We start from the raw sequence: 61713 nt of genomic DNA, 5'->3' as shown, positions 1-61713 counted from the left end.
TACATACACTACCGTTCAAAGGTTTGGTGTCACTTAGAAATGTCCTTGTTTTCCATGAAAACATACATTAAATGAGTTGCAAAATGAATATGAAATATAGTTAAGATGTTGACAAGGTTATAAATAATCATTTTTAATTGAAATAATAATTGTGTCCTTCAAACTTTGCTTTTGTCAAATGATCCTCCATTTGCAGCATTTACAGCCTTGCAGACCTTTGGCATTCTAGTTGTCAATTTGTTTGAGGTTTTCTGAAGAGATTTCACCCCATGCTTCCTAAAGCACCTCCCACAAACTGGATTGGCTTGATGCTCCCACAACAGCTCAATAGGGTTGATATTCGCGGACGGTGCTGGCCACTCCATTATAGACAGAATACCAGCTGACCGCTTCTTCCCTAAATAGTTATTGCATAGTTTGGGTCATTGTCCTGACAGATGGCATCAAGCACTCATCCAGCATCTTTTCATTTTTTATGCGTCTTACGAATGTTCTTCTTTGTGATCCGAACACTTCAAACTTAGATTTGTCTGTCAATAACACTTTTTTCCAATCTTCCTCTGTCCAGTGTCTGTGTTCTTTTGCCCATATGAATCTTTTCTTTTTATTGGCCAGTGTGAGATATGGCTTTTTCTTTGCAACTCCACCTAGAAGGCCAGCATCCCGGAGTCGCCTCTTCACTGTTGACGTTGAGACTGGTGTTTTGTGGGTACTATTTAATGAAGCTGACAGTTGAGACATCTGTTTCTCAAACTAGACACTCTAATGTACTTGTCCTCTTGCTCAGTTGTGCACCAGGGCCTCCCAGTCCCCTTTCTATTCTGGTTAGAGCCAGTTTGCGCCGTTCTGCGAAGGCAGCGTTGTACGAGATCTTCAGTTTCTTGGCAATTTTTTGCATGGAATAGCCTTCATTTCTCAGAACAAGAATAGACTGACGAGTTTCAGTAGAAAGTTCTTTGTTTCTGGCCATTTTGAGCCTGTAATCAAACCCACAAATGCTGATGCTCCAGATACTCAACTAGTCTAAAGAAGGACAGTTTTATTGCTTCTTTAATCAGGACAACAGTTTTCAGCTGTGCTAACATAATTCCAAAGGGTTTTCTAATGATCAATTATCCTTTTAAAATGATAAACTTGGATTAGCTAACACAACGTGCCATTGGAACACAGGAGTGATGGTTGCTGATAATGTGCCTCTGTACGCCTGATGTAAATATTCCATTAAAAATCAACCGTTTCCAGCTACAATAGTAATTTACAACATTAACAATGTCTACACTGTCTTTCTGATCAATTTGATGTTATTTTAATGGAAAAAAATGTGCGTTTCTTTCAAAAACAAGGACATTTTTAAGTGACCCCAAACTTTTGAACGGTAGTTTATTTAAAAAAAGTGTTAACAACCAACATTTTTTAATAAACCAGGTTGTCACCAAAATACTTGTAATATAATAGTAGCCTTACGTTTATTTTATTTTATTAATGCTAATGCTGTTTTCTGTGCTTTGTTTCACTTTATATTTTGGGATAATGGTGCTATGTCAGATTTTATGAGGGTTGCCAGATTGGAATAAAAAGTTGTATTTGTCTGTTTTTTGTGGTATCGATGAAGGTATTTGATTGGGGAATGGGGATACATTTTCATGATGGGAAAGTAATTCATCAATAAATGTTGGGAAATAGAAGATCTGTTTGGTTTCATTTCCCCCGGTGCAACTGAATGGTATTTGCAACTATCACAAGTCTGGAATATGATCAGTTAAGCCATATCAATCCAGTTAAACAGGCTATGTAAAAAATAATGAAGTATGTTGGCTTCCACCTACAGTATGGCACTTCCAAAGCTGTTTCATGATGATTATTATGTTGTGTCAATCATGTTATATACTTAGGCTATTGTAACAACTAACAAGGCATATGCCAGCATTGTTGACCCACTGCCTCTGCCCATAGGCCTACTAGGTTTTCACGGCAACGGCCATTAGAGTTTACTTTGCCACGTATGAGCCCTGGTTAGAGTCCCTGTTGCAGCATTCACTTTCTTCTGCTACATTGGTGGCAGCATTGGGATCTCGTCCAGCCCAAGTCTAGTTCTGTGATCTAGTGGTGGGAAGCATTCTGTTTTTCAACATTGTGTTGGGTGTAATTACATGGATATATCTAGTGAACAATGGATAAGCAACAATGGGTGTAATGGTTAGAAGTTGTCACTACAGGTGTGATCAAGCCTTACATCAAAGTTGCCTGAAGGTGAATGGAAAATGCTATGCTCTGACCAGTTATTCCGAAGAAAATCCTCTGTGACTGTCTAATTTACACAAGTTAACTTACCAATGTGGACCCAAAGCAAACACATTCTACACATTTACAAACTACCTGTTTAAAGTGTTATTATAACCATGGTGTTATTTTGTTACAGAAGCTTAAATATCTAATAACCTGACAATGATCCACATCATATGAGTAGACAAATAATGTAAGTGTTATGCAGCAAAACACAACTATCCCTTTTTTTAGGATGCAAACCAGTAATATGAATCACTGTTGAACCAACCTGTTCTGATCTAATGAGATGGATGTAGGATTTTCCACGGCCTCGAAACGAGGCCTTTCCCAGTCAGGAAGGACGAAGCTAGACCCCTCTTGGTTCTCATTGGCGAAGACTGTACTCACGTTGGGGGTTATATGTTGGACTGTCCTATACAACTTTTCCCAACATCTTATACCCAATAAGTTGTAAATAAACCCTTTTTAAGGGTACAGGTTAGGTCATTTGTACATGTACAGTTGAAGTCGGAAGTTTACATATACCTTTGCCAAATACATTTAAACTCAGTTTTTCACAATTCCTGACATTTAATCCAAGTAACAATTCCCTTTAAGTCAGTTAGGATCACCACTTTATTTAAGAATGTGAAATGTCAGAATAATAGAGATAATTATTTATTTCAGCTTTTATTTCTTTCATCACATTCCCAGTGGGTCAGAAGTTTACATACACTCAATCAGTATTTGGTAGCATTGCCTTTAAATTGTTTGACTTGGGTCAAACGTTTCGGGTAGCCTTCCACAAGCTTCCCACAATAAGATGAGGGAATTTTGGTCCATTCCTCCTGACAGAGCTAGTGTAACTGAATCAGGTTTGTAGGCCTCCTTGCTCGCACAAGCTTTTTCATTTCTGCCCACAAATCTTCTATAGGATTGAGGTCAGGGCTTTGTGATGGCCACTCCAATACCTCGACTTTGTCCTTAAGCCATTTTGCCACAACTTTGGAAATATGCTTGGGGTCATTGTCCATTTGCGACCAAGTTTTAACTTCCTGACTGATGTCTTGAGATGTTGCTTCAATATACCCACATAATGTTCCTTCCACATGATGCCATCTATTTTGTGAAGTGCACCAGTCCCTCCTGAGCAAAGCACCCCCACAACATGATGCTGCCACCCACGAACTTCATGGTTGGGATGGTGTTTTTTGGCTTGCAAGCCTCCCCCTTTTTCCTCCAAACATAGTGATGGTCATTATGGCCAAACAGTTCTATTTTTGTTTCATCACACCAGAGGACATTTCTCCAAAAAGTATGATCTTTGTCCCCATGTGCAGTTGCAAACCGTAGTCTGTTTTTTTTATGCCGGTTTTGGAGCAGTGGCTTCTTCCTTGCTGGGCGGCCTTTCAGGTTATGTCGATATAGGACTCGTTTTACTGTGGGTATAGATACCTTTGTACCTGTTTCTTCCAGCATCTTCACAAGGTCATTTTCTGTTGTTCTGAGATTGATTTGCACTTTTCGCACCAAAGTATGTTCATCTCTAGGAGACAGAACGCGTCTTTTTCCTGAGCCGTATGACGGTTGCGTAGTCCCATGGTGTTTATAATTGCATACTATTGTTTGTACAGATGAACACGGTACCTTCAGGCATTTGGAAATTGCTCCCAAGGATGAACCAGACTTGTGGTCTACTTTTTTTCTGAGGTCTTGGCTGATTTCTTTTGATTTTCCCATGATGTCAAGCAAAGAGGCACTGAGTTTGAAGGTAGGCCTTGAAATTCTTCAACAGGTACACCTCCAATTGACTCAAATGATGTCAATTAGCCTATCAGAAGCTTCTAAAGCCATGACATCATTTTCTGGAATTTTCCAATCTGTTTAAAGGCACGGTCAACTTAGTGTATGTAAACTTCTGACCCACTGGAATTGTGATACAGTGAATTATAAGTGAAAAAATCTGTCTGGAAACAATTGTTGGAAAATGTACTTGTGTCATGCACAAAGTAGATGTCCTAAGCGACTTGCCAAAAATATAGTTTTTGAACAAGAAATTTGTGGAGTGGTTGAAAAACGAGTTTTAATGACTCCAACCTAAGTGTATGTAAACTTCCGACTTCAACTGTATACTACCACGGGTGAAACCATCTCTTTGTCTAATGCAGCTGTATTGACTGTCTGGGAAGAAAAAACTTGGTTTTAGCTTTCCCAGTGTCCATTGAGTTCTTCCTCTAATAATATAACCTAACATAAGGAAGTTACTTTTAGCTGTGTAGCCTATTTAAAAAAACATTAAACTACTGTATTAACAGCTACTGCAATATACATTAGTAAATAGGTATAAGTAGAAGACATAGACAGACTTGCACTTCTAGGGTACTAAACCTGCACATTAGGTTGTATGTGATTTGGTAGACAACACTGGGGAGTTTTTGCCGTTTGATGAGTTCATTGGTAAATGTCAGGTTAATATTACTCAGAGAGAATATTTGAAGGTTTGCAAAGCAATTCCACTTCCTTTACTAGGACTCATTAAGAACACTTTGTTATATTATGAGGTTGTTCTCTCTTTTCAAAGTTAACAAATTAATGACTTGAATCTTTTGGATAAAAAATGCTACAATAAGTGGATACAATTGGAATTGAATGAAGTCATTTTTGGTGATTATAATTCAATATATTGCTATGGAAGTGACCAACCCATGCTATGGTCAAAAGCGACTGACTACCTTTTACATTACTTGTCCAGTTATCCCAAAAGTTAAAGAAACTTATTTTAAAATATTTTCTTCCATCTACCATGTTAATGATTTATTGCACAAAAGATAACATTTTGACAAAATGCCTTGTGTTTTTTGTTCTGCTTATTCAGAATCTATACATCATTTATTTTTTTCATGCCGCCATTCTAGTAAACTATGGATTGAAATTCATGAATGGTTTGTATAAAATCTCCAGAATTACCTATGTTTATTTTTGATGATGTTAAATGGCATTATAAGCTTATCCTTGTAATTCCAATCAGAACTATTTTATTAAGATTATTATTCTCTTGGCCAAATATTATATTCACAAATCTAAACGGGGTGGAAAAATTCCTTATTTTGTAGTTTTTGTCATTGAACTGTTACAATTTCATAAATCCCTCAAACTTGTGAAACTCAAAAAGTTGGAAAATTATTATTATCATGTCTTTGAATGTCTGTTAATGTCTCGTTGCCTTGTCACATATGAATTATGAAATCTTTTTTTTTTTTTTGGGGGGGGGGGGGTCGTTTGGTGTTCTATTATTTCATTTTTTCCAATTATATTCACAGGAATGTCCCTGTATTGATGTGTGATATTGTTATTATTGTTCCAATAAACGTTTAAAAAAATTATAATAATCTAGTTTGCTATAGAAAGTCCAACCCTAGATCTCGCGTGATTTCATGTTTGCTGAATCGTCCAATCACTGAGCTCGACTGAGTAACGTGTATCTCCGAGTTCAGAGGGTAATGGTTGGATGAAGATGGCTGTCGGCAAACGGAGGTGTTGGCAGTAAGCGAAATGGCTCACAGAACTAGACTCGTGTTTAGCCATCATTACTACACTTGAAATGCAGAGCTATATGCATTTCTGATAATTATTATATTTTGACATTTTTGTCGAGGAGGGCTGCATAATGGTGCACGTGTACGAGTTCATGTGGCGGGTTTTGCATGTCCTTCTCCACATTCATAGAACGTTTATCACTTTGTTCCGAATCCGTCTTCGCAATTGGAATGGGCAGCTATGGTCACGAGCCGTAGCGGCGCTTTTTGTGCCGATAGCTCTCTCGTTTCCCAAACAGAAAAAGCTCGTTCCTGCACCCGGTAAACGCGTTGGTCGTCGGTATCGCTGGGGGGCGGATGGGAAATCCCTGGAGAAGCTGCCTGACCATATCGGCTTGTTGATAGCGGAAGAAGAGCCGAGATACACAGACATTGCCAACATTGTCGTGTGGTGCATGGCAGTCGGCATATCTTATATCAGTGTGTACGATAATCACGGTAAGATATCATTTGATTATAAAATGTGTTAATTATTTTTATTCATACCAAGGAAGTGCTACATACAACACCAGCAGACAGTCATGTGCCAGCTACCTCTGTTTTTGTATTCAGATTCAGCAAGTCGTGAATTTTTCTATTTTGGTGCTTAGTTATCTTTGATAACTTATCTACATTCTTTTCCTGATAGTAAATGGCTTTATCCGGCCTAATTCCCTTTCAGAAGTCTACAACAACCCACTTCTGCCATATATGCTTAGTAATGTATCATTACATAGATGATTTCAGACAGAGGAGCCTCAATAGGCTTTCAAGGTTTGCCCAATGTCTTTTTCACCTAATTCGTTATTTGACCCTACAGGGAATTGTCTTAACACACACACGCACACACACACACTCACACACTGTATTGCTATTCCTGTTTCACCACAGCCACTCCTACTGGGTCATAGGCTAGTTGTTGTAAAATATTTTGAATCCTTCTTGATGGCCGTCTAAGTGTTTGGTGGTGTGGCACTGTTCCTCAATGTCTGCTGACTTATGTCATCAGTCTCTCACAGCCAAATCTGGTATATGACACATTATTTGCCCCTAATGACTAGCCTTACTTGCTATATCATGATGTTAATTTCAGATCTCAGCTCTAAAAGACAGCAAATTATTTCTCTCTCATTTTTCTTGTTTCAAAGTTGTTGAGATTGGGTGTAACCCGCCATATGATATAGGCTATTGGGTTGCTCACATATCCCTTTTTGGTTCCCAGGTGTGTTCAGGAGGAACAACTCCAGGCTGATGAAGGAGATCCTGAAGCAGCAGCAGGAGCTCCTGGGTCTGGAAGGCTCCAAGCAGCACTCTGTAGAGTTCCTCAGCAATGGCACTGACAAACAGGACCATCAAGGTGAGACACCAGGGGCCGTATGTGTCAAGTTTCCCAGATTAGGAGTGCTGGTCTAAAGAGCTGTGCCCTATACTATGTATTTTGTTTAAAGAGTTAGTGAGGTAACTTTGAACTCAGGACAACCGGTACCACGAAAGTAGCTCACATTTTAGCCAGGTACATTTTTAAGGCAACAAATCCTTAAAAACTAACCTGCTCCCGGGCAGGCTAAGGGGTGGCTTTTCTCATTAATGAAAGTTGGAGAGGCAGTGTTACAGTACACTTTTCAATTCACATTCGCAACGGAACATCATGTGCCGCGAGATCGTTCGGCTCTTGGCAACGGGCATTTACTGCAAATATCCCAATGAAATATCCCAGTATAGCCACTAGCCAGCGTGCTTCGACTATGCAAGCGTCTTTTCATCTTTAACCATATTACACGTTTGAAAAATGGATACAAACCACATTACACTCTTGAATAATGCAACAATTCACAAACGTGCAGACCATAAAGGTTACATTTCTTCATCTGTAGGCTACACCTATTATATTTTAGTCTCAAGACAAAGCACAGAGTTGCTAACAGCATGTCTTCATCAAGCAACATTAGCCTATCAAAAATTAACAATTAAGCCTACAACCCCTCTCATATCAGTTTAAAAGTACTGTAGGCCTACCATAGAACATAAGTCAGGCATCATTTTTTTCATCAATATGGAAATCATTTAGCCTACATGTGGGAAAAGAAAATTGTGACTGAAACGTGGGTATCATATACAGTACCTGTCAAAAGTTTGGACACCTACATATTACAGGATTTTTCTTTATTTTTACTATTTTCTATATTGTAGAATAATAGTGAATAGATCAAAACTATGAAATAACAGATATGGAATCATGTAGTAACCCAAAAAGTGTTAAACAAATTCTTCAAAGTAGCCACCCTTTGCCTTGATGACAGCTTTGCACACTCTTGGCATTCTCTCAACCAACTTCGAGATTGTCACCTGGAATGCATTTCAAGTAACAGGTGTGCCTTGTTAATTTGTGGAATTTCTTTCCTTAATGTGTTTGAGCCAATCAGTTGTGCTGTGACAAGGTAGGGGTGGTATACAAAAAATAGCCCCATTTGGTAAAATACCAAATCCATATTATGGCAAGATCAGCTCAAATAAGCAAAGAGAAAAGGCAGTCCTTTAAGACATTGTCGTAACGTTGTATTGATTAGCCAGCCGTGACTGGGAGACCCATGGGGCGGCGCACAGTTGGCCCGGCGTCTCCTGGGTTAGGGGAGGGTTTGGCCAGCAGGCATGTCCTTGTCCCATCGTGCGCTAGCGACTCCTGTGGTGGGCCGGGCACAGTGCACGCTGACACGGTTGCCAGATGCACAGTGTTTCCTCCGACACATTGGTGCGGCTGGCTTCCGGGTTAAGTGGGCATTGTGTCAAGAAGCAGTGCGGTTGTGTTTCGGAGGACGCACGGCTCTCCACCTTTGCCTTTCCTGAGTCCGTACGGGAGTTACAGAGATGAGACAAGACTGTAACTACCAATTGTATACCATGAAATTGGGGAGAAAACGGGGTAAAATAAATCTAATTTAAAAGTAAAAATTCAACCAGAGAGTTCCCTTAGATCATGAGAAAAGGATGCACTTGACCGTTGCACTTGAATCATTCCCATGGTGAATGGCTAAGCCCGCTACGCTATGAAACCACACACTATTGCAGAAACTTTGATATTACCGGCCGCAATCGATATGGTGAAAACAATGTGTTGGGAAGCACAGAAACTCGATTCAATACCTTTGTCAGAATCTGACAATAGCACTGTGAAACTTAAGAATTGATGCTATAGCTAGCAATATCCAGAGGAAACTGACTGAACGACTCAAACTCCCCATCTTATGCTCTCCAAATGGACACTAGCTGTGAGGGCCGTGCATTGACTTTTGTTTGCTGCTTCGTCGAATGGTGGGCTTTTGCACAGATGAGGCGACATCTGTCACGGGACGCCGGGCAGGCCTCTGCAATGTAGTTATGAATGTGTCTCCCTCTGTCATATGAACGCATAGTATGATACACCGAGAGCAATTGGCGGCAAAAGAGCTGAGCGTAGAACTCTGAGATTTGTAGCAGGTAACTTCGATTGTAAAGTACATCACGCACGCCTGTTTGCAAAACTGTGGAGATAAGGGCTGACCCCATTCAGTCGATTGTTTTGTCAATAGGCTGTTGGTCGACTGAGATTTCTTTAGTCGAGCAGCAGCAAAAAAATATTTAATAATCATGGTGTACGAGACAACTGTCTGATTCACACCTGTTTGAGTGGACTGATCCATTATGGAGGCAAGTTCCTTGCAGACAGGCCATGCGTAACCAACAGGATTTATAGGATATACATTTCTATCAGGATATTTTCTATCTGCGATGCTGCAATGTTTTTATTTGTTGGCTTTATGTAGGCTATTTTTACTTATATGCAATGGCAATAGAAGTTACTTTCAGATTTGTCATTTTCATTTAGATAGTGTTGATTAACCACATGACATAGATTTTTAGATAAGAAGACTTTATTATATATGAAATTAAACTGTTCCACGAAAATGTGCATATGAAAATCATAAATGGCACGCAGATAAGTAGAAATGGTAGTAATTTGTCACTCCAAATGCAAAAGGATACCGACCGCTGGTGTAGCCTTTTACCGGCAACATCAGGAGCATATTGGCAGAATATGTGAAGGCCAGCAGCAGAGGGAGGAGGGTGGGTCGGGAACAGGTTTTTGTTCTTCTGGTTAGGCTATATTGATCTCTGGCTCCCTCTTTAGTAATTTGTGTCTTGATGTTTTTCTCGGGGTGCTTAAAACCTCTTAAGGTCTTACATTTTTAAAATTTTCGCCAAAAATGACACCCAAATGTGCCTGTTGCTCAGAACCTAAAGCAAGGAGATATGCAGATTCTTGATACCATTTGAAAGGAAACACTTTGAAGTTTGTGGAAATGTGAAATTAATGTAGGATAATATAACACATTAGATCTGGTAAAAGATAATACAAACCAAAAAATGTTTTATTTTTTATTTTTTCATCTTTGCAATGCATGAGAAAGGCCATACATTGCGTTAGGATCCTAGGTGTAATTTTGATTTTTTTTCCCCCTACAAGATGGCAGCAGCGTGTGTGCAAAGTTTCAGACTGATCCAGTGAAGAATTACGTCACAACACAATATTTTGTATGAAGTCTGCCAGGAGCTTGCCCAACTGTGCTGTATTGGTCAATTTATACATTTAAGTACATACAGTTCAAATCAAATCAATCAAATCAAATTTTATTTGTCACATACACATGGTTAGCAGATGTTAATGCGAGTGTAGCGAAATGCTTGTGCTTCTAGTTCCGACAATGCAGTAATAAGTAATCTAACTAACAATTCCAAAACTACTGTCTTGTACACAGTGTAAGGGGATAAAGAATATGTACATAAGGATATATGAATGAGTGATGGTACAGAGCAGCATAGGCAAGATACAGTAGATGGTATTGAGTACAGTATGTACAAATGAGATGAGTATGTAAACAAAGTGGCATAGTTTAAAGTGGCTAGTGATACATGTATTACATAAGGATACAGTCGATGATATAGAGTACAGTATATACGTATGCATATGAGATGAATAATGTAGGGTAAGTAACATTATATAAGGTAGCATTGTTTAAAGTGGCTAGTGATATATTTACATCATTTCCCATCAATTCCCATTATTAAAGTGGCTGGAGTTGAGTCAGTGTCAGTGTGTTGGCAGCAGCCACTCAGTGTTAGTGGTGGCTGTTTAACAGTCTGATGGCCTTGAGATAGAAGCTGTTTTTCAGTCTCTCGGTCCCAGCTTTGATGCACCTGTACTGACCTCGCCTTCTGGATGATAGCGGGGTGAACAGGCAGTGGCTCGGGTGGTTGATGTCCTTGATGATCTTTATGGCCTTCCTGTGACATCGGGTGGTGTAGGTGTCCTGGAGGGCAGGTAGTTTGCCCCCGGTGATGCGTTGTGCAGACCTCACTACCCTCTGGAGAGCCTTACGGTTGAGGGCGGTGCAGTTGCCATACCAGGCGGTGATACAGCCCGCCAGGATGCTCTCGATTGTGCATCTGTAGAAGTTTGTGAGTGCTTTTGGTGACAAGCCAAATTTCTTCAGCCTCCTGAGGTTGAAGAGGCGCTGCTGCGCCTTCTTCACGATGCTGTCTGTGTGAGTGGACCAATTCAGTTTGTCTGTGATGTGTATGCCGAGGAACTTAAAACTTGCTACCCTCTCCACTACTGTTCCATCGATGTGGATAGGGGGGTGTTCCCTCTGCTGTTTCCTGAAGTCCACAATCATCTCCTTAGTTTTGTTGACGTTGAGTGTGAGGTTATTTTCCTGACACCACACTCCGAGGGCCCTCACCTCCTCCCTGTAGGCCGTCTCGTCGTTGTTGGTAATCAAGCCTACCACTGTTGTGTCGTCCGCAAACTTGATGATTGAGTTGGAGGCGTGCGTGGCCACGCAGTCGTGGGTGAACAGGGAGTACAGGAGAGGGCTCAGAACGCACCCTTGTGGGGCCCCAGTGTTGAGGATCAGCGGGGAGGAGATGTTGTTGCCTACCCTCACCACCTGGGGGCGGCCCGTCAGGAAGTCCAGTACCCAGTTGCACAGGGCGGGGTCGAGACCCAGGGTCTCGAGCTTGATGACGAGCTTGGAGGGTACTATGGTGTTGAATGCCGAGCTGTAGTCGATGAACAGCATTCTCACATAGGTATTCCTCTTGTCCAGATGGGTTAGGGCAGTGTGCAGTGTGGTTGAGATTGCATCGTCTGTGGACCTATTTGGGCGGTAAGCAAATTGGAGTGGGTCTAGGGTGTCAGGTAGGGTGGAGGTGATATGGTCCTTGACTAGTCTCTCAAAGCACTTCATGATGACGGATGTGAGTGCTACGGGGCGGTAGTCGTTTAGCTCAGTTACCTTAGCTTTCTTGGGAACAGGAACAATGGTGGCCCTCTTGAAGCATGTGGGAACAGCAGACTGGTATAGGGATTGATTGAATATGTCCGTAAACACACCGGCCGGCTGGTCTGCGCATGCTCTGAGGGCGCGGCTGGGGATGCCGTCTGGGCCTGCAGCCTTGCGAGGGTTAACACGTTTAAATGTCTTACTCACCTCGGCTGCAGTGAAGGAGAGACCGCATGCTTTCGTTGCAGGCCGTGTCAGTGGCACTGTATTGTCCTCAAAGCGGGCAAAAAAGTTATTTAGTCTGCCTGGGAGCAAGACATCCTGGTCCGTGACTGGGCTGGATTTCTTCCTGTAGTCCGTGATTGACTGTAGACCCTGCCACATGCCTCTTGTGTCTGAGCCGTTGAATTGAGATTCTACTTTGTCTCTGTACTGGCGCTTAGCTTGTTTGATAGCCTTGCGGAGGGAATAGCTGCACTGTTTGTATTCGGTCATGTTACCAGACACCTTGCCCTGATTAAAAGCAGTGGTTCGCGCTTTCAGTTTCACACGAATGCTGCCATCAATCCACGGTTTCTGGTTAGGGAATGTTTTAATCGTTGCTATGGGAACGACATCTTCAACGCACGTTCTAATGAACTCGCACACCGAATCAGCGTATTCGTCAATGTTGTTATCTGACGCAATACGAAACATCTCCCAGTCCACGTGATGGAAGCAGTCTTGGAGTGTGGAGTCAGCTTGGTCGGACCAGCGTTGGACAGACCTCAGCGTGAGAGCCTCTTGTTTTAGTTTCTGTCTGTAGGCAGGGATCAACAAAATGGAGTCGTGGTCAGCTTTTCCGAAAGGGGGGCGGGGCAGGGCCTTATATGCGTCGCGGAAGTTAGAGTAACAATGATCCAAGGTCTTTCCACCCCTGGTTGCGCAATCGATATGCTGATCAAATTTGGGGAGTCTTGTTTTCAGATTAGCCTTGTTAAAATCCCCAGCTACAATGAATGCAGCCTCCGGATAAATAGTTTCCAGTTTGCAGAGAGTTAAATAAAGTTCGTTCAGAGCCATCGATGTGTCTGCTTGGGGGGGGATATATACGGCTGTGATTATAATCGAAGAGAATTCTCTTGGTAGATAATGCGGTCTACATTTGATTGTGAGGAATTCTAAATCAGGTGAACAGAAGGATTTGAGTTCCTGTATGTTTCTTTCATCACACCATGTCACGTTGGCCATGAGGCATACGCCCCCGCCCCTCTTCTTACCAGAAAGATGTTTGTTTCTGTCAGCGCGATGCGTGGAGAAACCCGTTGGCTGCACCGCTTCGGATAGAGTCTCTCCAGTGAGCCATGTTTCAGTGAAGCAAAGGACGTTACAGTCTCTGATGTCCCTCTGGAATGCTACCCTTGCTCGGATTTCATCAACCTTGTTGTCAAGAGACTGGACATTGGCAAGAAGAATGCTAGGGAGTGGTGTGCGGTGTGCCCGTCTCCGGAGTCTGACCAGAAGACCGCCTCGTTTCCCTCTCTTTCGGAGTCGTTTTTTTGGGTTGCTGCATAGGATCCACTCCGTTGTCCTGTTTGTAAGGCAGAACACAGGGTCCGCGTCGCGAAAAACATATTATTGGTCGTACTGATGGTGAGTTGACGCTGATCTTATATTCAGTAGTTCTTCTCGACTGTATGTAATGAAACCTAAGATGACCTGGGGTACTAATGTAAGAAATAACACGCTGAACACAGTTGAAGTCGGAAGCTTACATACACCTTAGCCAAATCCATTTAAACTCAGTTTTTCACAATTCTTGACATTTAATCCTAGTAAAAATTCAATTTTATGTAAATTAGATCACCACTTTTATTTTAAGAATGTGAATTGTCAATAATAGCAGAGAATTTATTTCAGCTTTTATTTCTTTTTTTCACATTCCCAGTGGATCAGAAGTTTACATGCCACCAAATACTAATCGAGTGTATTGCCTTTAAATTGTTCAACTTGGGTCAAATGTTTCAGGTAGCCTTCCACAAGCTTCCCACAATAAGTTGGGTGAATTTTGTTCCATTCCTCCTGACAGAGCTGGTGTAACTGAGTCGGGCTTGTAGGCCTCCTTGATCGCACACACTTTTCCAGTTCTGCCCACAAATTTTCAATAGGATTGAGGTCAGGGCTTTGTGATGGCCACTCCAATACCTTGACTTTGTTGTCCTTAAGCCATTTTTCAACAACTTTGGAAGTATGCTTGGGGTCATTGTCCACTTAGAAGACCCACTTGCAACCAAGCTTTAACTTCCTGACTGATGTCTTGAGATGTTGCTTCAATATATCCACATAATGTTCCTTCCTCATGATGCCGTCTATTTTGTGAAGTGCACCAGTCCCTCCTGCAGCAAAGCACCCCAACAACATGATGCTGCCACCCCTGTGCTTCACGGTTGGGATGGTGGTGTTTGGCTTGCAAGCCTCCCCCTTTTTCCTCCAAACATAGTGATGGTCATTATGGCCAAACAATTCTATTTTTGTTTCACCAGACCAGAGGATATTTCTCCAAAAAGTATGATCTTTGTACCCATGTGCAGTTGCAAACCGTAGTCTGGATTTTTTATTACGGTTTTGGTGCAGTGGCTTCTTCCTTGGTGAGTGGCCTTTCAGGTTATGTCGATATAAGACTCGTTTTACTATGGATATAGATACTTTTGTACCTGTTTCCTCCAGCATCTTCACAAGGTCCTTTGCTGCTGTTCTGGGATTGATTTGTACTTTTCACACCAGTACATTCATCTCTAGGAGACAGAACGCGTCTCCTTCCTGAGCGGTATGACGGCTGCATGGTCCCATGGTATTTATACTTGCATACTATTGTTTGAACAGATGAACGTGGTACCTTCAGGCTTTTGAAATTACTCAAACTTGTGGAGGTCTACAAAAATAAATCTGAGGTCTTGGCAGATTTCTTTTGATTTTCCCATGATGTCAAGCAAAGAGGCACTGAGTTTGAAGGTAGGCCTTGAAATACAGTGGGGCGAAGGAGAGGCTTTGTAAGAAGCATTTCAAGGTCCTGGAGTGGCCTAGCCAGTCTCCAGATCTCAACCCCATAGAAAATCTTTGGAGGGAGTTGAAAGTCCATGTTGCCCAGCAACAGCCCCAAAACATCACTGCTCTAGAGGAGATCTGCATGGAGGAATGGGCCAAAATACCAGCAACAGTGTGTGAAAACCTTGTAAAGACTTACAGAAAAACGTTTGACCTCTGTCTTTGCCAACAAAGGGTATATAACAAAGTATTGAGAGAAACTTTTGTTATTGACCAAATACTTATTTTCCACCATAATTTGCAAATAAATTCATAAAAAATCCTACAATGTGATTTTCTGGATTTTTTTTCTTCTAATTTTGTCTGTCATAGTTGAAGTGTACCTATGATGAAAATTACAGGCCTCTCTCATCTTTTTAAGTGGGAGAACTTGCACAATTGGTGGCTGACTAAATACTTTTTTGCCCCACAGTACTTTTAATTTGAAGGCAATCCGCAAATTCCAAGAATAGTGAAAATGACTGCAGTTTCTTCTGATCATTGTTTTCAGGCTGGTTGTATTGGTGCTACCAATATAAAGCTAAAATAATGCTTTATTATTGTAAGCACATCGTTCGTGGCCGGTGTTTGCTTGTTTGCAGTCTTTTTTGTACAGCTTTGACAGTGCTGATAGTAGTGGTGGCATTCTATAATTAAAACTGTGTTATATGACGTGTCAAGTTAAAAGCTTATTTAACGTGTCCAATAGTATTATTGTCAAATAGTGCTATTTGACGTATCTTTTTTGACACGCAAAAACCCAAACAGCGTTCCATAGTACATATGTCGTGACGCTAATACTGTGTAACTCCGGTAGGGCAACATCTGAACAATAGCACACTTCGTAACGTTAGTGTGTACCGGTGCTCGACCAGTCACGAAAGCCAACATCACTCACGACTGAGAACGGTTGATTGACAAGGGAAATTAATTCCATTATCTTGGCTTTAATGGATTTCTCCTTTGAGTTGCCTTGCTGAAATGTTCTTACTCTTTCAAATGACTGCTCGACTTGTTGACTGTTTGATCCACACAGTAGACGTTGTGGGCTAGGTTAGGAATGCTGAGTTGCAGGTGTAGCGCAACGTTTTACGTGGTGTCATTACGTCATCTACCTACTTTCAGTTTTTCACATCGCCGTTAAACTAGACATTGGGCCGATACCGATGTTGGTATTTTTTAGCTAATATCGTCCGATTCCGATATGTTCACCGATTTTAAAAAAACATTTTTTTATTATATCGTGCATCCCTAGTTTAAATAGTCATTTTAAAATGCCTATCACATTACACATTTAGTAATGACAAAATGCATTTGAAACGTCACGCACACCAAAACTTGTGTATGACTTTATTTTGGATTACATTATTTTATTGACAGGAGTGGCGGGAGTAAAGGCGTTTGTGCATTGATAAGCACATAGACTGCATTAATGATATGTAGTAAATGAAGGACATCACTTCATCAAGCCTATTTAACACCATAGCCTGAAAAACAGGAAGGGCTACAACAGAGAAGCATTCAGAACTCTGCCATGTGTAAGCTATTTGGTTGTGAATAACCATTATGAATAAATAATCAATTCAATTCTATTCTAGTGGATACAAATACACAAACACTTTGAGTTGATTTTAGATAGCAAGGCATCATTGGGAGTGCAATTTTCACAATTCCTCACTTATTGAATGAAGTTTGAAACCAATTATAAATATTATAATTTTTTTTAGATGGATTCCAGTTCCACCAGGCCTTTTTGTTTATATTTTCTGTGGCATGTGGACTGCAGCCAGCCTGTATGGGCTAATTTAAGATGCATTGTGTGGTTTTACTCTCCATATGCTTTTGGCACCACACCTTTATCCCCTGAGCAAGTCAATCTGTTATGACATACAGTCAGAATTAGACCATATGGAGTTGTGCAGGAACACAACACAGAAGAATTCTCTTCACCAAAGGAAGTTGGGTGGCAGGTAGTCTAGCAAACGGAAAAGTTCTCAGCCAACTAGCTGAGAAATCTGTCAATGTGCCCTTGAGCAAGACACTTAACCCGTGGATAAGAGTGTATGCTAAAATGTAAAAAAATTAAAAATTATGAATTCCTGCTTAAATACCCTATAATTCACGTAAATAACTTATGAATTCTATGATCCTGTTCTTCATTGTGATTCCTGTTATTGATTGCTTTGTAATCCAACAAATCACCTGTTTATGAATGCAATATTCAAGCGCAACAGCAGGATTGTGAAGCAGGATTTCCGAGTTACCACCCACTGACCTTTAGTCAGACACCTGACATGTTTACATTGACACATTGATTGGTATTATTACTGTGAATGGGTGTGTGTTTGTGCCTGAGTACCGGTATTTGTGTTTTGTGGGGCTGATTATGACTGTGTGTGTGTGTGTGTGTGTGTGTGTGTGTGTCCACAGTGCTGTCGTGTCAGTCAGTGGTGAAGGTGCTGTCTCCAGACGATGGGAAGCTGAGGATCGTCCAGGCAGCACAGGAGCTGTGCAGAGCTGTGGAACAGATGGAGAAGACAGCCAAAGACATCAACGTCACTGTGCTTGACTCTCTACTCAGAGGTGAGGAGGAGGTCCCTCCCCCATGACCAGCAGGAGGACAGGACATGGTTCTCACTGTGGACAATACCTTTTATTTAATTGTTTTATCAGGTTAAACCCCACAGACATTCTATTGATCATAGACTGTAAATCTGTGCCATACTATTACAAGCTGTAGTGAAGCTTAGCTCACCAGCTCTCCTTTGGCATGATGTTCTGAATAGCAATTTCACTATTTGAAGCTCAACAAGGATGTAGGAAAGGGTTTGAGTAAAGGTCAAGGAGCCCCCTGTTAGACTAGCCTTCCACAGTGTTTGATCAAAAGATGAAGGAAACATGAAGCACTGGTAGTCTGTGCCAGAGTGAGCTCTTCTCTCAGTGGGTTATTTTACCTGAGCCCTCTGCCCACCCTAGCTCTGCCCGTCATTAGTCCCTGGCTAAGACTGATCACCCTCGCCCGCTGTAAATCACGTCACGAGTACTTCAGTGGAACACATCCGTGTGTACTCATTCAGTAGAAGGTGATGGATGAGACCCAAGGCAGGAATATGAACAAACTCATGAGAAAGATGGTCTCCAGACAGAATATAAACTACAGAGGATAGCAGAGTTCACTTCAGTGCAGTTAAGTCCAGCGTAGTGTACCGTGAAGTTATGGTGTGTTTACCTCAGGCCCAGTCAGTGCAGCTGCTCGTCAGTACAATCAGATGTCGGAGACCCGCTCGCTGTCAGGATCCAGGGGGGCACAGCGAAAGGGAGTCTCTAATCATCTCACTATCTAAGGGGCTTGGCAAGCTGCTGCTGCTGTTCTCTAAGCTGTGTTTACACAGGCAGCCCAGTTCTAATTATTTTGCCAAACTATTGGCAGAAGATCTGATTGATCAAAAGACCAATTAGTAGCAAAAATATCAGAATTGTGATGCCTGTGTAGATGCAGCCTAACATTCAAGAAGGAATTGAACTGTCATTTCAGATATCTAGGTTCTCTCAATCTTTTCAACAGTCCTTATGCTTTAGCAACCTCCTAAATATGTCAAACACTTCAAAACAAAATATCTGTTTTTCCATGTATGAATCTGTTATTTAATACATTACTATGGACTAATATCAGTAAGGCCCAATTCATGGTTTGATCTAATGTTTTCTATATTTTTAAAGGTGTCCATTATACTTTTTTTTTTTTTTACCCAACTACACACAATACCCCATAATGACAAAGTGAAAACATGTTTGCAAATGTGTTTTTTAGTTGTTTTTTTAATACAGAAATATGGTCTCATTTACATAAGTATTCACACCCCCGAGTCAATACTTTGTAGAAGTACCTTTGGCAGCGATTACAGATGAGTGTCTTTCTGGGTATGTGCGCAAGAGCTTTCCACACCTGGATTGTATAATATTTGCCCATTTTATTGTTTTCTAAATTCTTCAAGCTCTGTCAAATTGGTCATTGATCGTTGCTAGACAACCATTTTCAAGTCAAAACTGTAAGTCGGCCACTCAGGAACATTCACTCTTCTTGGTAAGCAACTCCAGTGTAGATTTGGACTTGTTTTTGTTATGCTGAAAGGCGAATTCATCTACCAGTGTCTGGTGGAAATAGTTTTACTCCTGAACTTTGTTAGGCTTGACATAAAGGGGTTGAATACGTATTGACGACTCAAGACATTTCAGCTTTTAATTTTTAATTAGTTTGTACAAATTTTGAAAAACAGAATTCCACTATGATATTATGAGTTATTGTGTTTAGGCCAGTTCCCAAAAAATCTATATTTTTTTATTCAGGCTGTAACACAACAAAATGTGGAATAAGTCAAGTGGTGTGAATACTTTCTGAAGGCTCTGTACACTTCCATTCATCAAGTCTTGTGAGGCTTGGGGGTGTCCTAGAGCAAAACAATCAACATGCTCTTGAGAGGCCAAACCGTTAGGACTCTTCAGACAGAAGTTGGCAGATCGGTGCTACCGACTTCAGATGAGTCCCGTGCGGCTTGTGTGTGTGTGTGTGTGTGTGTGTGGGGGGGGGTCTTAGAGCAAAACAACTGACATGTTCGTGAGTCATCTTTCCATAGAGTGGTCATATTAGCTTGTCGGCCAAACCGTTCGGACGGTACAGCCGTTTTCGGGAGAAGACAAACACCGCTGTAGCTCGGCCACCTTCCACCGCAGATGCGGAAGTCCGCCATGTAGAGAACTCGTTTGTCTAGCTTCAACAGGCAGATTTTGATGGGGATTTTGTTTATTATATTCGTTTGATTTCTTCGGGTCCACAAAAAATGGCTCGAGGGGTTAAATGCTCCGCAGAGGGCACTTTTATGAGATTTCCATTGATTGTGTTTTTCATTGACCTCTGTCCATGCTCTCTCGGTTTGTGCAGAGTCGAAGACTACACCAGATCCTGACCTGGTTCTGAAGTTCGGCCCAGTAGAAAGCACCCTGGGGTTCCTGCCCTGGCACATCAGACTGACAGAGTTCATGTGAGTATTGCAGAAGACATTCTGGGATAGTCGCTGCTCTGTAGAGCTGGACAGGAATGTCCCATTATAACCACTCGCTGTGTGTGTGGGAGACTGAGGAAGTGTGTGTGTGCTTATGCTTTACATCTGGAGTAGAATGGATATGGGCCTGTTGTGTTCATCTGTGCAGAATAACTGGTAATCCGGTCTCTGCTGCCTCACTTACCTCCCGGCTTGAACGATTGGCAAGACTTTTTAAAAATGTCTCTGTGCAACCCTGTATAAGTAATAGGGCTATTTTAAGGATCATGGAAATACTGAGAGTTAATGTTGCAGTTCAGCCTACATAAAATGTGTAATTAGACTTTACCAGATGATGATGCATCACTAACAATGCTATTTTTAGACGTCATTGTTTGGGAGTCATGTAGTTCAGTCCGAATGGCCCACATTATTGAACGTTATCAGTTTTTACAAAGCAACATTTTATTTGACCGACTGTATTTGTAAGGACCTTTTTGGACTTTTTACCTTCACCAAACACTAGATGGCGGTATAGTACTGTAACTGCTTTGACGGTAGCTCAAGCAGCAGCTTTTGGTAATCACAGGAGATTTGTTTATGACAGCCGTCGTAAAGTACATAATTGTATTTACTGTGAGTCTTTACTAATGTAACATGACATTTCTGCTGATCCCTTATTGCTTGGTATCTATTTTAACAACATTATTTAGCATTATTATTTGTTAAAATGACGCCCGGAAGAAATGGCAGCAGTTTTACTGGTGCTTCACCTAATACCTTTTTTGCACTATTGGTTAGTGAGCATTTCACTGTAAGTTCTACACCTGTTGTATTCGGCACACGTGACAAATACATTTTGATTTGAGATAAACTGCTGCCATCTGAAGTAGGCTAGAGGTGTCTCACTAGTATATATCTCTGACATCCTCCCTCTCTCCTGCAGCTCCTTACCCTCCCATGTGGATGTCTCCTATGAGGACTTATTCAGCGCCCTTCAGCACTACTCCTCCTGTGAGCAGCGGCTGGGGAAGTGAGTGATTGGCCAGGCCCCCTTCAGAGGAATGGGAACGACAGGGGTGGGGTAGGAGCTGCCCTTGCCCCTCCTCCTCCCGGGTCTCTGTTTACAGTGCAGGCGCTAGAGAACAAGCAGACAGCGTACCGCCACATCGAATCGCATCTCCACCACCACTCACTCACTGTTTCTCTGCTCATCTGGAACGCGCAAGGCTTGCCAGGCCACCTCTGTGAGGCATGCTGGGTAGTACGGGCCCTGCCAAGGTAGCGTCACGCACTGAACATCTACCCCCGCGTCAGTCGGATTAACGAGGAACCAACATCACCTGAAGGACATGGTTAGCAGTATGGTATAAATCTAGTTTAGCTTCGCTTCTCTCTCTGTTTGCTCTAGATCCTGCTGTGCCCCTGAGGTATGGCTGAGGATGACGTTCTGCTGCTCTGAAGGGTGCGATGTGTTGAGAGGGGTGTGTGAGGCAAAATGTTTAGTGCTGAACAACATTCCTCCACATCGCTCATCAGGAGGTCTCTCTATCTCTGACTACGTGGGGGACCTCCTTGGGGGTTTGAATGGAAATGAACTTTATGTAAGTGTGCTTCAAATATAGCGCTTGATCAATGTGGAACGAGAGCTCTGTAATCCATGACTATACTCTGCTCATGATGTGAAGGATGCCCGACTACATGGTTGTACTTTTAAGTCTTTATTCCAAGTTACTATTGGTGGACTGTGTCTGCTTGTGTACGTGTGTGAAGCTCAGCCAGCATGTCACACTTAACCTACACTAAATCCAATCTTTGCAATCCAGTGGGAAGAAAGAGAAAGCAGTTGTCTGTATACAATGTGACCATCACTACTCTTTCTATTGCTCCGTCCATAACGTGAAGATGATTGCATATTGAACTGCCCCGTAAGAATCCGCAGTGCTGCCTCCGGTTGTTCATCCATGTGAAGATCGACTAACTCTTGTCTGAAAGTGTTGTTGGTCTGCTATTTCCTTATCTCATGAACTCTTTTTAAAACCCAGATTCAGTGTTTTCTTTATCTCTGGTTAGATGGCATACAGTAGTATTTTCACCATCATGCTAACTTTTAATACCAATGGGACTAAAACTCTCAATCCTTCACTAGCTAAGGTGCCAGCGGTTGAGTTGTCATTGGAAGGTTTGGTGGGTTGTTCCACATGGAGCCTGTCGGTTTAAATGATCAATAAATGTTACTGAAAACCCAATATATACAGTACCTGCTTTGATTGGATGTTTTTTTTAAAGACATGCTGACAATGTCTTGTGAATAATCTTCCTTTGAGATAAATGGAACGGATGTAAATGGTTGATTTTTATAGTTGTGTTGTATGACCTCATTTTCTGCATGTAATGTGTTTGGTGAACAAGTGTTGTATCCCTAGTACTGTATGCACCAAGAGGTGTCAAGGGCCTGGTGGCTTTTAAACCTCAAATGATCAACCTTTAAACAATTGAAAGAGTCAAGCCATAGTCCCCTTGGATTTGTTAGCTGAAAGCCGTGTGACTCGGGAGAGGGACTCCGATGCAGGTTTCTAGTCCTTCTCAATTGATATGCAGCAATCATCCAAATGCATGAAAGACGACGCCATCATTCAAAGGGAAAGCAACTTGAAACGCTTCATAACTGTCTGAGGTGTGCAGGAGAGCTGCGTCTCCCTGGATGCTGTGTTTTTAGATCAAACACACTGGCCCACGCAGCTGAGAGTAGCCCCAACCACTACTGCTACTCCACTTCCTTTCAGATGCAGCACTTTACACCCCTAAACATCCCCTTCCAATTGAAGATGGTTGTGTTTTAGAGGGTTTGCGATGTCGGCTGTTTCTACATTATGTTTTCCCTGCATTGCAAAACGTATTCAACCGTACTGCAAAAGGACTAGGGAAGGTCCCTGTTACCTACTGTCATCTGCATAGCTGAACTCTGTCACATACTTGCAGGTGCAGCAAAATTATTGTAGTTTTTGCTACAGCAGTGCATTAATAATACCTAGTAATACACACAATTCAAAAATGTCATTAAATATCAGAACGGGCAATGTCAGAGTCCAGAATACATATATACTTAGTGTACAAGACATTATGAATACCTTCCTAATATTGAGTTGCACCCACTTTTTCCCCTCAGAACAGCCTCAAGTTGTTGGGGCAAGGAGTGTTCCACAGGGATGCTGGCCCATGTTGACTCCAATGTTTTCCACAGTGTCAAGTTGGTTGGATGTCCTTTGGGCGGTGGACCATTCTTGATAGACACAGGGAAATGTTGTGACAAACCCAGCAGCGTTGCAGTTCTTGACACACTCAAACCAGTTGGCCTGGCATACCTCATTCAAAGGCACTAAAATATTTAGTCTTGTCCATTCACCCTCTGAATGGCACACATACACAATCCGTGTCTCTATTGTCTCGAGGCTTAAAATCCTTATTTAGCCTGCCTCCTCCCCTTCATCTACACTGATTGAAGTGGATTTAACTGGTGACATCAGTAAGGGATCACTGCTTTCACCTGGTCAGTCTGTCATGGAAAGAGCAGGTGTTCCTAATGTTTTGTACAGCTTCTGAGACTTGCTTTCAATGAGTGACAGATCTATAACTCATTTCTATGTGCATTTTGTTGGTCGCCCCAAAAGGTTGCATATTGCAGCTTTAAGAACCCTTGTTATTGCCATGACATAATGTCAAAGCTCCTTATTGATGTCCCTTGTTAAATCCACTTGAATCAGTGTAGATGAATGAGAGGAGACTGTTTTTAAAGAAGGATTTTTAAGCCTTGAGACTGGATTGTGTATGTGTGCCAGGAATGGATTGTGTATGTGTGCCATTCAGATGTTGAATGGTCAAGATGAAAATTGGAAGTGCCTTTTGAATGGGGTAAGGTAGTAGGTGCCAGGCACACCGGTTTGTGTCAAGCTGCAACACTACTGGGGTTTTCATGCTTAAAAGGTTTTCCGTGTGTATGAATGGTCCACCACCCAAAGGACATCCAGCCAACTTCAAACAACTGTGGCAAGCATTGGTGTCAACATGGGCCAGCATCCCTGTGGAATGTAGAGGACCAGGTGGTAGGTGGCTAGTAAACAGTAATTAAAGTTCAGGGCAGGGTACTGGTTGGAGGCTGGCTAGTGGTGACTATTTAACAGTCTGATGGCCTGGAGATAGAAGCTGTTTCTCAGTCTCTTGGTCACTGCTTTGATGCACCTTTACTGTCTCCAAGTTGGTAGCAGGGTGAACAGGCCGTGGCTTGGGTGGCTGAGGACTTTGATGATCTTCTTGGCCTTCCTGTGACACCAGGTGCTGTAGACGTCCTGGAGGGCAGACAGTGTGCCACCGATGATGTGTTGGGCTGACCACACCACCCTCTGGAGAGCCCTGCAGTTGCGGACGGTGCAATTGCCGTACCAGGCGGTGATACAGCTGGACAGGATGCTCTCCATTGTGCATCTGTAGAAGTTTGTGAGGGTCTTAGGGACCAAGCAAAATTTCTTCAGCCTTCTGAGGTTGAAGAGGCACTGTTGTCTTCAGTGATGTGCATGCCGAGGAACTTGACACTTTTGACCCTCTCCACTGTAGCCCTGTCGATGGGGCCGTGCTCTCTCTGCTGTCTCCTGTAGTCCACGATCAGCTCCTTCATTTTGTTGACATTGAGGGTGAGTTTATTTTCCTGGCACCACTCTGCCAGGGCTCTCTGAGTTGTAGAAGTGCGTGGCCACGCAGTTATGGGTGAACAGGTAGTACAGAAGGGGGCTGAGCACACACCCCTGTGGTGCCCCCATGTTGAAGATCAGCATGGCGGAGATGTTGTTGCCTACCTTCACCACTTGGGAAGTCTTTAAGTCCAGGACCCAGGTGCACAGGGAGGGCACTGAGCTTAGAGGGCACTATGGTGTTAAAGGCTGAGCTGTAGTTTATTAACCCCGTTATTACTTGGGTATTTCTCTTGTCCAGGTGGGATTGTACATTGTAATGGCGATTGCGTCGTCCGTGGATCTGTTGGTGCGTTATGCAAATTGTAGCCGGTCTAGGTTGTTGCGTAAGGTGGCGGTGCAGCCTGGTCTCATAGACTAGACATAACATAGTAAATGTAAATCCGGGACGCTCAAATTTTACTGAATAAAAATATAAACGCAACATGTAAAGTGTTGGTCCCATTTTTCATGAGCTGAAATTAAAGAACACAAAATTGTCCATATGCACAACAAGCTTATTTCTCTCAAATGTGTTTACAACCCTGTTAGTGAGTATTTTCTCCTTTGCCAAGATGCTACACCTGTCAGGTGGATGGATTATATCAGGAAGTTGATTAAACAGCATGATCATTACACAGGTGCTGGGGACAATAAAAGGACACTCTAAAATGTGCAGTTTGGTCACACAACACAATGCCACAGATGTCTCAAGTTTTGAGGGTGCGTGCAATTGGCATACTGACTGCAGGAATGTCCACCAAAGCTGTTGCTAGCGAATTGAACGTTAATTTCTATACCAAAAGCCCATCTGTGTGCTCGTCGTCCTCACCAGGGTCTTCACCAGACTGCAGTTCAATGTCGTAACCGGTTTCAGACGTTTGTGAGAATACCAGTTTTCGGGATGACTCATGGTCTGCCAAGTACCGCTCTAGCTCTGCCACCTTTCACCGCAGATGCGGGAAAAAACGAAGCAAAAAAACACATCTCTAGCTTAAATTGACAGATTTTGAGGGATTTCTTTGTTCTAACTTACATTGATGCAGCCGGTGCTCTTAGGGGGTCATGATGACAGAAGTGAGTGCTACGGTGCGATAGTCATTTAGTTCAGTTACCTTTGCTTTCTTGGGTACATGAACAATGGTGGACATCTTGAAGCAAGTGGGGACAACCGACTGGGATATGGAGAGATTGAATTTGTCTTTAAACACTCCAGTCTGCTGGTCTGCACAAGCTCTGATGACGCAGCTTGGGAAGCCAAGCGGACAATATTCTCCTACCCATTCTAGAACCAACCTTCTGAAATATCGATGACTGCAGTAGTCGTGAGTGCTAGATTCATATTTGTTTGATTTTGTTACGCAATACCATTGTGGGGCCACTGAACAGAAAGAGTCTTATATGAGATGTTAACATAGTTTGTACAGTTATTATGTAGAGTCAGAATGACAGAAGCATATTTTCATGAGTCTTTCCTTCCCAATAACTGCCCTCTGGTTCTCCCTGCTGATTGATCAAGGGGATTCCAGAAAGTATTGGTGGCTCCCTGTATTCTGGCCTAGCAGCTAACTGTAAATAGAGCCGTGAAATGAAAACAATAATGAAGATGTGACCTTGTAGGAGGCTTGTACTTCATTTGTGAATGTTTATTTTCATTTTCAGTCTGGTGCAGGGGGAAATAACAGACAGACGGTCTATTTGTAAACAGTGCCAAAGCCACTATGATCTGGGGTAAGGGATGGTAGGGGTTTTCACATTTTTTATGTTTCCTGTGTAGTGCTGAAATAACCACGGCAACCACATTGTTAATCTGTGTATGATTGTAAAACAGTTTTTCTTGATCCAGAAAAATGATCTTGAAACAAATGACCTGTGTACCTATTTTAAATGAAGGGTGAACATTAAAAGGAAAATTGATTATAAACTGAACTGCTGTTCTTATATGTTCACTTCTATATTTTCATCCTCAGTTTCATCCTCAATGGCAACAGCATAGAGCGTTGGGCCAGTAACCGAAAGGTTGCTGGATCGAATCCCCGGGCTGACAAGGTACAAATCTGTCATTCTGCCAGTTAACCCACTGTTCCTAGGCCGTCATTGTAAATAAGAATTTGTTCTTAACTTACTTGCCTAGTTAAATAAAACATTTTTTAAAATAACATACCTTGGTCTACTACAATACACAGTATTCCTTTTTTAGGACCTGTGGCAGTCCCCCATTGTGACTTGATTCAGCATTGACAGTAAACTGCAGTAAATACCCATTGGGGTGAATTTGACAAATATCACAGGATGTTGGCACTATGAATAGTAACAGATCAATCAATTTAATAGAGCAAAGCCCAACCTCGTGTCAGTAAATCTACATGAATTAGTCCCAGCACATTGATTCAGAATAAGGTCCTGAAGCCCAAGGCTAAATCATCCTTTCGGATCCCTTTATGAGCACACGAGCCTAGTCAGGACACGTTAGGGAAGACATAAACACATCCACGGACTTTGGTTGATTAAGACCCGCGAGTTGCCTCTGTTTTATTGATTTGAATGCTGTAGCCTGCTATATTTAGTGCAGACACTTGAGTTGCTATTTCTTTCCTTTCAGGGTGTTTGTCTGTAGCTGGGGGAACCATGCTCCACTAACGCACTCCAGCTAAGATGAATGTCCCCCTGATGCATCATTACACCACACCGGGTTTGAAATTGGAAATGGGGTTTGGCTACTGATACCCTTTCAGACAGAGCCACAATTATCTGACAGTGACTGATACATGTGTGTGCTTATTCCTCTAATAACGACATCTCTCTCTCTCTCTCTCTCTCGCAAAGGTTAGGATACAGCTCAGCTTACGGAATCAACAACGACAACAAAACAGATCCTTCTAGCTGGCTGATTTGTCCTTGGCAGATTTGTTTTATTAATGCCTAGTTATCATGATTAATCTATGAGTACCTCGAGGGCTGCCTTGAGGAATGCTAAAGACAGGCGCTCAAAAGGATTGAGGCTACTTAATATGAACAGACAGCAGCATAGTACTACAACAACATGTTGAAATCAATGATCAGTCCTTGAACATGGACAAGGCTGCATGTGTGTAGAGTACATGCCACAAGAGAACCAATAGTGTGGGCAGGTACCAGCTATCTCTTGAGTATTCCCTCCTGTATTGAAAGTGACCCTTGAGTAGAGCAGACACAGAGACCAGAAAGAGAGAGAGGTTGCCTGTGCATCTGGTTGTGTGTGTGTGTGTGTGTGGCAGAAATACTCCAGCTCTGCCTGATCATCAAATGTTTCCATGACAACTCCGATAGGTGAGAGCCTGAGTGTTGGTGCATGAAAATGTTTCCCAGCACCTTTTCAACTTCCAGCCGATGGATGATTAGAGCAGTGTCTGGAAACGTGTAATTGTAACCCTAATTATTATCTATCACCTCCGAAGGACCCGTGGGTTTGATGATAACGAGTCGGGTTACATTCGAGTTCTTTTCTATAGTTTAATCCTTCCATGTAGCAACAGCACAAACCTTAGTGGCACAACAGGTTACATCTCCATCACTTCACTTCTCTGTCACACATCTCTCCTGTGATTCCTCCTCACACGCAGGTGAGTCTGGGAAGGATATTTTCCCGAATAATAGTCCCAACATAAAATCGCAATGACAATGCCATATAAAAGTCACATACACATTACATATTTCTGATGATAAAATATATTACATTCCAAAACCATGTCTGCATAATTGTAGGAAGTAGCCGTTCCCAACATGTACCAACGAATGTAAATCAAGCACATCTGAATGATTAGATAATAATGTAATATGTAGCCTAATTAAAGTGTGTATTATCAGATAATAGCTGGAGTATTCTAACTGGCCTCGGACCAAACAGTTTGATGGATTCATTAGATCCACAGGTATATTGTTGGGAGCAACATGGGGCAATACATTGACAAGGTACATCCTTGACAGCATCTTTCTCTTGTTGTAATAACAGCTGCTATAGACCACCAAGTGATAACAGTCAGTATCTGGATAATGTGTGAAATGCTTGATAATGTTTGTGATATCAACAGAGGTATATTTTCTGGGTGATTAAATATTGACTGGCTTTCATCAAGCTGCCCACTCAAGAAAAAGCTTCAAACTGTAACCAGTGCCTGCAACCTGGTTCAGGTTATCAGTCAACCTACCAGGGTAGTTACAAACAGCACAGGAATGAAATCATCAATATGTATTGATCACATCTTTACTAATGCTGCAGAAATTTGCATTAAAGCAGTATGCTGATCCATTCGATGTAGAGATCACAATATCCTTATCCAGGAAAAAAAGTTCCAAAGGCTTGGCCTAATATAGTGTATAAGAGGTCATACAATACGTTTTGTAGTGATTCCTATGTTGATGTAAAGAATATTTTTTTGGTCCGTGGTGTGTAATGAGGAGCCAACAGATGCTGCACTTAACACATTTATGTAATTGCTTATTCCAGTTACTAATAAGCATTTACCCATTAAGAAAATGACTGTAAAAACTGTTAAATCCCTGTGGATTGATGAGGAATTGAAAAATTGCATGGTTGAGAGGGATGAGGCAAAAGGAATAGCAAATAAGTCTGGCTGCACAACCGATGGACAAACGTATTAAACATTTGAGAAGTTATGTGAATAAACTGAATAAAAAGAAACTAGACTATGAAACAAAGATAAATTACAAATAATTATAGTAAAAAGCTTTGTGAAAAAAGGCAAACTCAGCTCCATCATTCATTCATTGAATCAGATGGTTCATTCATCACAAAACCGACTGATATTGGCAACTACTAATTATTTTTTCATTGGCAAGACTAGCAAATTTAGGCATGACATGCCAGCAACACACAGACACTACACATCCAAGTATATCTGACCAAATTAAGAAATACAAGCATTGTAATTTTGAATTCCGTAAAGTGAGTCTGGAAGAGGTGAAAAAAGGATTGTTGTCTATCAACAATGACAAGCCTCCGGGGTCTGACAACTTGGATGGAAAATTACTGAGGATAATAGCAGACGATATTGCCACTCCTAGTTGCCATATTTTCAATTTAAGCCTACTAGAAAGTGTGCGCCCCCAGGCCTGGAGGGAAGCAAAAGTCATTCCTCTACCTAAGAATAGTAAAGCCCCCTTTAAACCCTCTCAAAATAGGGAGGCAAGACAACGAGGTTCTAGCTTCAGCACGTTTACTAGCCTAGTCTGCGTGAGTCATATATAGGTTACTGATACCCACACCAATGAACAAAAATTCAACATTCATAACCACTGAAGCATAACTGAAATGCAATTTGAAAACCAGTATTATTCACTTTAACATGCTACTTCACATCCTGAAGTATGAAAGCATTAAATTACACAGTCTGAACTCCTATGCATCAACTTAGGTACAGTCTCTTTTTGCCGGGTATGGTCCTCAACAGTATATATTATATTCACATAACATAGTCTTTCAGCCACTTTGGTGGCTTCACATCCCTTTTTGGGTGAGCTTGTGGCTCTGTGAGCATTCTCTCTCCTTCCCCCTCTTTTTGTTTGTTGTCTGTGGCCTCCTCAGCCTGTGTGTCTGTTAGATCTGGAAGAGCTCTGTGTTTTGAGCCTGTGTCCACCACATAGGCGCGTGGGGCATCCGCTTTCCTCAGCACTATTGCTAGTCCCCTGACTGTTTTTACAGCTCTCTCTGCTTCATTGTTACTCTGTGCATGGTAATGGTTACTGGTCACATGTGTGAAGTCATATTCTGCGGCAAAAGCAGAAAAGGAGCTCACAGAAACCTGGGGGGCGTAATCTCCAACCAGGACCTCAGCAACCCCTTGCTTGGAAAAAATGGATGTTAATCCATTGATGACTCCAGCTGATGCGGTTATGGGTGTCTAATTTAATTGTTTTAATTGGGGCCCTGGTGAGTGCGTCTGCTGTGATCAGTGCCTTCTCTGGCACATACACCATCTTGTAGGTGAACCTCAGCAATCTAAGGCGGAAGCGCAGAACTCTGGGAGGCAAGTCGTACAGAGCTTTTGTCCCTAACAGAGCCAACAGTGGTTTGTGATCAGTCTCTACTGTAAACTGCAGGCCAATAAGGTATTGGCTGAGCCTTTCACATGCCCATGTGATGGCCAATGCCTCCTTCTCCACTTGTGCATACCTTTGCAATGTGTTGGATAAGCTTTGTGACATGGAGTGGCGTCCAATAGCATACATGTTGTCCTGCATCTGTGTGAGGACCGCCCATAGAGGTGATGATGCATCTGCTGATTACCTTTGTCTTAGCGTTGGGGCGGTACTGGGCCAGCACTGTATGTGAGGCCAGGTCCCCTTTGATTTTGTCCAATGCCACCTGTTTTTCCATGACCAGTCATTCTCTTTGGCTAGTAAGTCTCTCAGGGGTTTGGTTGTATCTGAAAACGGGGAGGAACTTACCCACATGTGGCCATGCCTAAGAAGATTCTGACTTCAACCATCTTCTGTGATGGCGATGATCTTCTCCGGGTCCGGCTCTATTCCAGCTGCACTGATTTTGTGTCCCAAGAACAAGACCTCTGCCTGTGCAAAGGTGCATTTTTCATTGAGTGTCATGCCAGTCTCCTGGAGTCTTCTGGTCAGAACTGCTGTGAGCCTTACATCATGTGGTAGATGTGGTAGATGGTGGTACATGGTAGTATCTTATTAATGGGCTGGTACAGTTTTTTGTTTGTAGAGAGAAAAGGGCCATCTCTACTATAGCCTAGTGCCAGATTGCTGTCACTGCTGCCCCTGTGTCTAGTTTAAATGACAACCTCCCCATTGATATCTGAGTGCAAGCCAGCATTGTTTTTCTCTCACTTCTCCCAGAAAGATGCTATCCTGCTGTAGCTGCTGTTCCTCCTCTGAGACCTCATGCATTTGCTTTGATCGACAGGCAGCTCAAAAGTGTCCTCTCCTGTGACATTTCCTGCATTCCGCATCCTTTGCTGGGCAATCTTTCCAGCTGTGGAAAGGTGATTTCCCACATTTGCGACAAACACTTAAACTAGCTATCCCTGTCTGATTGTTTTCTCCACGTCTGGCTCTGTTCTGCGTTCCCCTCTGTTTTTTTTAGCACGGTATGAAAACACATTTATTTCCTCACTCTCTTTTCTCTGCAAGGAGCTGCTGCGGCGCAGCATCGTCTGCTATCTTTACTGTCTCACTCTGCTTAATCTGATTTACAGCTTTGGACAAGATAAGCTGGGAATCCAACTAACTTTTCAGATTGTGAAATATTTCTTATTCCCACTACAATCCGATCTCGGATCAGCTCTTCCTTGAGTGCGCCAAACTGACAGTGTTCTGCTAGCTTGTGAACAGCTGTGATCAAACTGTTGGTGGTTTCGCCCTGCTCCTGTTGGCACACATTAAACCTAGCTCTCTCAAATATAATATAATGCGTCTCCCTCATTTTCAAGCAGATATATGTCAAAACTGTAGCTAGGCCACTCAGGATCATTCAATGTCGTCTTGGTAAGCAACTCCGGTGTATATTTAGCCTTGTGTTTTAGGTTATTGTCCTGCTGAAAGGTGAGTTTGTCTCCCAGCGTCTGTTGGAAAGCAGACTGAACCAGGTTTTCCTCTAGGATTTTGCCTGTGCTTAGCTCTTTTGTTTCTTTTTATCATTAAAAAAAACCTAGTCCTTGCCGATGACAATCATACCCATAACATGATGCAGCCACCACCATGCTTGAAAATATGAAGAGTGGTACTAAGGGATGTCTTGGGTTGGATTTGCTCCAAACATAACATTTTGTATTCAGGACATGAAGTTAATTTCATTGTTACATTTTTTTATGCAGTTTTACTTTAGTGCCTTATTGCAAACAGTATGCATGTTTTGGAATATTTGTATTCTGTACAGGCTTCCTCTTTTCACTCTATCAATTAGGTTAGTATTGTGGAGTAACTACAACATTGTTGATCCATCCTCAGCTTTCTCCTATCACAGCTATTAAACTCTGTAACTGTTTTAAAGTCACCATTGGCCTCAAGGTGAAATCCCTGAGCAATTTCCTTCCTTTCTGGCAACTGAGTTAGGAAGGATGTCTGGATTACTGACCGTTGCCTACCCTGAGCCTGCCTGCCATCCTGTACCTTTGCCCCACCTATCTGGATTACTGGTCTCTACCTGCCCTTGACCTGCCTTTTGCCTGCCCCTGTGTGATTAATAAACTGTTGTTACTTTGACGTTGTCTGCATCTGGGTCTTACCTGAAACGTGATAATTATGACTTGTTAAGCACATTTTTACTCCTGAACTTATTTAGGCTTGCCATAACAAATGGGTTGAGTACTTATTGACTCACGACATTTCAGCTTTTATTTTGTAATTCATTTGTCAAATTTCAAAACGTAATTCCACTTTGACATTGAGGTATTGTGTGTAGTAGGCCAGTCACACAAAATATTATTTTAATCTGTTTTAAATTCAGGCTGTAGCACAACAAAATGTGGAAAAAGTAAAAGGATGTGAATACTTTCTGAAGGCTCTGTATGTGAAAATGGCACATTTCTATAAAAACAAGAGCGGAAGATTTGTTTCCAGTGACATCAACCAATTAGTAGGCAATTCCTACTCATAATTGGTTAAAATCACATGATGCACTCCAATGATGTCATTAAAAAAACTTGTCTTCCTTTGTCTTTTTCCCCATAAAAGATAAACGTGCCATTTTCACATATGTTGATGTTGGGGTGGTGCTGGAGATTATGGATATGAAGTTGAATTTATTTTATTTTTTTAAATAAGAGGCTGTAGTTCCTCTGACAAGGTGTAGCATGGCCATTTGAATTACAATTATGACTAAGGTCTCTGATGATTCAACACAGTCTCCCTAGATTCTCATACACTGTGCTGCTACAGAACTACACGGCACCTCTCTATATCTGAGAGAAGAGACCCTTTCATCCCATTGCTGTCCAGACGTCATTTCATAAATCATGGAACATGGCATTTAATCTTGGAAGCCTTTGATAACACACTTCCTGTTAAAGATGCTGTTTTTCTCCCTGCAAATAGTGTGATTGTTGAGTACAGTTCACGAGTGACTCCGACTCATGGGCTTTCAACAAGGAGACTGACAGCTCCAAATATAGCCTGTCTTGACCGCCTGAGAATATTTCCCTGTGTGGGAAGAGACGAGCAGAGAGAGAAAAAAGGACTAGGTTTTTGTTGAGGTTCTTTCTGACTATAGGAAGCAGAGCTCAGCTCTCTTTTTGTGACTGTGGTTTAGTTACAAACTCTCTGACAGCTTTCCTTGACATCTGATCTTGCGACAGCTAGCCTTGGACCTCTGGCCTCAGGCTTCGAGACAGGACTTCAAAGGTTGGCCACATGAGAATATGTGATAGCTAACTTGACTTCAAGGTAGCGAGGTATAGTGAATCTAGTAAACATATTCATGGGCACTAGAAACATTGCTATAATTCAGCTGATATGGATGATGACAATTATTTAAATGAATATACAAATATGTCCTTATTTGCCATTAAAATAATCACTAGGCCCTTCAGAATATTCATAGTCCAGACCCTTTTGAAACTGAAAAAGTAAAAGCCTAGTAAATAGTATTACTGAAATGATGTGACATTGTCATTTCCATACACTATTATTTTTGCCCATTTACACATGCATTGCTTATCTGTTATAACCACACACCAGACTATTAGTAGGGACTATTTACACAGTGCACAATTATCTGCCTTCTGGAGGCTATTTACATTGCTGGTACATTCCAGTTGGGCCTAAATCCGTGGATTTATTCCTCAGGTTCGACACACTGGTTCAACCCCACTACCTGTGGTGAAAGCACTCCCCCTGTTGGCTAATAAAGGTACGTTTCATCCAAAACGAGTCGCCTCTCAGAATCACCGCACAGTCCGGAGAAGGCATTAAGAAAATGCACGCTGACGAACAGGGGTACCTCTGCAAACATTTTCACTAAGGAACAGGTGCATCTTGCACGAGCCCCCCGCGCGCCAAAGGCTGTAGGTCCAAAACACATTCCTCACTGTGGAAATACATCAATATCGTCAACATCACCTTCACCTGTGTGAATTATGGAATGCTGAGGTTATCCATCGCGCGTCCGGAGAATTGGATCTCGACCCTCGTGGAGTAGCCCGAGCCTACGTCATCTCCTTGCACGGAGCAGAATGCGCCCTGGTTTCTGATTGTTAAATGTTTAGTTCAGAGATGATTCCCTCACAGCAGAATCATGTTGTCACCACCACTGAGACTATGCCTCCTGAAACTATCACGTCATCGCCGACCATGGTTCAAAGGATAAGAAAAGTGTTTAGCAGGTAAGGATGAGAAATGTTATGCTACTGCAGATTTTACTGGACCAAATTTGATTTAAAAAAATGCATACTATTCAAGTTTTAAATTCGACATCAGAATCACTTGACATAGCCTATGATTGTTGATTCATTCGGTTCTTTTGTAAAGCACCACTTGCCAAGGTTTAAAATTCAGCGCACGTCAATCAAAACGTCATCATCTTCTGAAACAGCAGAGCATTGGTCAGAGACAGAAACACATTTCAGCATAGTGTGTGAATAAATACAGTTTTATAATACAATATAATTTTTTCTATCTATATTGAAATATTGTTTTTGGTTATGTGTTTTTTATATTTGTACTAAACAATAGCGTTGGTGCCTGAAAATTCAGCATCATCAGCCACCTGCATTAATCACAATTACCTAGCTCATATATTATTGTCTGTCCTCATAATGATGGCTAATGTGCTTGTTATAAACCTATGGAATGGTTTGTTTTTTCATCCTGCTTGTTTCATGCGTTTAAAGGGTGTTACCTTTTCTCTCAAATGATGTCCAAAAGGCCAAAACCAACATTCCAGACTCTTGGGGGTTCCAATTAACAATTGTAGGCTATTCACGGGTCAGAAAATAATAGTGATTAAGCTACTAGTCTCTGCAAATTCTTCATTAAGAGTGGTCATCAGAGTAATGCCCAGTGGATGGTCTTTGTTCTGTTGTGTGTATCGCCCCATCCACCATGAGTACGTATTCTTGCGTCCGTGGGGGTCTTTCAGCAAAGCCTATTCAAGTGTTCTAGTATAAAACCTGTTGGAGACTCATAGGTTGAAAATAATGGTTTACTTGAGTCATCCACTCCCCTAGACAGAATTCGACTAGACATTCATTACCACAACCCAGGAGCAGAGTGTCTTAAGTGACTAAATGAATACTTTCTGTTGCTTGCTTTTATTCCACACTCCTAAACTTTGGTTTGGCTCAACGCTGTGTGTGTATGTGTGTGTTTGCCAGTGCCATATCACCTTAAGAAGTGTGTGTGGTTGTACACTTTAGACTCGAGCAAGTGGAGGTTTCCTCTTTCGCGGAATGTGTGTGGCGTGTGCTTGTGTATCTGCTTGTTGTGTGTGCCTCTGAGCCTCAGACAGGGGTAATGGAGGACCAGCTGCGACAGTGAGAGGGCACAGTGAAGGATGACAGCTGGTGGTCTTGTCTTGGTCAGCCTGCTCTCTCCTCTCCTTGCCATCTGCTGGCCCTTTCATCCCTTGGACTCCCATTTAGCCAGAGAACAATGTCCCGCGAGGTGTAATCTGTGCAGGCCCAGATCGGGTTGCCCACTGTGCTGCTCTGGGGCTATTGTTGTCCTGGAAGGAGAGAATTCCACTCTCCCGGGGAAAGTGACTCGCTGTTGTATCTCTTACTGGGGCTGTTGCCAAGGGCTGCACAAAGAATCAAGGCTTCTCTTACCAGCTGGAAGTTACTGTACTGAACTGTCCAAGAGTACAATAGCTCTATGCTTAGAGAGATGAAAAAAGCCATCCCTGACATAAAGTTCAAGTTGAAGTTTTATTTGTCACGTGCACAACAAGTACAGTGAAATGCTTAACTCGCAAGCCCTACCCAACAGTGCAGTATTTAAAGTCAACAAAGTATAATTGATGTGAGAAAAAAGGAACACAAATTGAAATACGAAAGAGAGGAAGCTATATACAGGATCAGTACTCATTTTACAATGCGCAGGGATACTGGAGTATTTGAGGTAGATATGTACATATAGGCAGGGATTAGGAGAAAATGACTGGTAGCAGGATAAAACATATTATATAAAAAATAATAATAGTAAACTGTGTGTGTGTGTGTGTGTATAGTAAAAAAATGATTTTAAAAAGACCCTGGAATGAGTAGATGTGTCCAAAACGTTTGGCTGGTACTGTAGAGTACTATAGAGTACCAGTCAAACGTTTTGAACACATCTACTCATTCCAGGGTCTTTTTAAAATCATTTTTGACTATTTTCTACATTGTAGAATAGTGGTGACGACATCAACACTTTGAAATAACACATATGGAATCATGTAGTAACCAGATAAGTGTTAAACAAATGAACATATATTTAATATTTGAGATTCTTCAAAGTAGCCACCCTTTGCCTTGATGACAGCGGTGCACACTCTTAGCATTCTCTCAACTAGCTTCATGAGGTAGTCACCTGGAATGCATTTCAATTAACAGGTGCACAATGTTAAAAGTTAATTTGTAGAATTTCTTTCCTTCTTAATGCATTTGAGCCAATCAGTTGTGTTATGACAAGGTAGTGGTGGTATATAGAAGATAGCCCTATTTGGTAAAATACCAAAGCTGTGTTTGAATACCCATACTAACATACTGTATACTACATACTATATACTAATAGTTCATTTTAGTATACTGTAAATGAGCAGTATGCTTTTAGTTGAGCGTACTAGCTCTTCGCCTGTCTACCGGAAGTTGATGCTGTTGCTATGCAACCTCTTGCTAGCTAGTTAGCATAACAAATTACTAGTTAGACATCTTACAACCTCGGTGGGTTCTTAAATTCAATCTGGAGTGCCAGAGTGTGCTCGTAAATTCAGAGTGTTGTCAGATTGTTTGTAAATTCAGAGCGTTTTGCTCTCGGAGCACACACTGGAAGCTTGGGCCGAGGATTAGGGTTGATTTGAGCGTACGGCAGTCAAGAACCCAAGCTAACATTGGCTAGCTTGCTAGCTACTTCCAGACACAAATGAGACCACTCTGACCATTTTAATTGCCCTAGCAGAGCTGGTCAGGCAGTTTTCATGTTATCCAGAGCATTGGTGACTGTAACTGTGCTGCTGGTATAACAGTTGTTAAAGTACTATGTGAATTTCACCAGGTTCATATATTAATATGTTGTGTTGATTTGTTATGCATGCCTGCATCCTGGGAGAAGGGGAGTGTGTACTTACGTTTTCCCCTGCGTGCTCGTGCTCAAATCATTTTGATGCACTGAGAGAGGTAGGCACGCTTTTTCTGTCTTCAGAAAAGTTTGATTCTTTTAAGTACAAAGTCATACACACAGTGTTTTGTTCATGAATAATGATGTATATTTAGAGGTTACTCATAAGTGGATGGTATTGTTAAGATGCACTTGTAATTGTACTTTTTAGGATGATATCAACATTCTGAATTCAACATGTGGTTAATAGCTAGCTAAGGTATTAGCAGGCTATTGTATGTGTGAACGATGGCTAGCTCCTCGAATGATCCCAGTCCCTCCTATTGTGCATCTGTTGTAGAAAGAGGCGACGATTCTCAGAACATATGTGGCTCTACAAATGTTTTATTTCCTTTTGGATGCAGATGCAGGATGCAGAGAGTGAGTTCTGCTTGGTTAAAACTACCTGATCTCCAAAGTCCACGTTTATAGTCTCAATCAACCACACACAAAAAAAGTTACAGCGGAATGACACAAATATACATTTTCACAAAGTTTGTTGCTTCAGTGTCTGTAGATATTTTTGTCAGATGTTACTATGGAATACTGAAGTATAATTACAAGCATTTCATAAGTGTTTTATTAATAATTACATGAAGAGCAAAGAGTCAATATTTGCAGTGTTGACCCTTCATTTTCAAGACCTCTGCAATCAGCCCTGGCATGCTGTCAATTAATTTCTGGGCCACATAATGCAGTGTTGATGGCAGCCCATTCTTGCATAATCAATGCTTGGAGTTTGTCAGAATTTGTGGGGTTTTGTTTGTCCACCCGCCTCTTGATAATTGACCACAAGTTCTCAATGGAATTAAGGTCTGGGGAGTTTCCTGGCCATGGACTCAAAATATCAATGTTTTGTTCCCAGAGTCACTTAGTTATCACTTTTGCCTTATGGCAAGGTGCTCCATCATGCTGAAAAAGGCATTGTTCGTCACCAAACTGTTCCTGGATGGTTGGGAGAAGTTGCTCTCGGAGGATGTGTTGGTACCATTCTTTATTCATGGCTGGGGTCTTAGGCAAAATTGTGAGTGAGCCCACTCCCTTGGCTGAGAAGGAACCCCACACATGAATGGTCTCAGGATGCTTTACTGTTGGCATGACACAGGACTGATGGTAGTGCTCACCTTGTCTTCTCCGGACAAGGTTTTTTCTGGATGTCCCAAACAATCGGAAAGGGGATTCAGAGAAAATTACTTTACCCCAGTCCTCAGCAGTCCAATCCCTGTACCTTTTGCAGAATATCAGTCTGTCCTTGATGTTTTTCCTGGAGAGAAGTGGCTTCTTTTCTGCCATTCTTGACACCAGGCCATCCTCCGAAAGTCTTCACCTCACTGTGCGTGCAGATGCACTCACACCTGCCTGCTGCCATTCCTGAGCAAGCTTTGTACTGGTAGTGCCCCGATCCCGCAGCTGAATCAACTTTAGGAGATGGTCCTGGCGCTTGCTGGACTTTCTTGGGCGCCCTGAAGCCTTCTTCACAACAATTGAACCGCTCTCCTTGAAGTTCTTGATGATCCGATAAATGGTTGACTTAGGTGCAATCTTACGGCAGCAATATCCTTGCCTGTGAAGCCCTTTTTGTGTAAAGCAATGATGACGGCACGTGTTTCCGTGCAGGTAACCATGGTTGACTGAGGAAGAACAATGTTTCCAAGCACCACCCTCCTTTTGAAGCTTCCAGTCTGTTATTCGAATGCAATCAGCATGACAGAGTGATCTCCAGCCCTGTCCTTGTCAACACTCACACCTGTGTCAAGGAGAGAATCACTGACATGATGTCAGCTGGTCCTTTTATGGCAGGGCTGAAATGCAGTGGAAATGTTTTTTGGGGATTCAGTTAATTTGCATGGCAAATAGGGACTTTGCAATTCATCTGATCACTCTTCATATCATTCTGGAGTATATGCAAATTGCCATCATACAAAATGAGGAAGCAGACTTTGTGAAAATTAATATTTGTGTCATTCTCAAAACTTTTGGCCACGACTGTACAGGACTAAGATCGAATCGTACTACACCGGCTACGATGCTCGTCGGATGTGACAGGGACTGTAAACTATTACAGACTACAAAAGGAAGCACAGCCGAGAGGTGCCCAGTGACACGAGCCTACCAGACGAGCTAAATAACTTCTATGCTCGATTCGAGGCAAGTATCACTGAAACATGCATGAGAGCATCAGCTGTTCCGGACGACTGTGTGATCACGCTCTCTGTAGCCGATGTGAGTAAGACCTTTAAACAGGTCAACATTCACAAGGTCGCAGGGCCAGACGGATTACCAGGACATGTACTCCAAGCATGCGCTGACCAACTGGCAAATGTCTTCACTGACATTTTCAACCTCTCCCTATCTGAGTCTGTAATACCAACATGTTTCAAGCAGACCACCATAGTCCCTGTGCCCAATAACACTAAGGTAACCTGCCTAAATGACTACCGACCCGTAGCACTCACATCTGTAGCCATGAAATGCTTTGAAAGGCTGGTCATGGCTTACATCAACACAATTGTCCCAGAAACCCTAGACCCACTCCAATTTGCATACCGCACCAACAGATCCACAGGTGATGCAATCTCTATTGCACTCCACACTGCCTTTTCACACCTGGACAAAAGGAACACCTATGTGAGAATGCTATTCATTGACTACAGCTCAGCGTTCAACACCATAGTGCCCTCAAAGCTCATCAATAAGTTAAGGACCCTGTGACTAAACACCTCCCTCTGCAACTGGATCCTGGACTTCCTGACGGGCCGCCCTGATGTGGTAAGATCAGGTAACATCTCATCCGCCACACAACACGGGGGCCCCTCAGGGATGCGTACTCAGTCCCGTCTTGTACTTCCTGTTCACTCATGACTGCAAGGCCAGGCACGACTCCAACACCATCATTAAGTTTGCTGACGACACAACAACAGTGGTAGGCCTGATCACCGACAATGATGAGACAGCTTATAGGGAGGAGGTCAGAGACCTGCCCGTGTTGTGCAAGGACAACAACCCCTCCCTCAACGAGATCAAGACAAAGGAGATGATCGTGGACTACAGGGAATGGAGAACCGAGCACGCCCCCATTCTCATCGACAGGTCCAAGCACACCAAAACAGTCGTGAAGAGGGCATGACAAACCTATTCCCCAAAAGGAGACTGAAAAGATTTGGCATGCGTCCTCAGATCCTCAAAAGGTTTTACAGCTGCACCATCGAGAGCATCCTGATGGGTTGCATCACTGCCTGGTATGGAACTGCTCGGCCTCCGACCACAAGGCACTACAGAGGGTAGTGCGTACGGCCCAGTACATCACCAGGGCCAAGCTTCTTGCCATCCAGGACCTCTATACCAGGCGGTATCAGAGGAAGGAACTAAAAATTGTCAAAGACTCCAGCCACTCTAGTCATAGACTGTTCTCCCTGCTACCACACGGCAAGCATTACCGGAGCACCAAGTCTAGGTCGAAGAGGCTCCTAAATAGCTTCTACCCCAAAGCCATAAGACTCCTGAACAGCTTATCAAATGGCTACCCAGACTATTTGCATTATTTACTGCTGCTCTTTAATAATTTGTTAATTACTTTTTTTTGTGTATTTTCTTAAAACTGCATTGTTGGTGAAGGGCTTGTAAGTAAGCATTTCACTGTAAGGTCTACTACACCTGTTGTATTCAGCGCATGTGACAAACAATGTTTGATTTGATTTTGATTTGAAGCAACGCCCATTTCCTGCCGAATTGCATTATGGGCCCTAAAGTATGGAAATAGTGTCCTCTGTGTGTATACTTCATATTTTGGTGAATTTAGTATGACATCTGGGAACTTTTGGCATACTAACTATATCCATACAATGACCAATAAGCATACTATATACTAAATTCACGTCACAAATAGTACGGTTAGTGCGGTTAGTATGAGTATTCGAACACAGCTCTAGTCCATATTATGGCAAGGACAGCTCAAATAAGCAAAGAGAAACAGTCCATCATTACTTTAAGACATTAAGGTCAGTCAATCCGGAACATTTCAAGAACTTTGAAAGTTTCTTCAAGTTCAGTAGCAAAAACCATCAAGCGCTATGATGAAACTGGCTATCATGAGGTCCGCCACAAGGAAGGAAGACCCAGAGTTACCTCTGATGCAGAGGATAAGGTCATTAGTGTTAACTGCACCTCAGATTGCAGACCAAATAAATGCTTCACAGAGTTAAAGTAACACACATCTCAACATCAACTGTTCAGAGGAGACTGCGTGAATCAGGCCTTCGTGGTCGAATTGCTGCAAAGAAACCACTACTAAAGGACACCAATAAGAAGAAGAGACTTGCTTGGGCCAAGAAACACGAGCATTGGACATTAGATGGGTGGAAATCTGTCCTTTGGTCTGATGAGTCCAAATTTGAGATTTTTGGTTCCAACCGCCGTGTCTTTGTGAGACTCAGAGTAGGTGAACGGATGATCTCCGGATGTGAAATTTTTGCACATTTATTAAAAACAAAAAACAGAAATGCCTTATTTACATAAGTATTCAGACCCTTTGCTATGAGACTCGAAATTGAGCTCAGGTGCATCTTGTTTCCATTGATCATCCTTGAGATGTTTATGTAACTTGATTGGAGTCCACCTGTGGTAAATTCAATTGATTGGACATGATTTGGAAAGACACACACCTGTCTATATAAGGTCCCACAGTTGAAGGGAAGGCTACCAAAACATTTCTGCAGCATGCTGAAGGGCCCCAAGAACACAGTGTCCTCCATCATTCTTAAATGTAAGAAGTTTGGAACCAAGACTCTTCCTAGAGCTAGCCGCCTGGCCAAAATTAGCAATCGGGGGAGAAGGTCCTTGGTCAGGGAGGTGACCAAGAACCCGATGGTCGCTCTGACAGAGCTCTAGAGTTTCTCTGTTGAGATGGGAGATCCTTCCAGGAGGACAACCATCTCTGCAGCACTCCACCAATTAGGCCTGTGGATGTATTTCAAGGCCTACCTTCAAACTCAGTGCCTCTTTGCTTGACATCATGGGAAGATCAGAAGAAATAAGCCAAGACCTCAGAAACAATGGTAGACCTCCACAAGTCTGGTTCATCCTTGGGAGTAATTTCCAAACGTCTGAAGGTACCACGTTCATCTGTACAAACAATAGCCCGCAAGTATAAACACCATGGGACCACACAGCCGTCATACTGCACAGGAAGGAGACGCGTTCTGTCTCCTAGAGATGAACGTACTTTGGTGCGAAAAGTGCAAATCAATCTCAGAACAACAGCAAAGGAACTTGTGAAGATGAAGTATCTATATCCATAGTAAAATGAGTCCTATATCGACACAACCTGAAAGGCCGCTCAGCAAGGAAGAAGCCACTGCTTCAAAACCGGCATAAAAAAGCCAAACTACGGTTTGCAACTGCACATGGGAATAAAGATCGTACTTTTTGGAGAAATGTCCTCTGGTCAGATGAAACAAAAATAGACCTGTTTGGCCATAATGACCATTGTTATGTTGGGAGGCGAAAGGGTGATGCTTGCAAGCCGAAGAACACCATCCCAACCATGAAGCATGGGGGTGGCAGAATCATGTTGTGGGGGTGGCATCATGAGGTAGGAAATTATATGGATATATTGATGCAACATCTCAGGACAGTCAGTCAGTCAGTCATTTCAGTTCAGCCCACACATTTTCTATAGTTTTGAGGTCAGGGCTTTGTGATGGCCACTCCAATACCTTGACTTTGTTGTCCTTCAGCCATTTTGCCACAACTTTGGAAGTATGCTTGGGTTCATTGTCCATTTGGAAGACCCATTTGTGACCAAGCTTTAACTTCCTGACTGATGTCCTGAGATGTTGCATCAATATATCCATATAATTTCCTACCTCATGATGCCATCTATTTTGTGAAGTGCACCAGTACTACCTGCAGCAAAGCACCCTGATACCATCATGCTGCCACCTCCGTGCTTCACGGCTGGGATGCTGTTCTTTGGCTTACAAGCGTCCCCCTTTTTCCTCACAACATAACAATGGTCATTATGGCCAAACAGGTCTATTTTTCTTTCATCAGACCAGAGGACATTTCTCCAAAAAGTACGATCTTTGTCCCCATGTGCAGTTGCAAACCGCAGTCTGGCTTTTTTATGCCGGGTTTGGAGCAGTGGCTTCTTCCTTGCTGAGCGGCCTTCAGGTTATGTCGATATAGGACTCATTTTACTGTGGATATGGATACTGTTGTACCTGTTTCCTCCAGCATCTTCACAAGGTTATTTGTTGTTGTTCTGAGATTGATTTGCACTTTTCGCACCAAAGTACATTAATCTCTAGGAGACAGAACGCGTCTCCTTCCTGAGCGGTATGACGGCTGTATGGTCTCATGGTGTTTATACTTGCGTACTGTTGTTTGTACAGATGAACGTGGTACCTTCAGGAGTTTTGAAATTGCTCCTAAGGATGAACCAGACTTGTGGAGGTCTGCAATTTTCTTCCTGAGGTCTTGGCTGATTTATTTTGATTTCCCATGATGTCAAGCAAAGAAGCACTGAGTTTGAAGGTAGGCCTTGAAATACATCCACAGGAACACCTCCAATTGACTCAAATTATGTCAATCAGAAGCATCTAGCATCTAAAGCCAAGACATCCTTTTCTGGAATTTTCCAAGCTGTTTAAAGGCACAGTCAACTTAGTGTATGTAAACTTCTGACCCACTGGAATTGCGATACAGTGAATTAAAAGTGAAATCATCTCTCTGTAAACAATTGTTGGAAGAATGACTTGTGTCATGCACAAAGTAGATGTCCTAACCGACTTTCCAAAACTATAGTTTGTTAACAAGCAATGTGTGGATTGGTTGAAAGACAATTTTTAATGACTCCAACCTAAGTGTATGTAAACTCCCGACTTCAACTGTACAAAGAAATGTCAATAGAAGACAGGTAAAACAAAGTGCAGTCCTTCCAGCTTCAGTTTGGAGTGATTGTGTTAGCTGTGTTTTTGGCTAGCTCCTCCGTCCTGAAGAGAGCACATTTTCTATGCCAGGTGAAATCACGCATGAATTGCACATTGTAATGGATGTATCCAAATGATTGTCCCTAGAAAACAGCTTATTGCACTGTTTGACGTGACTGTGAGTTAGCCGTAGTTGGCTAGTTAGCAAGCAAGGGATAAGAACGTTGCCAGCCAGTATGGTAATACAAGATTTAGAACAAACGACTGGGTCGAAACCCATAGATACAGAACAAAACAAAAACATAACGACTGGGTCACGTCTCTGGCAACCGAACCGATAGAACGAATGACCAACCAGACTTGGGTATGACCCTAGATTTGTGTCGGGACTATATCGTGTGGAAGGATGAAATAGTATGAATGAATGAATCAAAATAATGTTTTTAATTCAAATATGTAAATCATTATTTGAATCATGCTGGTAACCCGTTGCATAAAAGTGATAATGCCCTCGGAGCCGGTGTTTGGCGGATATATTGGCACAGTGAGACTTCGTCTTGGGCCTAGCAACACCCGTTCCAAAATATCTTCCAAACACGGGCTTCGAAGGCATTATCACATAAAGGGTGTCTGCTTCTCTACTTGATAGACTCACTGATGAAGAGACATGTTAGGGGTTTTGCATAATCATCACTCTAACATTTTAGCTGTAGGCTAATGGCAGCATCGGAATCTATTTGTTTTGGTAAGGCTAAAAGGTTACTGCAAATCAACATTTGAATAGCTTCGTAAACTGCAGTATATACATTATGTAAATGCGTACTCTATCCTAAAGGGAAATGGTGGACAATTACAAACGATTCCAGTTCATGTACTGCTTTGCCCTTTATGGACTGTGCAATTGAATTGCTTTGCAGCTTGCTACAGACTAACTTGAGGGAACTCAACACAACAACAGAGAACAATAGACTATCACCAAACTTTGCCATTGATTTCTTTCTCCACTTTATGCTGATGAAGCGAATTCTTTGGCTCTGTGGTATTTACCCAGAGCAATGTGTTTACGGGAATTATCCATCCGTCTTCACGCAGCTTTTGAGCTTTTCCTTGCTGCCTGTCACACTGTTTCTATTTTTCATTAAATATTACAAGAACTGTAATAACATTCATTCCGTGGTGTGTTGAAAGATGGATGAAAAGGGACATGTCCTCTGAATTCATTAGCTTTAGGGTTATTTTCATCCACCCCAGCCTGGCTTCAGGCCATAAACCAGAGTGATTTTAGCAGCGCAATTATGTTTCACTATAGAAAATGGAGGCTCTGTCCTGTTCACTGAGCTCTTTTATTTCAATTACCAACCTGGTTGGGTTTCTCTCACCTCATAACGAGATGTATTACTTTGACTGTCTTGCGGCGGTGCAACAGGGCAACGCATGCATCTGTTATTAAAATACTTTAGGCTGGGATCGATAAGTCGCAGGATTGACAGAGCGATCTCATTCTCAGTTACAATACAGATTAACACAAGGACTTCCCTCCAAATGTCTTTGTGCCCTTAGATAACGTCTATTAAGGTACCACAAGCTTCCACGATGAATAGGTGCAGGAGATGTTTTGTATTTTGATAAAAACAAATGGTATTATGGAGATTTAATCAACGTGTTGTGTTTTCGTTGGGAAGCTATCCTCAAAGAAGTAAAGAGGATAGAAATAGTGAGCACAGATTCTGCCAGGCTGAGGTTCTCTTTCTCTCTTTAGTTGCTTTCATTCAACCTTGTGCAAGTCAAGCACGTAGAGCATGTTTACTTGAAAAGGGAGATTCATCCTTTCAACTCCTGAAAAGGTGCTCATCTGCTGCTAATATAAATACAAAACTTGTTCCAACTTGTGTGCTAAAGCTAAAATTGGACTTTCTCGGTTCCAGCATTGCAAAAGAAACGGCTATTTGATAGAAATAGATAGAAATTAATGGTGGCTTTTAAAATGTAGTAGACAGGTTATTTTCATATATTTTAAACCAATGCCTTTTGGCAGGCTGTGAAGTGTGATTTGGGCTCCAATAGGAGGGGTTCAGTGCCAGGCAACCTGGGGTATAATACATGGAATTTGGGCGGCTGTCTGAGGAAACGGCAGGCGGAGAGCATTGTTCTGGGCATCCAAGACATTCATGTCCACTGTGGGTCACACAGCGCAACCGAAGGTATTTAAAACTAACCCAAGATAGTTAATCTGTGTCATTTACAGTGGGAGCAAATGAAGCATAGTGGGCAGAACAAGCAAGGAGGTGGGCAAAGCCAAGCCCAAGCTGGCGATATCCTATTGGTTGTTGTAGTATGTATTTGCTTATTTCTGTGAAGTGAGCGTCTCTGTAAACTGAATTCGACCTTGCACTTCTTCTAAACAACGCAAATTTAAAAAACTTTGACAAAGCGTCAAGCCTATAAAACTTAGTGCACTGTGTTCGTAACAGATTTTAGTTTTGGGGACACCGATTATTTGGGGGATCAGTTGTTAAATTGATGAGAAAATTAGCAGAATGGCGGCCCAGTTTCACCTAGTTCCATCCTCTCCCACTACCCTCGACTGGACTTCCTCTCACTACCATATTTGGTGTTGAGAAAACATTCTAAACTGATGCTTCAGCTTTATAGCCCATGTGACGTTTCTGGTTTAAACCTTCTGTCTGTGGCGCAACTTTGTTCCCCTTTCCTTCGGCAGCATGACTAGGCAATGAACAGCTGAAGGGAACCCTAGAATCTATCTGCCCACTTATTAAGATGGAAAGCGAAGACTGGTGCTTGGTTTAATCAATTACTTTTAAATACAAAATGGGAATTCAGTTGGTACTGTTAATTTGAAATGAATTAAGATACATCGATTTGAAATAGTTTGACAACATTTTGTGAAATATTTGAAATACTCAGCTAAACATGATATCCATAGAGAGAGCTTGGTCTAACAAACCGATTCTACTCACTGTCTCTGGAAACAATACTAAAGCTCTTTGCTGAGCCAACGTCGAATGCCACTTGCAGTTTTGGAGTTTAATTTCAGAATGTAATTCAAATGTGAGTCAAGCCACAGAGCCTTACATGGCTCATCAGAAACCAAAGTTCGCACTCTGGAGAAGCACTGTGTTGTCATATTAAATCCTATAGAGTCAGACAAACTGTTCGCGGAGGAAAAGTTTCAACTGAAAATAGGGCATGCAGTCCCAGCAGGGTTAACTCCTGGCAAGATTCATAGATGGACAATGTCCTGTTTGTGTTTGATACTGGCAAATGCTGCATTACATCACTGTGTAGTCTACCCACTTCACTGCTCATTTTGCAGTTAAATGTCCTTATTCACAGGCTAATACACTCTTTCAAAGAAAATATGAGTAAATCAAATCAAATTTATTTATATAGCCCTTCGTACATCAGCTGATATCTCAAAGTGCTGTACAGAAACCCAGCCTAAAACCCCAAACAGCAAGCAATGCAGGTGTAGAAGCACGGTGGCTAGGAAAAACTCCCTAGAAAGGCCAAAACCTAGGAAGAAACCTAGAGAGGAAGCAGGCTATGTGGGGTGGCCAGTCCTCTTCTGGCTGTGCCAGGTGGAGATTATAACAAAACATGGTCAAGATGTTCAAATGTTCATAGATGACCAGCATGGTCGAATAATAATAAGGCAGAATAGTTGAAACTGGAGCAGCAGCACAGTCAGGTGGACTGGGGACAGCAAGGAGTCATCATGTCAGGTAAAGGGAAAGACTGTCACATCTATGAGGTCCATGGTCTCATCATTGCCAGGTTGGTAATAAATGAATAATGCTGTCTTTTCCATCTGCATGTGTCTCTGAAATGAACCATGGCCGTGTCCCGAATCTGTCTCGCCTACTAAAACAACACATTGTTTACTAATAGTACTACATACTATTTAGAGCACACAGTTAAGTAAAAACATATGCAGTAAGCAAATATCAACACAAATGTATTGATAAATGAAATGAGTATGACATCCTGATATTTAAAGCATACTATATTTTCTGAACTGTACATACTATAAAACGCTCTATTTCGTATACCACAAAAGCCTAGTATTTAGAACGTCTAGGTATTCAGACATGGCCCATGTTTTGTCAGCCATGCCACTATACAATCAAATTCAATCAATCAACTGTATTTATAAGGCCCTTCTTACAGCTGATGTCACAAATTGCTGTGCAGAAACTCAGTTAAAATATTGTATCATTTCTTGAAATGTTTCTAAAAAAAAATCTCCATCTTGTTTTGACCTTTTAACATAAATTATCTAAAAACGCATTAACTTTTTTCATATTCGCACATGTTGTTACTTAGACCGTATTTCACATCATCTGAGGTTTTTGTGTTGTGCCCGCCATCAGTTTAGACACAACATGCTCTTGAATACAGGGTGGGTGTCATGTTTTGGCTGCACTTAAAAGGGAATAAAATTAAAATTTCAACTTTCAAATGGTACCACAAAAAATGGTTGGAGGTCCACACATCAGAGAATGTTGACTTGAACGGAAATATCTATTATTTTCAATTATCCTGTCAAACCTCTATAGGAAACCTATTGAAATGATAGAAATATAGACATAGAATATACATTCAATTGTGGATGGACAACATGCTCTTGAATACAGGGTGGGTGTCATTTCAATCATAACAATTGAATTCATAGAATGGACCTATCTATCCCTTCAGACCATTGCAATTTAGCTTGTACACCATTGAAATTGAAATCAAATTGACATTTTTACTTCTGGAAATGTCGGTCCATCCACCATTGAATGTCTATTCTATATCTATATTTCTACGACCTCCAACCATCTATGTGGTACCATTTGAAAGGTGAAATTCCAAGTACATTTGAGTACATTTATCTGCCAAAACATGACACCCACCGTGTATTCAAGAGCATGTTGTGTCTCAACCGATGGCGGGAACAACACAAAAACCTCAGATGATGTGAAATAGGGTCAAAGCTACAACCCTGTTTGTAAGCTTTTAATGATATCAATCTTTCTAATTCTCAGTGATGAAGACATGGGTGTCTCATGGTATGGTGGGGTATGTAAAATAGGTCAACTTTGGTGAACGTTTTGGCATTCAGGTCCAAAAAGGTAGTTTCTTAGCACTTGGGCAAATATGTAATGGAAGGTTTTGTTCAAATCAAAAGGGGTGAAATTAAATGTATTTACCTTATAGCCTCGTACCATTCTTAGGTTACTGACCTAAACCAACAGGTTGGTCCAACAGGCTAGTGGCCTACATTTACCATGTTCGTGTATTCCAAAGGTCACCAAGAAGCTTGACGGTAGGCCGCTAATGCAGCTATTTTATAATGCAAGTGAAACATTTATCCAAGTTTGTTTTGAAGTGGTAATATTCAGATGTTGCAGTGCATTTCAACACTGCTGGATCTGATGCCCTGCAGATAGCTTGGGGCTATGGCTCAGTGAACTGATGCCTTTTCCCCAGTGTGGTAATTGTGCTTTGGTCTGTTTCACACCAATGGAATCAGAACATATTTTCAACGTGGAAATTCAGTGCCTGCACATTTAAAAAAGCATCTCTTTTTAAGAAAATTATAGCTTTATTTTTCATGCTCCAATAACTATAGCAGACGATGGCAAACAGATTTTCTAACTGAAGGTTCATGCTTGTCTTGGAAGTATACCAGTACGCTACCTGCTTGAGGATCTTACCAACACACAGTATTTTCTCATCATGTTTGAAAGTGAGGGAGATAAGCGAGACGAAGAGAAATGAAATGGGCTTTTTTTTCTCGTCTGCTGTCATCTGAATTTGAGAGACTGTCCTCCCCAGTGTATTCATGCTGAGAGAGAGAGAGAGAGAGAGAGAGAGAGAGAGAGAGAGAGAGAGAGAGAGAGAGAGAGAGAGAGAGAGAGAGAGAGAGAGAGAGAGAGAGAGAGAGAGAGAGAGAGAGAGAGAGAGAGAGAGAGAGAGAGAGAGAGAGAGAGAGAGAGAGAGAGAGAGAGAGAGAGAGAGAGAGAGAGAGAGAGAGAGAGAACAATAACACAGGTGTTCATTAAAAGGGCTGGATCGTCCATGCCCGTCTTGCTGTGGATTCTGGGGGATTGACTCTCAGGACCCTACTACTGTAGCATACACTCTGCACTGTCCTTCACAGGCAAAGACAGGAAGGGAAATGGCAGTGATATTTCATTTCCTACTTCCACTCAGTCTGGGATGATGTGGCGTAGCTTAGTGTGTACGCCAGGGAAATTTGAGTTTGACTTTTGAGTTTGAGTTGATTTATTCTTGCACACAGATAAAACTGAAGAAATGCAGAATTGACATTACTAAGAATTGCAAAGCAGTCATTTAAAATAATTTCAGTGCCATCAGTCAATGCATAAGGCTGAACATGGGAATCAACACAGAGAGAGTGTGACGAAGGGGTGGTAGAGACATTATCTCGCCATCATGGAGGTCTTATGTCAGTTCCTGTGTTGTGTTGTATTGATGTGTGTTGGCACAATACAGTATGTTGCTAGAGAACATTGTTCCTGGAAATAAGGTTTCATATCTCTGTCACTGAAGGAAATATGAGGGCACTTCTGTGTCAGTGCCTAGGCTTGTAGCATTAAGGAACTCCTGCAGCAAATTCAATCTCGATCAAGAACGTTGAATGTTTTGAGAAAAATGCTATAGGAAATGTTTCTGCCGGAGGATTGAGTAGGGCCATTATTTTGAAAAATGAAAAATGTTACTGTGACTCCTGAGGAATAGTGGGGAAAGTGTTGAGGTGGGACACACAATAGCTAGGTCTCCTCCATCTTTGCAATCTGCTGCACCAACAACGGAGAGCAGTCATTCATTTCTAGAAGATAGTTCATGTAGTTTCATACTATCGAACCTCATTGACAGGAATTCCTAAGTAAACAAAATGAAATGCTCAGAGACATCTATTTAATGCACGGGTTTAATGTTGACTGTCATATTTTATTGATGATAGGTTACTATTGATCTAAGCGCCTGTGATTGCTCACTTTGAGCACGTGCCATATGGAATTGGCAACAACATGCAATGTGCCAGTGCAGCGGCACCACAGACTGTAAATCCATACCAGCCAGCATATAGTGAAACCTCAGACTGCACAGATTCAATATGTCATATGCACTATTAAACCTTAAGTGCCAGACCTCACATGACACTGTTATCTAGTGGTGGAGAAGATCTTTCGACTATCTGCTGAGGAAGTCTGTTAATTACTTCACTTCCATGTTTGATATTCCCATCCTACCAGGTGTTTTTGAAAAGCAGAGTGACCACTCTCTCAGACAGCCAAACCAGGCCTCCCACAGTCCCCCAGGACCCAGGGAGTTTAGCAGGCTCAGCCGAGCACACTGCCCCACTGATGAATAGGAATCTGTGGGCAAGAGAGCTGAGAGTGCTGGGTAGGATTCCTGACTGTCTGGATGTAGCTAATTAGCTAGTGGCGCTAGCCTTGAACTGGATGAATAAGCTCTGCTGATTGGCTGTGTGTTAGCTAGTTGGGTCTGGGACGCTCCTGAGTGTAGTGTCTCATTACACCACACCACAGCGCTCCCCAACTGATGAGGCTGGGCTTAGTGAAGTACTGTAGGTCAGGTCTGCGGGGCAGCCAGCCAGCCACCATGGACCCAGTCAGTCCATTCCCAGAGACACTGGCGGAATAGCCCTCACCGGAACAAACAGGGAGAGACAAGGGGAGGAAGAGGGGAAGAGATAGACAGAGGGCTTGACCTAGAAGGAAACTGAGAGAGAGGAAAGATAGCTAGAAGAAGAGGGATGTTGAGAGGGGAAGGAAAAGATGGAGGGAGAAACGGGCGGAGAGAGAAAAAGATGTGGAGAGAGAACATGGCTTTATCTTTCTTCCGCGTCTCAATAAGGACTTGTTCCATACAATTTTCCTCACACATAGGAGATGAATGGCCATGTGTGTGAGAAAGTGACCCCCCCCCCCCAAACAAAAAAATACTGGTGCACTCTTCCAGGGGTCATGAATGCGGAACAAAGAGGGATTCTGTGGGCCGCAATGATGAGATCACACACAGGACACACCAGCTCTGTCCCCGACGGTTATTCTTAGGGCACTGAACAGTGAGGCGACTGAGTCACAGGGCCTCAGGCCTAGAATATAGTCTGCAGCAGTACAGGGGGCTGTGTAGCCTGCTTCTTCTGTCTGTCGGTTGGTCTATTAAACTGTCTGTCTGTTTGTCTGTTAGTCAGGCAGAAGAGAAGTTATCTAGAATTGGCAAATGGCAATGAGGAGATACTAGACATGGAAGGATTCTCTCCACTGATAAGAAATCCGTCTTCAAATAAATCACTGCGCAATGTTCTTGAATATCGCAGGGCACAAGTGTTTCACCTTGTATTCAGTGTGATATAAAAATAAACGTATCTTTTCCAGTGTCAGTTTTTTGTGTTTGAAACATTGTGGATTCAAACCTAGTCACTGGGGTAATTTGTCATACTCTGCCTAGCTTTTAAATTCAGTCTTTGACACAGCATTGTCTTAAAGACGAACGGTAAGGGATGACTAAATCATAATGGTAAAAAATAACCCCGAGTTATCATGCTATGTCTTTTCAGACCCTCTCTCACGTACCACTGAGATGTGGAAAGCCCTGTGGTGTTATGTGAATGTATTTCTTATAATGACATCCCATGGGAGCCATTATTCGGGCTATTTTAGGCTAAGGAATGTTTGGAAGGGAACATTGCCTTGCTCATTTCAGACCGTTGCGTGCTTATACACTGCAACACAAAGTTTGATAGCGATTACAGCCTGGGTTGATGACAATGCATTGCATTAGGAGGGAACTTCCACATGCTTGTTTATTCCTGACCGTGGTGTGCCGGTATCTCATCGATTCACAACTCGATAGCAATCACTGTTGTTGACAATGCAATGTATTCGGAAGGACGCAAACTACATTTGTGGCGTGTCATTTTCTTGGAACTGGTAGCGTTGTATGTGAGGCAGAGTCTATTGATTACCTCGGCCCCTTTATTCATTCCCTTTTGAGTGTGAAGGATTTTTGAGGAGACGTGAAGTTATCCCAGGGTGTCCGATCCATACCCGGCTCATTAACACACAACGTTTTCTCTGAGGGTGACTTCAACAGGCTTTTCACCCACTCTATCAGCCGGGGATGTTACTGTTGCCGCGTTGCTTTTGGATATCAACGACCGGGAGATGAATTTTGATCACCATATGGGTCTAGAGAAGAAGGGGAACGTGGAATGGGCTCTGCTCTCACCCAAGCTGCTGGTGTTGTCCTCCGTACTCCTCTACTGTAAGCAGCCATTGGCTAAAACATTTAAGTGTCTTGTTCTGGAAAACGTCTACCAGACGTGCTCTTTTGCTTGTATCGTTTTCATTTTTTGTAGGAGCACTTATCCCACCACACTGAAGTACTGTAGCAATAGTTTCACTAGGTTTTCATGACCTTTACCATGTATCATGAATACCATGTACTCAAAGGAGCCTAGTAGCCAAGATGTAGCTGAATCGCAAAATAATCAGCAGTGTGACCATCCGTGACACATGACTGGCAGTTGAATATGCTAGAAATATGCACCATTATAAACCTGCCCACCTGCTGTGGCTGGCTGCTGTGTCTGCTGTTGGAACAGTGATGTATCGCAGGACTCAAGGAGCTGCCAGTGCGTGGATTAAATACGCATCTCCTAAAGTAGGTAGAAAGATGAAAGATGAAGGTCTCTGCGCAACACTGGCGCCACTCGCCTGCCCATGTCTGACAGGAGGCCACGAGGACGACTGACTGATGGAACAGTGGAGGAGTGCTGAGTGCTGCTAACTTTCTGTTTGACTCAGCCCGACTGAAGAAAAACTAACATAATCATACAACTCTGAGGCCCCAAGGCCTGTCTGTGAAAACCTCGGAGGGGAGAGACTGCAGTACCAGTCAAAGGTTCTGACACAACTACTGATTCAAGGGTTTTTCTTTATTTTTACTATTCTTCAAAGTAGCCACCCTTTGCCTTGATGACAGCTTTGCACACTCTTGGCATTCTCTCAACCAGCTTCACCTGGAATGCTTTTCCAACAGTCTTGAAGGAGTTCCCACATATGCTGAGCACTTATTGGCTGCTTTTCCTTCACTCTGCGGTCCAACTCATCCCAAACCATCTCAATTTGTTGAGATTGGGTGATTGTGGAGGCCAGGTCATCTGATGCAGCACTCCATCACTCTCCTTCTTGGTCAAATAGCCCTTACACAGCCTGGAGGTGTGTTGGGTCATTGTCCTGTTGAAAAACAAATGATAGTCCCAGTAAGTGCAAACCAGATGGGAAGGCTTATTGCTGCAGAATGCTGTGGTAGCCATGCTGGTTAAGTGTGCCTTGAATTCTACATAAATTACAGACAAGAAAAGCACCCCCACACCATCACACCTCCTCCTCCATGCTTCACGGTGGGAACCACACATGCGGAGATCATCAGTTCACCTACTCTGTGTCTCACAAAGACACAGTGGAGGTTGGAACTAAAAATCTCAAATTTGATCAAAGGACAGAATCCCACCTACCTAAGGTCAATTGCTTGTGTTTCTTGGCCCAAGCAAGTCTCTTCTTCTCATTGGTGCCCTTTAGTAGCAGTTTTGACCATGAAAGCCTGATTCACGCAGTCTCCTCTGAACAGTTGCTCTGTGAATACTTTATTTGGGTTGAAATTTCTGAGGCTGGTAACTCTAATGAACTTATCCATGATAGCCAGTTTCATCATAGCGCTTGATGGTTTTTGCGACTGCACTTGAAGAAACTTTCAAAGTACATACATACATACATACATACATACTTGCGAAAGTATTCGGCCCCCTTGAACTTTGCGACCTTTTGCCACATTTCAGGCTTCAAACATAAAGATATAAAACTGTATTTTTTTGTGAAGAATCAACAACAAGTGGGACACAATCATGAAGTGGAACGACATTTATTGGATATTTCAAACTTTTTTAACAAATCAAAAACTGAAAAATTGGGCCGAATACTTTCGCAAGGCACTGTACATACATGCATGCAAACATACATACATACATACATACATACATACATACATGCATACATACATAAAATGTGTACAGACATTTGTATTCACGAGTTCTAGTCGTGTTTTCGCCACCGCAAATGGCTTTGTGCTTTTAAGAACAGCTTGTCTCAGCAGTAGCTTGTTTGAACTTGCAGACGGATGAAACACTTGTTTATTGTCTTCTTTTTTTATAATGGCTATCTGCTTTTTTTATCTAGACAGTTCCCCTGTCACCACAAGTGGAGGACAGGAGTTAAATATTGAACGAACACAACAAAAACACTTGGCATGGTAACTTCTTTGATGAGAAGAAAAAAAGCAATTTGTATGGTTTCATTCAGCCAGTGTCTGGTGCTTTTGTCAGTCTTATCTTAAGTGCATTTGCTATTCCTTTTGACACGTTTTAAAGCAGATATTTTTTTTGCTTCAGGTGTCTACATTTGTCAGCACAAGACACATTACATCTTTGAGAGAAGAAGAAAATGTCCGTCAAACTAGCAAATAATCAGCACACGTGGCCCAAGCACAGCTCCAAATAATCAGCACACGTGGCCCAAGCACAGCTCCAAATAATCAGCACACGTGGCCCAAGCACAGCTCCAAATAATCAGCACACGTGGCCCAAGCACAGCTCCAAATAATCAGCACACGTGGCCCAAGCACAGCTCCAAATAATCAGCACACGTGGCCCAAGCACAGCTCCAAATAATCAGCACACGTGGCCCAAGCACAGCTCTCCAGTACCTTTTACTTCTACGTGTTTGCTCTTCACAGCGATAGTGAGTAATGATTATCGGTACTACAGTGTTAGATGACTTGGAGCCAAAATCATTTCCATTTGAACTATCTTGGCTGCACCTCAAACGCCAAGGCTGTGGGTTTTTGTTTGTAGTTTATGTATTTTTGGGATAAATAATGCAGGTTTGGCAGTCATCGTTCGTTTTATGTCCGTAGGCAGTTTACTCACTGGGTTAACATTAGAGAGGGAAAAGAAGAGAGAGAGAGTCAATTGAAATGGAAACTGGTGTTCTTGCCTCCCAGGCCACAGCAGGACAGTTCAGGTTCTTCTGGATAGGGCTCAGAAAGCACCAGGGAACTGCATGTTAACTGCATCTATCCTACAATATCTTCTAGGTGCCTGCGTACAGTACTAGAGCAGAAGCAATGGGGGAAACTGAGCTCTCTGAGATTCATTCTCCTTTGCCTGGTGTCAGGAGATGCTGTGTTTTGGCAGATGTTTACAGCCCCTCTGTTGCTCATGCCCCCACTAAGACTTCCTGTTTATCCTCTGACCTTAATTCAGGCCACCAGCTGCCAGCACAATGCCTTCAGCCCCAAGACTCCAGCTTCTAGCTCCAAGCGTCCAGCCTCCATCTTCCAGCCTCTAGACACAAACCTCCAGCCCCAAGCCTCCAGCCCCCATCTTCCAGCTTCCCCCTCCCAGCCCCAAGCCTCTAGCATCCAACCCCCCAGCCTATCAGTCTCCCCATATACAGTAGCACACCGTGGAGACCGACACCCCTATACTACCCTATCCTTACAAGGACGTCCCATCAATAGACACCACTTGTGAAGCTCAGACCTGCTGACCAGTTCACCGGATTCAATGAAAGCAGTTGTAACAATGCAGTTGTAAACACCTTCCACAGTACCACAATTCCATTGGTTCCCTATAACTAAACAGAAATGAAAGGAACCTAGTGGTGCTACCACTTCCCAGGCCAGTCAAGAGAGAATGTGTCAGTGTGTGTGGGGAGACAAGCAGACAGGCAGTCAGCCGCAGCCGAGGGGAGCGGGTGTGAGAGTGTGAGAGACAGCCAGGGCACGCCAGCCCACTCCCTCTGCCCTCGCAGGGAAAGCGGATGTTTGTCTGAGGAAAACAGAGGCAATGGAGCAAACAATAAGTCATGTGAGGGAGAGAGGCAGAGACTGAGTGACCGAAATGGACCTGGCTCTTGACATCCCAGCGAACAGTAGTCCATTCTTGATGCAGGGCTAATTTCTCCCCGTAAAAACTCTCCACACTTAACTTTCGTTTTACAACTTTACATTCTCACATCAAACCCCAGATGTGCTTGTCATGCTCTACTCTCATTGTCAGAGTAATCATACCTTAAACTCAATTGCCAGAACTCAGAGGACTTCAAAATGTAGCAATCTGGCTGTTCTCTCAGATAGGTATGGTATTATCGGTTTGAAATATTCATGGTGTTCGCCTGAGTACCCTTTTATTACACTCTAGGAGCACATTAATTATGCATGGCCTGGAGAGTTTCTCATTGTATCCATGAACCACTGGAGTGACGTTTCTTATATACCGTGTCTGGTAGAAAACCTCCAAAAAATTGAACCACAGGGCGATTATGAGAGAAACAAATTCCTGGAGAGGGGTGAAACAGGCTCCCCGTCTCCCCTGTCCTTGGTGCTCTGGACCTGAACAAAGATCAGGATAGTATGAGGTCATCTCAGGCCAGATAAACTTGATCCTCCCCTGACAGCCAGACTCTCTTCTCTCACAGCTCCATCCGGGGCCATGTTCTCACTCCCTGTTTGGGGAGTCAATTCGGTGAAATGTGGCTCTGGTCTGATCCTGGGGTTCTGCAGTTACCAGTCAAAAGTTTAGACGCACCTGCTCATTCCAGGGTTTTTCTTAATTTTTGCTATTTTCTACATTGTAGAATAATAGTGAAGTCATCAAAACTATGAAATAACACATATGGAATAATGAACTAACCAAAAAAGTGTTAAACAAATCAAAATATGTTTTATATTTGAGATTCTTCAAAGTATACACCGTTTGCCTTGATGACAGCTTTGCACACTCGTGGCATTCTCTCAACCAGTTTCATGAACTAGTCACCTGGAATGCATTTTCAATTAACAGGTGTGCCTTGTTAAAAGTTAATTTGTGTAATTTATTTCCTTCTTAATACGTTTGAGCCAATCAGTTGTGTTGTGACAATTGTAGGAGAGGTATACAGAAGATAGCCCTATTTGGTAAAATACCAAGTCCATATTATGGCAAGAACAGCTCAAATAAGCAAAGAGAAATGACAGCCCATCATTACTTTAAGACATGAATGTCAGTCAATCTGGAAAATTTCAAGAACTTTACAAACTTCTTCAAGTGCAGCCGCAAAAACCATCAAGCGCTGTGATGAAACTGGCTGTCATGAGGACCGCCACAGGAAAGGAAGACCCAGAGTTATCTCTGCTGTAGAGGATAGGTTCGTTAGAGTTACCTGGCTGTCATATGAGGACTGCCACAGGAACGGAAGACCCAGAGTCATCTCTGCTGTAGAGGATAGGTTCGTTAGAGTTACCTGGCTGTCATGAGGACCGCCACAGGAATGGAAAACCCAGAGTTATCTCTGCTGCAGAGGATAGGTTCGTTAGAGTTACCAGCTTCAGAAATTGCAGCCCAAATAAATGTTTCACAGAGTTAAAGTAACAGACACATCTCAACATCAACTGTTCAGGGGAGACTGCGTGAATCAGACCTTCATGGTAGAATTGCTGCTAAGAAACCACTACTAAAGGACACCAATAAGAAGAAGATACTTGCTTGGGCCAAGAAACATGAGCAATGGACATTAGACCAGTGGAAATCTGTCCTTTGGTCTGATGAGTCCAAATTTGAGATTTTTTTGTTCCAACCGCCGTGTCTTTGTGAGATGCAGAGGAGGGGGACGGATGATCACCGGATGTGTGGTTCCCACCAAGAAGCAAGGAGTACAAGGTGTGATTTTATTTGTATTTGTTTTCATTTCACCTTTATTTAACCAGGTAGGCAAGTTGAGAACAAGTTCTCATTTACAATTGCGACCTGGCCAAGATAAAGCAAAGTAGTTCGACACATACAACGACACAGAGTTACACATGGAGTAAAACAAACATACAGTCAATAATACAGTATAAACAAGTCTATATACGAAGTGAGCAAATGAGGTGAGATAAGGGAGGTAAAGGCAACAAAAAAAAAGGTGGGTGGTGGGTGAAGTAAATACAATATAGCAAGTAAAACACTGGAATGGTAGATTTGCAATGGGAGAATGTGCAAAGTAGAAATAAAAATAATGGGGTGCAAAGGAGCAAAATAAATAAAATAAATACAGTAGGGAAAGTGGTAGTTGTTTGGGCTAAATTATAGGTGGGCTATGTACAGGTGCAGTAATCTGTGAGCTGCTCTGACTGTTGGTGCTTAAAGCTAGTGAGGGAGATAAGTGTTTCCAGTTTCAGAGATTTTTGTAGTTCGTTCCAGTCATTGGCAGCAGAGAACTGGAAGGAGAGGCGGCCAAAGAAAGAATTGGTTTTGGGGGTGACCAGAGAGATATACTTGCTGGAGCGCGTGCTACAGGTGGGTGGTGCTATGGTGATGGTGTGGGGGTGTTTTGCTGGTGACACTGTCAGTAATTTATTTAGAATTCAAGGCATACTTAACCAGCATGGCTACCACAGCATTCTGTAGCGATACGCCGTCCCATCTGGTTTGCGCTTAGTGGGACTATTATTTGTAATTCAAGAGGACAATGACCCAAAACACACCTCCAGGCTGTGTAAGGGCTATTTAACCAAGAAGGAGAGGGATGGAGTGCTGTATTAGATGACATGGCTTCCACAATCACCCTACATCAACCCAATTGAGATTTGGGATGAGTTGGACCGCAGAGTGAAGGAAAAGCATTCCAGGTGAAGCTGGTTGAGAGAATGCCAAGCGTGCGCAAAGCTGACTTCAAGACAAAGGGTGGCTACTTTGAAGAATCTCAAATCTAAATATTTTGATTTGTTGAACACTTTTTTTGCTTACGACATGATTCCATATGTGTTATTTCATAGTTCTGATGTCTTCACTATTATTCTACAATGTAGAAAATATTCAAAATAAAGAAAAACCCTGGAATGAGTAGGTGTTCTAAAACGTTTGACTGGTGCTGTATTTTGTAATTACTCGTTTTTGAGAGAAGAGACATGTTCAAGAGAAGGAAAAGACCCCAGAGGCAGCAGCCCTTTGTTCTCATCGAAGGCTGGAGAGGTTGACGCTGTTGATCTGAAGGGGGTTTCTAGTGGCACGATTTTCGCAGTCATGTTGGTCTATATAACACTGTACGCTTTAATCAAACTGTTTTTTAGCCTGACACTGAATACCGTACTGTAGCTGAGAGATTTATTCATTTATCTGCAAGTCATGGCACACATTGACCCCTTCTCACCCTGTTGTCCTGCGGGTCGGGTCGTAATTCAGCGACTTCATAATAGCTGCCTTGTTACTCCAGTCATTGCTATGTGGTACTACATTGCTACCACTCTTTTCAGCGTTCACTCTTTCATTTTCTATCGAGACCGTGTGATTATGGCTACACAGAACAATGAGGATTTTCTGGTCAAATGTTACGTGCTTTGTGACATAC

General features: G+C 42.4%; 2 protein-coding genes across 3 annotated transcripts in view; both read left to right on the top strand.

Annotated features, from left to right (window-relative positions):
- The first annotated feature begins 5730 nt into the window (after window positions 1-5730).
- On the top strand, window positions 5731-26910 carry LOC139407100 (dehydrodolichyl diphosphate synthase complex subunit nus1-like). Its single transcript, XM_071150495.1, has 6 exons — window positions 5731-6299; window positions 7063-7197; window positions 17654-17806; window positions 20163-20262; window positions 21209-22047; window positions 24337-26910. The coding sequence occupies exons 1-5, from the start codon at window positions 5933-5935 to the stop codon at window positions 21297-21299; spliced, it is 846 nt and encodes a 281-aa protein (XP_071006596.1). The 5' UTR covers window positions 5731-5932; the 3' UTR covers window positions 21300-22047; window positions 24337-26910.
- A 7984-nt stretch (window positions 26911-34894) lies between these two features.
- The window catches only part of LOC139407140 (solute carrier family 35 member F1-like), a 113538-nt gene continuing 86719 nt past the window's right edge, over window positions 34895-61713 (top strand). The window contains exon 1 of one of the 2 annotated variants that reach the window (XM_071150588.1): window positions 34895-35326. In XM_071150588.1, coding sequence (XP_071006689.1) covers window positions 35202-35326 — 125 coding nt within the window. In that variant the 5' untranslated portion in view covers window positions 34895-35201. Of the gene's footprint in view, window positions 35327-53998; window positions 54551-61713 lie in introns of those variants that run through there. The other variant, XM_071150589.1, reaches the window with a different exon arrangement.

Source organism: Oncorhynchus clarkii, chromosome 4, assembly GCF_045791955.1.
Source record: "Oncorhynchus clarkii lewisi isolate Uvic-CL-2024 chromosome 4, UVic_Ocla_1.0, whole genome shotgun sequence".
Taxonomy (NCBI): domain Eukaryota; kingdom Metazoa; phylum Chordata; class Actinopteri; order Salmoniformes; family Salmonidae; genus Oncorhynchus; species Oncorhynchus clarkii.
The sequence above is the reverse complement of the archived record's forward strand: the minus strand, read 5'-3'. Positions and strand labels throughout refer to the sequence as shown.

Bases quoted from the DNA above. Each gene is read 5' to 3' on its own strand.
- LOC139407100 (XM_071150495.1), top strand. From the start codon at position 5,933: ATGGTGCACGTGTACGAGTTCATGTGGCGGGTTTTGCATGTCCTTCTC. The intron at 7,198-17,653 runs GTGAGACACCAG...GTGTGTCCACAG, and splicing joins TGACAAACAGGACCATCAAG to TGCTGTCGTGTCAGTCAGTG. The intron at 20,263-21,208 runs GTGAGTATTGCA...TCTCTCCTGCAG, and splicing joins ATCAGACTGACAGAGTTCAT to CTCCTTACCCTCCCATGTGG.